This window comes from Oncorhynchus mykiss, chromosome 1, assembly GCF_013265735.2.
Source record: "Oncorhynchus mykiss isolate Arlee chromosome 1, USDA_OmykA_1.1, whole genome shotgun sequence".
Lineage (NCBI taxonomy): Eukaryota > Metazoa > Chordata > Actinopteri > Salmoniformes > Salmonidae > Oncorhynchus > Oncorhynchus mykiss.
This window is the reverse complement of record NC_048565.1, coordinates 42,003,571-42,075,659: the sequence shown is the minus strand read 5'-3', so window position 1 is coordinate 42,075,659 and position 72,089 is coordinate 42,003,571. Positions and strand designations below refer to the sequence as shown.

General features: G+C 42.2%; 1 pseudogene; it reads left to right on the top strand.

Annotated features, from left to right (window-relative positions):
- Positions 1–17,608: 17,608 nt before the first annotated feature.
- On the top strand, positions 17,609–45,427 carry LOC110532313 (annotated as a pseudogene).
- Positions 45,428–72,089: the final 26,662 nt, after the last annotated feature.

Here is a 72,089-nt window from a genome sequence, read left to right as displayed (position 1 = left end):
GTGTGGTTGCTTCCCACAAGAGCATGTACATTTCTAGACATCTTTGAAAACCAAGTCAGGTAAATAAACTTTTTTTCTGTCTTAAAGGGGCAGTGTTGTATTTTGAGATGGTCTTGATTAAGCGAAGTAGCCAATAGGCAGAGGGTAGCACAATATGTCTGATTCTCTGTAGTAATGGTATGGGAATAATAATTATCTTTATTTTGTAGTAGTTTCTTGCATCAAACAACACATTTTCAGTCACCTTGTCTGAAGGACAAGTGGATCAACAGGTTAATGTCAAGCCCTGCATATTTTTTCCAAAAGTCTCACGGAATGTAGGCCTACATTGAACACCACACTTTAGCTGCTACTTTAGGCTGAATGACAAAACAGCTATTTTCATGTTAAAATATTTTGGGATGCATTTTCTGCATTGTTTTTGATGGTAGGCACTCTGACAGGCCTACATCATTATCAAATAGCCACAGCAGCCTACTTGACCACTGTTATAACTAACTTTGAAGTTGCACAGAATTTTCACAAGGTTCAAGTTTGCGCTCAGCAGACCTGACATTTGCTCAGTGCCGACATTTATTTTTTAGGGAACATTGGCTGGGAATACTTTTTAAAGGACTGTATGTCAAAATATACTGTGTGTGGCTGATCGTTGATTCCAAATTAGACTCCGGGTTAATTCTTCTTTTCTTTCTCTCTTTTCAATGAAAAGGACAATGTGTTGTGGTGTAATGACAGTCCACTGTGATCTTCTCATCATAGATAATCTGTTGCAGTCAACACTCGTTTTAATGCAACACATATCAAGTCATCCACCGTGGTAACTGGGTTGAGGTCTGTTGGACGTACAGATGTTTTATTATTGTCAGACTTCTCCTTATGTATAATAATGTGTGTCATGGTGGTCAATGGTGATGCACAGAGGTTGTGAGTGGGTGCAGTGAATGCTTTGATAATAGAGAATCTCTAGTCTAATATCTATCACTGTCACCTAGATAGAGAGGTGTTGTTGAAATACCCCTTAGCCCTTACCTACACTCCCCCCTCTCATCTGCAAATGCTTGCCTTTGAAGCCATGATGCCCCATCTGTCATATGTGAGCTAAGAGTCCATAATGCTCTGTTCCTCTCCAATGCAGAGTTCTCCTCTCACAGGCTCCAAGGGGACAGGAGGAGGAGCAGGTGGGTTGCAGCCAGTACGATCAATCAGCATTAAATATTCAGCCTTGGAATTTACACATAATTTAACCGCAACCCTCTTTATTAGAAAAGCAAAAATGGAAGCTAGTTGATAAATGTGTTTCTTGTTGATGAGAGAATAAGCAAGCTGTGAAATGCAAGGCATGTCTTGATTTGAAAATGTCTCAGAATATTACCTGTTTATTATGATGAAATTGTAGCCTGGGTACCAGAGTTTGGCATGGCAATTCCATGAGAAGTTGGCAAGAAAGCAGAACAGACTGACACCATGGCTAATGGAGTTGTGCTTATGTTAGAATAGCCTTTCTATCATAATGCAAAATACAACACAGACGTTTTTTATTTTTTTATTTTGCAAAATATGAGTAAACATGAGTAAAGCAAGAAGGAAAGTCAGGTGCTAGTATCTTATCCTCTTTACTATATTACAAGTGATGTTAGAGTGCAGTACATGGCAAAGATATGCTTAGCAACTTTCTCCCTTGATGGAATCACTTGTTTAAACACCAAGCACATGATTTGAATATCTGTAATCCAAGCTCAGATGAACAGGCCAAATGAATTTGTTGGCACTCTCTTGCCACCACGTCAGATTTTCTCACAAAAGGTCAAAGCTGTTTGCCGTTCGGCTTAAAACACTTTGATAAAAGTGTGAAGCCAAAGTTTTTTGAGGTGTTCGTCTGGATGCTCTGGTCCTCGGCAGTACACTGGTCAATCTGGTATCCAGTCAGAGAAGGATAAACAAGTTCAAAAACCTTCTCAACCCTCCAAACTGTTACTTTTATCTTAGTGAAGTTTCATTTTAATACCTGGCTTATGATTAACAACACTCTTTCAGCATATTGCCTGAAGAAATTGCCAAAGCTCCATGGCCTTAAGTCTGTGAACTATGAGGCAATGGAATGAAAAGCACAGCTCCCTCATACAAGAACACTAAACAGTGAATAATTAATAACCTTGCTCCCAATTCCAGGAAAACAATAGTGTTGTATAGGAAAAGGTGCACTCATTTAACAGAAAAAAATGATCCTGCCAGCTTGAACAAATTGTGGAATGTACAAGATTCCTTTGTTGTTGCGTTTGTTCTTCTCCTTTTCTCTTTACGAGCAGCCATAGCTTTACATTTCAGAAATGAAAGTGTTGATGTGTGTGTGTGCGTGCGTGCGTGTGCGTGTGCGTGTGCATACGTGTGTGCGTGCCTGCGTGCACGTGTGTGTGTGTGCACTTCTTAGATGAATTAGAAATCCATTGAATAACCCACTTTTACCTGATGGCTGCAAGGAGGGACGTTGAGTGGAGAAGTGGTGCAAATATGCAGAAAGCTATTTGGACAGGCGTCCTCTTGGCTGTCAGCTTCGATTAAGAGGCGAGGTGTCATCTCTGTAACACAGCTGAGTGCAGATGGCAGTGAGGAAAAGATGGCTCACTGATTTAAACAATGATTAATGAACAGAGATGGAAAACAAATTGCATTGGACTATTGGAAGCAGGGAATTGTTTTTATGGAAATGTTAATTGTGTCTGCCAGGCCGTTACTGGGCGAGGGGGAGGAGTGGCTGGGTGAGGGCAACAACAGATCCACGGGGATCTGATATGAAGTCTACTACCCTCCCTGCACTGATTATCAGTGTTCCTCACTCAGTATGCACTGTCAATACCACAAAACTGGCTACAATACTTCCAACTAGATATTGTGAAAACCAAACAAGGTATTATATGATGAATCCCATGAAGAATAAGTTAGGGTCAATAATAATGGCAGTATAAATGACATCACTGTGACAAAACATCATCTTGACGTTGTTAATATAAGCTTTCCTTATGCACTGCTTATGAATGGTTTATTTATGGGTTATGAATGTGTTATGAAGTCTTTATGTAGCTAGGTATTCAACTGATGTGCTACTGAGTACTGTCTTTACAGTACTGCTCCACTCAGCATTAGCTCTAATAATAAGTGGTTATAAAGGATGACAGAAAGCGCTCTGTTCTATTTGTAATTATTGCAGGCGGTGCAGCTGCAGTACTTAGGGAGATGATGATAATTATTTTGCCAATTTTTTGTGTGGGTGATTATTTAAGAGCATCATCCACTCATCAGAGTAATCAGGGTAGAGTGATTAGTGAAAATCCAACAGCTGCCTCATTAAACTATTGGCTTTATTGGCGACACATAGTGACAGATCTAGCTGCCTCATAGGACCGGGAGAGAAAAACTTCACCTTATGAACTCAAAGGTGACAGGTAGTTTAGACTGGAGATTATGTGTGACCAAAGATGCACACAAAAAAATCCTCTGCATAAAATGAGCCTCACTATTTTTCAATGTACAAAGGTTGACCGAAGACTAAGGGTCATTGTCACGGTGAACTGAAGGCATAGAAAAGTTTATGAAATCTGGAAATGTGCTGGTTACATCTACTCTACTTAACCACAGTGCAATGTGTTTATACTCCACGGTGAATGTGGAGCTTCATAGCTAAATGTGCCGACCACAATCCCTAAAACAACACCAAATGATGTCCTTGGGAAATCAGTGATCGCAGATATTTACCTGCCCGTGTGTTCAGATTTTATTGTGATCTTTCTAACGCAGAAATGATCACAATAAAGTGAAATGGAAACTTGTAGTATTGCGTACATGTAGTAATGTAATGCAGCAGGAGGGTACATGTAGTAATGTTTGCTACAATAAAGGCTAATTCTCTGAGCCCAGATGTTCCCTGAGCACAAGCAGCACAACACAAGAGATCCTACTGGGTTGATGAGCTCAATCAGTGAAATGATGAAAAGATGATTTGGTCCCTGTAATTACAGTATGTAAACTACTTAGCCAGGATTGCAAAGGAAGTAATTTTTCTAATTAAGACTGCTACCCATTGTCTAATGGTTGATGTTTTTTTCTTCTAGGAAAGAGAGAGAGAGCAAGACCGAGAGAGACCATATGAGTCCTTATGATGGGTCTGTGTGCTGTACTGTTTGGAAAGAAAGAGCATCATCGAACAAACAGAGCAAGATGGCTGCCAAATGAAGGTTCTATTGAATTACCAGCACACTTAATGTGCCGTGGATTAGCTCCTTTGTTTGTCAGTTTTCTGTCGATGCCATAGCCTTAATGAGATAAGTGGCATTACCGTAGGCCTGCTGTGATTTTGTGATGACTCGGTTAATTACTTTTGCTCTAGTGCTTCTGAGTGTCGCTGCGTAAACTGGAAATGAAGAGTTTCATTCCAAAACGCTACATATCCATTTTTCAGAAATGTTGGTGAATTAGCTTTTATTGTTTAAAGAAATTAGGAAAGAGATTGGTGTTTTTTTTCACTATCTAAGCATGGCATGTGGTTCAATGACAGTGTATTTGTTTAAAATATATCACTTGATGGTTTCATTTCAGAAAAACAAATAATCATGTTTATTTTTGCAAAATGCTATATATCTGCCCCACTCTCAGAGAAATACACCACATTACCCAAAGTATGTGGACTCGTCGAACAACTCATTCTGAAACCATGGAGTCCACCCCTTTGCTGCTATAACAGCCTCCACTCTTCTGGGAAGGCTTTTCACGAGACGTCGGAACATTGCTGCGGGGACTTGCTTCCATTCCGCCATAAGAGCATTAGTGAGGTCGGGCACTGATGTTGGGCAATTAGGCCTGGCTCGCAGTCGGCATTCCAATTCAATCCAAAGGTGTTCAATGAGGCTGAGGTCAGGGCTCTGTACAGGCCAGTCAAGTTCTTCCACACAGATCTCAACTAACCATTGTCATGTTGAAACAGGAAAGGGCCTTCCCCAAACTGTTGCCTCAAAGTTGGAAGCACAGAATCATCTAGAATGTCATTGTATGCTGTAGCGTTAAGATTTCCCCCCACTACAAAGAAGGGAACTAGCCCGAACCATGAAAAACAGCCCCAGACCATTATTCCTCCTCCACCAAACTTTACAATTGCCACAATGCATTCGGGCAGGTAGCGTTCTCCTGGCATCCGTCAAACCCAGATTTGTCTGTCGGACTACCAGATAGTGAAGTGTGATTCCTCACTCCAGAGAACTCATTTCCTCTGCTCCAGAGTCCAATGGCGGCGAGCTTTACACTACTACAGGCGACACTTGGCATTGCGCATGGTGATCTTAGGCTTGTGTGCGGCTGCTTGGCCATGGAAACCCATTTCATGAAGCTCCCAATTAACAATTATTGTGCTGACGTTGCTTCCAGAGGAAGTTTGGAACTCGGTAGTGAGTGTTACAACCAAGGACAGACAATTTTTACGCACTCTGCGCTTCAGCACTCAGCGGTCCTGTTCTGTGAACCTGTGTGGCATACCACTTCATGGCTGAGCCATTGTTGCTCCTAGACGTTTCCACTTCACAATACTAGCACATACATTTGGCAGCTCTAGCAGGGCAGAAATTTGACAAACTGACTTGTTGGAATGGTGGCATCTTATGACGGTGCCATGTTGAAAGTCACTGTGCTCTTCAGTTGCCATTATACTGCCAGTGTTTGTCTATGGAGATTGCATGGCTGTGTGCTCGATTTTATACACCTGTCAGCAACATGTGTGGCTGAAAATTATTCCACAGATTTTAATATATTGTGTTTAAATAGTTTGGGGAATCCTCCTAGGTTTTACACCTACAAAAGTTGCATAATAACAAATGTCTTTATAAGTAACTGTGCAAATGATACATTTATCAATATTTAATGTTTGGAAAAAAATGTTCAATACATTAATATGAGATCTGTACGTAAAACATTTACATTTGACATGTTAGTCATTGATCAGATGCTTTTATCCAGAGCGACTTACAGTTAGTGCATTCATCTTTAGATAGCTAGGTGAGACAACCACATATATAGGATAAGAACATACATAGCGTTTTGCAAAAAAACTATTTTCATACACATCTAAAATCTATTCATTAAAAATCAGAGAAAAATTATATTTTACACACACATAAGCAATCATTTCTGATGAAAAGGCACAAATGTGAAAAAAATTGATGGATATAGTATTTAGGAAATATAGTCTTCAAATATACATTTCCTTCTTGGGGAAAGGGGATATGCATTCAACTGAAATGTGTCTTCCACATTTAACCCAACCCCTCTGAATCAGAGAGGTGGGGGCTGCCATAATCGACATCCACGTCTTCAGTGAACAGTGGGTTAACTGCCTTACTCAGGGGCAGAACAACAGATTTTTACATTGTCAGCTCGGGGATTCAATCCAGCAACCTTTTGGTTACTGGCCCAACGCTCTAACCACTAGGCTACCTGCCGCCCAGGTCTTATGGTGCTCTGTAGTATGTATCACAACAGATGACAAATCACTGCCAAGTAAGACATAATTATAGTAAATCAGAACGTTTAAAGTATAAGATAAGGTACTGACTCAGGGCCGTGCACGGATCTTTCAGGGAGCAGGAACTCAGAAGGAAAAAAGGGCACCCAGCGTCATGTTGGTGAACATGAAGGATTTGGCCGTGTTCTGGAGCTATGCTATTCTGAGCTGTGTTAGAGATGGTTGGAGAGGGCTGTTCCCCTGCAGAGTCTAACCATCTGAAGAGTCTAACCATCTGAAGAGGACGACCCCATGCAGATACACACTGATCCACTGCTCAGGTGAAAGACATCCCCTCCCTGTCTGTCTCAGTGTTAACACTTCCTGTAATTTGAGCCAGAGCTTTGTTTCTGTCCAGAATGAACAGTTGGTCTGTGCAAACAAGGGCAACTGTTTACATGTTAGTGATTTGATATCACTGTGTGTTTGTCACTGTGTGTGTGTGTTTCCTGATGGAGCTGTTTACACATGCCTTATGTGTGCATACATTGAGTAAAAGCCATGTTAAACAGGCCTTTGTGAACGTACTGTATGTGTACCTCAAATTACACAGTGTGAAGACAGATCACCATGATCCTTGTCTCATTGTCTTGCATTGTTGTGAATGAAGGCATTTCCCTTTGCCTCCTTTGTTTGACATATCGTTTACTAGAATAGGCTGTCTAATTTGGATATTTCCCAAAAGACTGGTGAATATACTGCATGCACAACAAGCGTATACCCAGTCTTCTCTATTACTCACGTGCTCTTTCTGTGCGCTGTAGTGGTGCAGTAATGAATGGGACTGGTTAGGCCATTTTGTCTCAGTCAGGGTTTTTGGGGGCCTACAGTGAAGCTCCTATAGGGTTTCATTAATGCCCCTGTCAGAAGAGCTGTGAGTATCTTCTGTCTCGGGCTAGGCCATGGTGGTCAGCTGTAGGCCTATCCTCTGCTTTAGTAAAGGGTCTTTATCCACAGTTTGACAATCCACAGGCTGGGTGGGGTGGATAGGCACAATGGATAAGCAGGGTGCCTACACGTACTTAGATTTTTCAAATGTCGATTTTTATACATGAGCTCCATTTTTTTTGCAATGAGTAATTCTTGAGTAATCCTTTGTATCCTTTCCAATGAGTAATCCTTTGTATCTCCATAGAAGTTTTAAATCAGACGTTTATGTGAAAAGTTTGACAACATGTCTTCTTTCATGGTCATGATGACACAAGGCTAAGCCAAAGAGTCTGGGTTATTCAGTCCAAGTGGGCCAACTATTGTGACTGCTGTTTATGTTCCTCTTTGTTCATGTAAAAAAGTGTAGGTCACAACATTACTTTGGTACTATGTTGTTATAGGACTTGGCTTAGGTTGCTGTTTGTTGTCAATTGAAAGCAATTGCAGGCTAGGCCAACATGGTATTCTTTTTCCACAGTTGAAAAGGTGCAACATTGCATCATAAACCATACCCCTACTTGAAATTAGAACATGCAATTGGTTTTACATTTGTCCAATGAGAATCTGTCCAATGCTTTAGAACAGTGGTCCCCAAACTTTTTATAGTCCCGTACCCCTTCAAACATTCAACCTCCAGCTGCGTACCCCCTCTAGCAACAGGGTCAGCACACTCTCAAATGTTGTTTTTTGCCATCATTGTAAGCCTGCCACACACACACACTATACGATACATTTATTAAAAATAAGAATGAGTGTGAGTTTTTGTCACAACCAGGCCCGTGGGAAGTGACAAAGAGCTCTTATAGGACGGACCAGGGCACAAATAATAATATAATAATAATCAGTAATTTTGCTCTTTATTTAACCATCTTACATATAAAACCTTATTTGTTAATCAAAAAATGTGAATAACTCACCACATGTTAATGAGAAGGGTGTGCTTGAAAGGATGTACATAACTCTGCAATTTTGGGTTGCATTAGAGAGAGTCTCAGTCTTAAATCATTTTCCACACACAGTCTGTGTCTGTATTTAGGTTTCATGCTAGTGAGGGCCGAGAAGCCACTCTCACATAGATACAGTGCCTTGCGAAAGTATTCGGCCCCCTTGAACTTTGCGACCTTTTGCCACATTTCAGGCTTCAAACATAAAGATATAAAACTGTATTTTTTTGTGAAGAATCAACAACAAGTGGGACACAATCATGAAGTGGAACGACATTTATTGGATATTTCAAACTTATTTAACAAATCAAAAACTGAAAAATTGGGCGTGCAAAATTATTCAGCCCCCTTAAGTTAATACTTTGTAGCGCCACCTTTTGCTGCGATTACAGCTGTAAGTCGCTTGGGGTATGTCTCTATCAGTTTTGCACATCGAGAGACTGACATTTTTTCCCATTCCTCCTTGCAAAACAGCTCGAGCTCAGTGAGGTTGGATGGAGAGCATTTGTGAACAGCAGTTTTCAGTTCTTTCCACAGATTCTCGATTGGATTCAGGTCTGGACTTTGACTTGGCCATTCTAACACCTGGATATGTTTATTTTTGAACCATTCCATTGTAGATTTTGCTTTATGTTTTGGATCATTGTCTTTTTGGAAGACAAATCTCCGTCCCAGTCTCAGGTCTTTTGCAGACTCCATCAGGTTTTCTTCCAGAATGGTCCTGTATTTGGCTCCATCCATCTTCCCATCAATTTTAACCATCTTCCCTGTCCCTGCTGAAGAAAAACAGGCCCAAACCATGATGCTGCCACCACCATGTTTGACAGTGTGGATGGTGTGTTCAGGGTGATGTGCTGTGTTGCTTTTACGCCAAACATAACGTCTTGCATTGTTGCCAAAAAGTTCAATTTTGGTTTCATCTGACCAGAGCACCTTCTTCCACATGTTTGGTGTGTCTCCCAGGTGGCTTGTGGCAAACTTTAAACAACACTTTTTATGGATATCTTTAAGAAATGGCTTTCTTCTTGCCACTCTTCCATAAAGGCCAGATTTGTGCAATATACGACTGATTGTTGTCCTATGGACAGAGTCTCCCACCTCAGCTGTAGATCTCTGCAGTTCATCCAGAGTGATCATGGGCCTCTTGGCTGCATCTCTGATCAGTCTTCTCCTTGTATGAGCTGAAAGTTTAGAGGGACGGCCAGGTCTTGGTAGATTTGCAGTGGTCTGATACTCCTTCCATTTCAATATTATCGCTTGCACAGTGCTCCTTGGGATGTTTAAAGCTTGGGAAATCTTTTTGTATCCAAATCCGGCTTTAAACTTCTTCACAACAGTATCTCGGACCTGCCTGGTGTGTTCCTTGTTCTTCATGATGCTCTCTGCGCTTTTAACGGACCTCTGAGACTATCACAGTGCAGGTGCATTTAGAGACTTGATTACACACAGGTGGATTGTATTTATCATCATTAGTCATTTAGGTCAACATTTTATCATTCAGAGATCCTCACTGAACTTCTGGAGAGAGTTTGCTGCACTGAAAGTAAAGGGGCTGAATAATTTTGCACGCCCAATTTTTCAGTTTTTGATTTGTTAAAAAAGTTTGAAATATCCAATAAATGTCGTTCCACTTCATGATTGTGTCCCACTTGTTGTTGATTCTTCACAAAAAAATACAGTTTTATATCTTTATGTTTGAAGCCTGAAATGTGGCAAAAGGTCGCAAAGTTCAAGGGGGCCGAATACTTTCGCAAGGCACTGTACGTGGTTGCAAAGGGCATCAGTGTCTTAACAGTGCGATTTGTCAAGGCAGGATACTCTGAGCACAGCCCAATCCAGAAATCTGGCAGTGGCTTCTGATTAAATTCAATTTTCACAGAACTGCTTGTTGCAATTTCGATGAGGCTCTCTTGTTCAGATATCGGTAAGTGGACTGGAGGCAGGGCAGGAAAGGGATAACAAATCCAGTTGTTTGTGTCATCCGGTTCGGGAAAGTACCTGCGTAATTCCTCCCCAAACTCACTCAGGTGCTTCACTATATCACATTTGACAATTTTCCGTAAGATTGAGTTCATTTGCACACAAAAAAAATCATACAATGATGGAAAGACCTGTGTGTTATCCTTTGTTAATGCAGACAGAGAAGAGCTCCAACTTCTCAATCAATTTTGTTCCGCACATTGAATATAGTTGCGGAGAGTCCCTAGATCCTAGATTCAGATCATTCAGGCGAGAAAAAAATGCCTAGTGCAGAAAATACACGTGAGTTCAGGGGCCTTGCTTTAACAAAGTTAACCATTTTCACTGTAGTGACCAAAATGTATTTCAAGCTGTCAGGCATTCCTTTGGCAGCAAGAACCTCTTAGTGGATGCTGCAGTGTACCCAAGTGGCGTCGGGAGCAACTGCTTGCACGCGCGTTACCACTCCACTATGTCTCCCTGTCATGGTTTTTGCACCATCAGTACAGATACCAACATGAGTAGCAGCTACGTTTGGCTACATACGGACGCTAGTGGAGAGTAACGGTTAATGTGATTGAATGTTAACTACTTCACTAGGTTACCTGTATTTGACATTGTGTTGTTATTTCGCTGAACACTAGATGGTTTAATTTGATTTTTGGCAGTAAAACGAGGCTACTCAAGCAGGAAAAAAAACACACCCAAATGTATGGCCCCGTTGGAAAATATAAATGGACTGTTTGAAAATGTGAAAAACATTTTTTTAAATATATTTTTTAATGTGAATCACATTTTTATTAGGGGTACCCACGATGGCATTGTGCGTACCCTGTGCGTACCCTGTACCCCAGTTTAGGAATACCTGCTCTAGAAGTGTCATTGGTCTATATTAGCAGTTAGTCAATGAGCATACCTAACAATGGATATAAAAAAATGCATAACATTAGCATATATACTGAACAAAAATATCAATGAGACATGCAACAATTTAAAAGATTTGACTGAGTTACAGTTAGGACCTAATCTATGGATTTCACATGACTGGGAATACAGATATGCATCTGTTGGTCACAGATACCTTAAAAAAAGAAAGAAGAGGCGTGGATCAGAAAACCAGTCAGTATCTGGTGTGACCACCATTTGCATCATGTCACATCTCCTTCGCATAGAGCTGATCAGGCTGCTGATTGTTGGCTGTGGAATGCTGTGCCACTCCTCTTCAATGGCTGTGCGAAATTGCTGGATATTGACAGGAACTGGAACACGCCATCCCAAACACGGTCAATGGGTGACATGTCTGGTGAGTATGCAGGCCATGGAAGAACTGGGACATTTTCAGCTTCCAGGAATTGTGTACAGATCTTTGTGACATGGGCCCGTACATAATCATGCCTAAACATGAGGTGATGGCAGTGGATTAGTGGCACGACAATGGGCCTCAGGATCTCGTCACAGTATCTCTGAGCATTCAAATTGCCATAGATAAAATGTAATTGTGTTCGTTGACCGTAGCTTATGCCTGCCCATACCATAACCCCACTGCCACCATGGGGCATTCTGTTCACAACGTTGACTTCAGCAAACCGCTCGCCCACACAACGCCATACTGCTGTTGTGAGGCCGGTGGGACGTAGAGTACTGTCAAATTCTCTAAAAAGACATTGGAGGTGGCTTATGGTAGATCAATTAACATTAAATTCTCTGACAACAGCTCTGGTGGACATTCCTGCAGTCAGCATGCCAATTGCACGCAACCTCAAAACTTCAGACATCTGTGGCATTATCTTGTGTGACAAAACTGCACATTTTAGAGTGGCCTTTTATTGTCCACAGCACAAGGTGTACCTGTGTAATGATCATGTTGTTTAATCAGCTTCTTGATATGCCACACCTGTCAGGTGAATGGTTTATGTTGGCAAAGGAGAAATGCTCTCTAACAGGGATTTTAAAAAATGTGTGCACAAAATTTGAGAGAAATATGCTTTTTTTGTGCGTATGAAACCTTTCTGGGATCTTATATTTCAGCTCATGAAAAATGGGACCAAAACTTGACTTGTTGCGTTTATATTTTTGTTCAGTGTATATGCACAGCCACATCTTGAGAGCCCAATCACATCACACAATGCTTAATACCAATCACCCTCTCTCTCAATCTCCCCCTGAAAGAGTGTAATTCACTCTGACAGATAGCACCTGACAGGTCTGCCTATTCACTTCGCCAGCAACCCTGTCTCCCTCCACCACCACATTATTCAGCCTGTCATATTAACTAGTACCTGATCATGGTTCTAAGTCTTGTGATTACACACCTAGATGATCAGGACAGCGCTTCTTCAAACATGAGGTGGATGTCTTTCAATGTTTCTCTCACACCTGTCAAATGTGCTTAGCTTCAGGAAGATTAGATTGTATTTTAGGGCCTGTATCAAGGATCAGGTCCTCCCTGTCCATATAATATTTTTCATCATTATATAAAAGGCAAAACTGATACTATACTTTGTATTGTAGATTACTGATATATAGATTAGACATGGGACCAAAGTACTGTTTGCACTTTAGCTAGTAGGCTAGCTCATTATCTGTGTGTAACAATATAATGTAAATCAGGGATAGTCAGCTAGATTCAGCCACAGGCTGATTTTAGGTTGTAGCGGATGGTCAGTGGGCCGGAACATAATTATAATATTTTATACACTGAACTTTGACCACAACTAAACCCAATAAGAGATTATATTTGAATATAACAATAATTTCGTACCTTGATTACATTGATCACATATGTCTATTTTTTTATTCTTGGGAATGCTTAGGAACAGATTCCCGAGATATAATATTTTTTTTGCTGAATTTATGTTGATCACCAGCAGAGGGCGACCATTTTGAATCCATTTTCACATTCACTCTGTTGGTAAAGCTGACAAATTGGATCATACCTCTAAAAGTAGCAGAGATCCCACTCTGGAACTTTGATACATTATTTTCAAGAATATATACTGTATAAAAAAATGCCAAATCAAAAATAGTATATTTTCTATATTCATGTTTATATTTTAAAATGTTATTGAAATCATAATACTACTCATATTACAGAGAAAGCAGTAAAGCTTCATATGACACCATTGTTTTCTTTGTAGAACCAACAGTGCATTCGGAAAGTATTCAGACTTTGTCCACATTTTGTTACGTTACAGCCTTATTCTAAAAAGGATAAAATATTTTTTCCCCCTCATCAATCTACACACAATACCCCATAATGACAAAGCAAAAACTATTTTTTAGACATTTTTGCAAATGTATTACAAATATAAAAATGAAAATCACATTTACATAAGTATTCAGACCCTTCACTCAGTACTTTGTTGAGACACCTTTGGCAGCAATTACAGCCTCGAGTCTTCTTGGGTTTGCCAGTAGCATATCACCCTGCATACCACTGCTGGCTTTCTTCTGAAGCTAAGCAGGGTTGGTCCTGGTCAGTTCCTGGATGGGAGACTAGGTGCTGCTGGAAGTGGTGTTAGAGGGCCAGTAGGAGGCACTCTTCCCTCTGATCTAAAAAAAATATCCCAATTCCCCAGGGCAGTGATTGGGGACACTTCCCTGTGTAGGGTGCCGTCTTTCGGATGGGACGTTAAACGGGTGTCCTGACTCTCTGAGGTAATTAAAGATCCCATGGCACTTATCGTAAGAGTAGGGGTGTTAAACCCGTGGTCCTGGCTAAATTCCCAATCTGGCCCTCAAACTGTCACCTAATAATCCCCAGTTTACAATTGGCTCCTTCATCCCCCTCCTCCCTGTAACTATTCCCCAGGTCGTTGCTGCAAATGAGAATGTGTTCTCAATCAACTTACCTGGTAAAATAATGGATAAATAAATAATGACACTATAAGCTTGGCACATGTGTATTTGGCAAGTCTCTCCCATTCTCATCTGCAGATCCTCTCAAGCTCTGTCAAGTTGGATGGGGAGCGTTGCTGCACAGCTATTTTCAGGTCTCTCCAGAGATGTTCAATCTGGTTCAAGTCCAGGCTCTGGCTGCGTCACTCAAGGACATTCAGAGACTTGTCCCGAAGCCACTTCTGTGTTGTCTTGGATGTGTGCATAGGGTCGTTGAACAATTTGGAAGGTGAGGGCTCTGGAGCAGGTTTTCATCAAGGATCTCTTTGCTCCGTTCATCTTTCCCTCAATCCTGACTAGCCTCCCAGTCCCTGCCGCTGAAAAACATCCCCACAGCATGATGCTACCACCACCATGCTTCACCGTAGGGATGGTGCCAGGTTTCCTCCAGACATGACGCTTGGCATTCAGGCCAAAGAGTTCATTCTTGGTTTCATCAGACCAGAGAAACTTTATCTCATGGTCCAAGAGTCCTTTAGGTGCCTTTTGGCAAGCTCCAAGCGGGTTGTCATGTGCCTTTTACGGAGGATTGGCTTCCGTCTTGCAACTCTACCATAAAAGTCTGATTGGTGGAGTGCTGCAGAGATGGTTGTCCTTCTGGAAGGTTCTCCCATCTCCACAGAGGAACTCTGGAGCTCTGTCAGAGTGACCATCGGTTTCTCGGTTACCTCCCTGACCAAGGCCCTTCTCCCCCGATTGCTTAGTTTAGCCTGGTGGCCAGCTCTAGGAAGATTCTTAGTGGTTCCAAACATCTTCCTTTTAAGAATGATGGAGGCCACTGTGTTGTTGGGGACCTTCAGTGATGCAGAAATGTTTTGGTACCCTTCCCCAGATCTGTGCCTCGACATAATCCTGTCTCAGAGCTCTATGGACAATTCCTTCGACCTCATGGCTTGTTTTTCTCTCTGACATGCACTGTCAACTGTGGGACCTTATATATACAGGTGTGTGCCTTTCCAAATCATGTCCAATCAATTGAATTTACCACAGATGGACTCCAATAAAGTTGTAGAAAGATCTCAAGGATGATCAATGGAAACAGGATGCACCTGAGCTCAATTTCGAGTCTCATTGCAAAGGGCCTGAATACTAATGTAAATAAGGTATTTCTGTTTTATTTTTATTTTTAATACATTTGCAAACATTTTTTAAAAACTGTTTCACTTTGTGGGTTATTATGAGTAGGTTGATGAGCAAAACATTTATTTGATCCATTTTAGAATAAGGCTGTAACGTAACAAAATGTGGAAAAGGTCAAAGGGTCTGAATACTTTCTGGATGCACTGTACATTTGAAACACTATTGAGTCTTAAAGGAAGCCTGGGTAATGCCAAAATCTCATATGCCATTTATTTCTCAATTATTATTTTAGATACAAATCTCAAATATACTGTATGCCACGTGACTGTGGCCAAGACTCATGTATGGCCTTGTGTCAATTGAGAACGGTTTACTAAATCAGTGGTTCTCAATTCTCTCCTTAGGGATCCCCAGCTGTTCAGAGCTAGCACAACTGATTCAACTTGTCAATTAGCACAACAATAACTCCTAAGGAATTTTAACAGTAAAATATGGCTTACCAGAATAACCCTGTATTGTTCTTCAAAAGGATTGAAAAATAACTTTTGAGATTGAACAAAAGTTATTTAGATAACCATACTCCATAAAGGTTCTATAAATAACCAATAAAAAGGGTTCTATACAGCACCTAAAACAGTTGTATAGCATAGCAGAACAAGGTTTTGCAGCTACACTACCGGTCAAAAGTTTTAGAACACCTTATCATTCAAGGGTTTTTCTTTATTTTGTACTATTTTCTACATTATAGAATAATAGTGAAGACATCAAAACTATGAAATAACACATAGGAAATCATGTAGTAACCAAAAAAGTGTTAAACAAATCAAAATATATTTCATATTTGAGATTCTTCAAATAGCCACCCTTTGCCTTGATGACAGCTTTGCACACTCTTGGCATTCTATCAACCAGCTTCACCTGGAATGCTTTTCCAACAGTCTTGAAGGAGTTCATACATATGCTGAGCAGTTGTTGTCTGCTTTTTCTTCACTCCACGGTCAGACTCATCCCAAAACATCTAAATTTGGTTGAGGTCTGGGGATTGTGGAGGCCAGGTCATCTGATGCAGCACTCTCCTTCTTGATCAAATAGCCCTTACACAGCCTGGAGGTGTTTTGGGTCATTGTCCTGTTGAAAAACAAGTGATAGTCCCACTAAGGCCAGACCAGATGGGATGGCGTATCGCTGCAGAATGCTGTGGTAGCCATGCTGGTTAAGTGTGCCTTGAATTCTAAATAAATCACAGACAGTGTCACCAGCAAAGTATCCCCATACCATAACACCTCCTCCATGCTTTACGGTGGGAAATACGCATGTGGAGATCATCCGTTCACCCACACCGCACCTCACAGAGACACAGCTGTTGGAACCAAAAATCTCCAATTTGGACTGCAGACCAACATTGCTCATGTTTCTTGGCCCAAGCAAGTCTTTTCTTATTATTTGTGTCTTTCAGTAGTGGTTTCTTTGCAGCAATTTGACCATGAAGGCCTGATTCACGCAGTGTCCTCTAAACAGTTGATGTTGAGATGTGTCTGTTACTTGAACTCTGTGAAGCATTTATTTGGGCTGCAATTTCTGAGGCTGGTAACTCAAATGAACTTATCCTCTGCAGCAGAGGTAACTCTGGGTTTTTCATTCCTGTGGCGGTCCTCGTGAGAGCCAGTATCAGAAAAGGGTTCTTAATAGCACCAGACAGGTTCTATTCAGAACCTTTTGAGCATCAAATCAAATCAAATTTTTATTGGTCGAAATGCTTGTGCTTCTAATTCCGACAGTGTAGCAATATCTAACAAGTAATATCTAAGAAATACCTAATACACACAAATCTAAGTAAAGGAATGGAATACGAATATATACATAAATATGTTGGTAAATGAATGCACTTAAAATGTATGCACTCACTACTGTAAGTCTCTCTGGATAAGAGCTTCTGCTAAATGACTCAAATGTCAAATGTAATGGTTCTTTATAAAACTTTAAGAAAAAGTTTTTTTTTCTAAACAATACAAAACATACACATACAAACAACAGCATACAAACACAAACATGAACAACATCACCCTGCCCAGCCCCAGACCCACCTGCTCATACCCCCATCTCCAGCATCACTCTCTGCCACATGGCCTCAAACTGCACCATTTTGTTTCTCTCCATAGCCCACACACTGTCAACATTTAGATAATAAAGCATTTGACCTTTCCATTGTGTTAACGACGGAGGATTGGTTGATTTCCAGTTTTTAATTTTTGTCAAGATGATTGACAAGAAAAGTATGGTCCAACCCATCGGGTATCTCACTGCACCCTCATATGCCATGCCTTGAAATATGCTGATAGGCGGGTTAAAAGTACATTTACATTGTAATACGTCTGACAGCCAACATTCTAACTCCGCCCATAACGTTTGGACTTTACAGCATTCCCAGAAGGTATGGATTATTGAGTCATTGTTCATTTTACACTTAAGACATGACTCAGCCATTTTGCTGTAGGTTTTATATTTTAAAAAAATCTATACATTAGTTCATAGTGGATTATACGTACATTCTATGCCTTTAGATTTTCATGTGGACCAACGTATCTGTGAATTCTAAAAAGCTATCCAAGGATTGTTCCATAGCGTTGGTATGTAGGAAGTGATAGTGATTCTTCCATGTTGTTCTAATGTTCTTAATTATGAAGTTGTTAATGTTCTTTGCTCCATCCTTTGAAAACAGACACGTGAAAAGATTGCACCTCTTCATTATGTAGCATGCACCTTTACATTATGAACCCATTGTTCCTCTTTACTGCATTTAACTATACATCGCAAGTAAAAGCCTTGGGTGGCGAGTTAATACAATTTCAAGTCTGGAAGGTTAAAACCACCCTCAGACTTAGGAAGATGTAAAACCCTCTTTTTTATTCTATGAGTTTTATTAGCAATATAAAGTTTGTTATGACCGAGTATGCTTTTTTAAAGAATATGTTCGGTGGGGTAATTGGTATTACTGAGAATAACTATAAAAACTTTGGGAGCCATGCCATTCTGAAAAGGTTTATTCTACCTTTAAGATTTATGGGAAGATTGTTCCATTTAATTAGAACTGCTTTCATATTGTTAAGGAACGGGATAAAGTTATCTTTATATATTTGTTTGTCACTTATTAAGCATCCTATGTATTTAAAAAAAATTGTGGTCCACTTAAAGGATTGCTGTATAATTATTATTTAAATTTTTCTTTTGCCATTATTTCCTTTTTTCCCACATTAATTTTAGATTCTGATATTTTATTGTATTCAGAAAATATTTGTTTTCAAGGGGGTCATTGAGCTTTCAAAATTGGTCAGGCATATCAGGAGATCATCTGCAAATACGTTTAGTTTATATTCATGTTTACCAATACTAATAACTGTCTAATTCTTTCTGCAAGCAGTTAAATTGACAGTGCAAACAGGAGGGGGAAAGAGGACATCCCTGTCTTGTGCCTCTTTCTAAATCAATTTCATCAGATAATGTATTATTTGTGTATATCTTTGCTTTAGGACATTTATATAATATTTGTATTACATGTATTATTTCAGCTGGAAAGTTGAAAACTTCCAAAGTTGTGAATAGAAAATACCATTTAAGATGGTCGAAAGTCTGATCAACCTATATCTTGTTTTTTTGCGTATTGTATTAAACTAAAACATGTTCTTGTATTTGTTTGTAAGTGTCTATTTTTAATAAACCCTGTTTGATTGATATGTATCAAGAGTGATAAGACTTTTGCTATTCTATTGCTTATGAGCTTTGTCATTATTTTATTGTCACAATGTATTAAAGTTATGAGTCTGTAATCAGCAGGGGACTCCAGATTGACCTGATTTTAATATAACTGAAATAACTGTTTGATACATGGAACTAGGAAGCACTGAATTGAGTGAGGTGTTTTGTCATTTGTGTAAATAGGGAGCTACTTTGTCCTAAAATGTTAAATATTATTCTATGGGAAAGCCGTTCATTCCTGGTGCTTCTCTCCGTACGAATGTTTTAACAGTGTCTAATATTTATTTTTGGGTCATCTCTGTTTATATTGAATACAATATCGATTGTAATTATATATATTATTACATTATATAATACCAAAAAGGTATCTGCTATGGTTACAAGCCAAAGAACTCTTATATATAACTTTTTGTTTTTAGTATTTATGTAACCTATGCCATCCTAGCACGTTTTGAACTTGCCTCTTTGTTTGTTAGTACATAGAGATGGAGAGGAAATGGGTCGGTGGAGAAGAGGAGAAGAGGTTATGTTTCATTGTTTTTTGGCTTTTGTTTGTACAACAATTTGAAATATTTGTGAAATATCTGGTAGGATTTGTAGGACGTGATTTGATACGTTGTTTGGTGCTGTGTTGTTTATGCTTGCTAAGTATTGTAGCTGACCTATGGTCAGTCTAAAATGAGACCAAGAGAAAGATTTCCATCTCACATCATAGTATTGGTATACTGCAAATGGAGAGAAAGACTTTGTTGTTAGGCGTAATCAGCTTTTTAGCACTCTACAACAATAAGGTGAGACCACAAATATACTAAAGTCAGGAATAAGAAACACAGTATTTTTATCTATTTCAGGTGCGTCATCTCCTAGCCGAAATGATCAAAGCATGTTAACAACATACATACTTAATTTGTCAGATATGTTTAAAGGCCCGATGCAGCCATTTTTGTATCAATATTACAACTTTTCATGGTAACAATGAAGTACCTTACTGTAATAGTTTTCCAAAAAACTAAAATAGTTTTTAGATTTTTTTTTTTCTCAAGCAATAATTTTTCTAGGACTGTCTGGGAGTGGTCTGACTGGGGAGGGGAAAACTGAAAACTAGCTGTTATTGACAGAGTTTTTGAACTCTCTTTGTTATTGGTCTATTATCCAATTTATCGACTGGTGATGTCAACAATCAAGCCAAAACTCCCGCCCATGCAAACCTTCTGATTACAAGGAACTGTGTAGATTGAACTTTCAACCAGCAAGTATGAGGAAATAACACTGACCAACTTTTTTCACACTTTTAGAGTGTTAGTTTTCAGATGTTTTACAATATGAAACAAAACACAGAAAAAATGTGTTTTTTAATGCACTGGGCCTTTAACTAGAACATTTCCACCAAATCATCACTAGAATACTTTATAATTTTCACTTTGAGTTTTCTGTAAATGTAGTATGTAATATGAGGGCTCTATTGCACTTATTGCTCACGTTCATGCCTTATGTGTCTTTTCTATTATTTCCTCTTTTTAGGTGGAAGTTTCTATTATGTGCCTAGGTGTGTCCAACTCAACTCTCTGAGGAAAAGGTAGCAAAGGTCGCTATACCATCAACCACAAGCAGAAGCTTCTGAAGGACTCTGGGACATCCAATCTCTGACCTCCATACTGTAACAGTCCACACATCCCTGAGTAGATAAAGCCGCCACGCCATTGGACGAGGACAGTCACACTAAAGGAGCCAGATGGCACTGCTAGCCAATCAGCTGATGGATTCAGCCAGGGTTGTGAGTGGCATAAATGGAAGGGTGGACATCTTCCCACAGTTCCTGAGGGTACAGAACCAGGGTCACATGACCCAGGTCAATAGCACCCAGGAAGACACGCGCAAGAACAGGAAGTACCCGTGCCAACTGTGTGGCAAGCGCTTCCGCTTTAACAGCATCCTGTCGCTGCACATGCGCACGCACACAGGCGAGAAGCCCTTTAAATGCCCTTACTGTGACCATCGGGCAGCACAGAAGGGCAACCTCAAGATCCACCTGCGCACTCACAAGCAGGGCAACCTTGGGAAAGGTCGTGGCCGGATCAGAGAAGAGAACAGACTGCTCCATGAGCTGGAGGAGAGGGCCATCCTGAGGGACAGGCACATCAGGGATGGTCTAGGTGGTCTGCCCCAGCCACCACGACCCCACATAGCCCAGCCCCAGCAAGCCTCTACCACCACCCAGCTCCCCTTGACCTTCACAGGTTCTGGCCCTGTAGAGACTCTATCACTGCGATCCACTTCCCCCAAGATGACCATCACAGGCCAGGAGGATCACACCCAGGCCCAGCCTTCTGCAGGCTTCCGTTGCTCCTTCTGCAAGGGCAAGTTCAGGAAGCAGCAGGAGCTAGAGCGCCACATCCGGATCCTCCACAAGCCCTACAAGTGCACCCTGTGTGAGTTCGCCACCTCCCATGAGGAGGAGCTCATTAGCCATGTGGAGACGACCCACATCGCCTCCGAGTCGGCCCAGACTCAGAGGCCCGCGCTGGGCAGCGGTGGGGGCGTGAAGCACCCTGGTGGGGAGTTCCCCTGCGAGGTGTGCGGTCAGACCTTCAGTCAGGCCTGGTTCCTCAAGGGACACATGCGTAAGCACAAGGACTCGTTCGAGCACTGCTGCCAGATCTGCAGCCGGCGATTCAAAGAACCCTGGTTCCTCAAGAACCACATGAAGGTCCACCTCAACAAGCTGGCTGCCAAGAACAAGCAGCTCCCTGCTGACCAGGGGGTATCTGTCAGCATGACTAGTGTAGCCCAGGATGCCCACTACATCCACCTCTACTCCCAGTACATCTCAAGCCTCAACAGCAGGTTCCTCTCCGCTGAGAGAGCGGGCCATTCAGAGTTCCAGCAGATCTTCGCCACAACTGGCATTGGGATGAAGGTGAAAGAGATGCTGGGTAGGATGCTGGCACCAGGACATGATTCAATGACTGAGGGGGAGAATAATCGCTCTTTGTTGGGCTTGAATAATCTGGTGCCTCCTCTGACTGCCAGCAGCAGGGAGTATCAACTACAGGCTTCTGCCAACAAGGGAGACAACCTCAATAGCTACCCAGGCTGGCAGGTCATGGCACCAGGACCGGCTGTAGATGAGGGAGACCTATACACAGCTAAAGAACAGCAGCGGGCCTTCCTGGCTAAGCGGAGGGTGTCATTAGATGAGCGACAAGCGTCTGTGAGCGACCCAGAGAACCCGGCTATTAGTAGGCCTAGCAGCCCAGGACTGAGCCATGTCTTGCAGGGGAGCCTCATAGGACCATGCTTCTCTCAGACTGGCAGTACCCAGGATGACAGCAGCCTCCCCTCCTCCCCAGTCTCAGGTACAAAACCGTCTTTCCTTACTTAGTGGTTGCAGATGGTTTAAGACATTGTTGTTTCAGTTTTTCTAAATGGTTTGATATAGGTCTATTTATGCATTCTGTATTCTATGGTCAATATTTTACAGTAACTGACATATCCTCAGTTCCAGGGTCAAGGTCAAATAGATGACCAGCATATGGTGACTTCAATGGGCACACTTATATGGAGAGGATGTTTGAGAACTTCCATAAATCGGCCATATGTTCCAAATGTATACCATTTGCTATCCCTCCCATCATGCATAGACTAGAATGGAACACAACTGCACTGTTCCATTAGGAGATAAAACTATGCCTTTGGCTAAACTTCACTAATCTATTCAGGTGAACTTGTCTTGAAGCACAGGGTCAGTACAGCAGCATATCCATACAAAAAAAAATATAATCAGTAATAATAAGGACTTTCTTTGCTTATTAACTTTAATGTTGTCATGTCGAATGCTAGAGATAATTAGCCTCTGCTATTTTATATCAGTCCAATTCCAACCCCTTGCCTTTCCTACGGGGCACAATATGTTAATGCATGCCATCTGGTGTTTTTAATGATTTGATATATACCACCTGGTGATTTTTATGATTTGATATACCACATGGTATTTTTATTGATAGTCTTCTGTTCCACCTGGTGATTTTGATGATTTGACTCCCTGGGTGCATGCTTTTCTTGTCATGGCATCCTGTTAACACATTGTCTGCATTCTAGCTGCAGCTCTAGTATTTTCACATAAAAATATACGCTTCCTCATCTCCTCCTTAGCTTAGAATTCTGGATCTTTTACAGACCTGGGTTCAAATGCTATTTGAAATTCTTTCAAATACTTTAGCTGTTTTCGATTGAGCTCGCGTGTTGCAATGGAACCAATAGAAACGTCCCCAAGGTGCAAACTACCACCAGGCACCTGAGCACTCTAGGTAGACTAAAGCAAACACGCAAACTATTGGAAATGTTTCAAATAGTCTTTGAACCCAGGTTTGATCTTCTAGCACGGTTGGTGAGAGTCAGTGTCTCTGACACGGTTTTGGGGGATTTGATCCACTGTTTCCCCAAATGAAGGCCGCGAAACAGAGATAAATGGATCAGGTCTAATCTTGTTAAATGTTTTGTTGACATATTGTCTACTTATACTTGTATGCACATGTAAATACCAGCATTTTAAGGGTAATCCTGCCACAGCCCTTTACAAAACAGCTACAATCTATGGTATTTTCAGCTTCTCCTGCTTCCCCAGTCCCCAGCCAATACTACAGTCCTATGTTTGTAAAAGCTAGCTGAGAATGAATCGGAGGAAGTCTGGGCTGCCACGTTCGGTATCAGAGTGTAATTTGAGTCGATATTAAGCATGGAAACTAATTCATTTTAAAGGTCAGGCGTCAGTGCTTCTTTAAATGATGGATCCCGGCTCGCCTCTCCTCATCTTGTTCCCCTAGTTCCTGTGTAATGGAGGACTCACTCAGGGGCTTAAGGACTGCATTGTTTTGCTCTGACAATATATCCCCGAGACCTCTGCAGCTGCTCCCCATGCTCACAATGACAGACTAATTAACACAATCACACACTGCTGGCCCCGGCTCAACACGCAGGTCTGCTGCGGGACAGATAGGTAAATCCTACACATATGGAGAACATACAGGCACTAAGTGCAGGTCTTGATGAGGGGCTTTAGGAATGGGATAAGTTTGCTGCGCCTGCTAACTGATCGAGTGTGTCTCGATGGGCTGGAGTATTACAGTGGCTGGAGGAGTTCTAATTCAGGAGACGTTGAGGAATTATCATTGTTGCCAGATGTTTCAGCTTGAGACACATTGATTAGGCCTGAATAAGTGGCCGTTTTATTCCTAACCAAAATGTCTGTAGTCATGAAGTTATACTGATGTTTCCAATATGGACAGCGGATACAGTTGTCAGAGTTAACGACTGCTTTACTAGAAACAGTAGATGCAGATAAAGTTGTCCAAATACAGTAGTGATACAAGTGTCAACATGTTAGATTATGGTCTGTTTACTCATATGGATACTAGCTAGTGTTGAGAATGGTGTTCTTAAAATCTAATCAAGACAGATGAAATACTCTAATTCTAATCTTAGATTGTGAATAATGACTCGTTTAAAAAAAGATAAACTAATGGGAGTGCTTTAGAGGCCCCTGACCTACATCAGAGTGTCTGGATTTGAATTGGGAACATAAACATGCCTGAAATCCTCTGACAGTTATTCATTAGTCCTATTCAAACTCTTAACCCCAAGGTCAATGTGCATGTAATGATTTCGTCCTCACTTAGTCTTTGTTCCTTTCCCCGGGCTTCACGCTACTTCTACTGTATACATGTTAACACGTTACGAGTGGTTACAGAGAGACAAGGAAGGATCATGTTTAGGGGGATAGAAATCAGTGCAACTGTATTTAATCGTTCTAACTTCTAGTTCCATCTGATGATGCTTAAAGGGATAGTTCAGAAAAAACATCTACATTTGTAATTTCGCTGAACAATCCCTTTAAATGTGTACCATAGCTGTTTTTTTTAAATGCACAAACTGGGCCTATACAAGTAGATTTGAACACTACTGATTTCTGATTTGTAAACCGGATTACCTTTTGGCTTGACTTCCCATTCTCACTTCTGTCCCTTAATCCTCTTTTTAATTATTATTGCAGATAAGAGGTATGAGGCTCAAATGAAGCTCAAAATGCTTGTTTTCCTAGACGCTGATAAAAAGATTTACCGTGGGAGTTGTGAACACCTGCCTTGAAATATTGTTCCACGTCTCCTGAATGCCATTTGGCTTAATTGACTTGGAAACGTCCCAAATGCGTCATTGACAATGTGGTCTAATTAATATTAATAATATATGCTATTATAAACATCAAAGAACATCTGGTGCACTTATTTTCTCCCCAGCAGTCTTGTGTCTCTTCCTCTCAGATGGTTTCATCTTAAAGCAAACCACCAAGGTTTATTCGTTTAGGTGTTTTAGTTTATACTGCATGTATACTTTTACAATAGAACAATAATGCGGGTGCGCACACGTGTGTGTGTGTGTGTGTGTGTGTGTGTGTGTGTGTGTGTGTGTGTGTGTGTGTGTGTTTGTGTGTGTGTGTGTGTGTGTGTGCGTGTGTGTCCGTATACATGGGGGGTGAATACATTGAATAAAGAATGCATTTCCATATGAAATGAATCACTTTCCCCACCAGCTGGATGCTTTGCCACAGCACATTATTTGAGTTCTTATTTTGCATTTCTAATCGCAGGCTGTATAACTCATATGCACCACTTCATTGTATGATCCTCTGTGTTAGGTGAGAGAGGCAGGGCCCTGTAATGATACAGTAATTGAAGTTTGGTTGATCAATCGAAGCGCTAAAATTACTCTCGCACATAATGTGGGCCTCAGCAGTGTAAGTAAATCTAAAACTGATTAAGTTAGCATGAACAACACAATTACAAAGATGGCACCCGTCCAAAGACAAGAGAAAAGGGGAGAGTCGGGTGTTGAGTCTTTGTTTGGTTTTGCTGCTCTGGGGGGTATTAGCGAGCAAATGTGTTTATGAAAGAGACAGTGGCCAAAGATAAGGTCACATATGTTTGTGTTCTGCGTTTTAGGCCTGCTGGTAATTTCATGGTAATGATTTTTATGTATTTTTATCCGCAACAAGCCAGTTTGGTGAAAATACACTACTGGTGTGAAAATGTGCATATTTTCATCAGGCAAATGTTTTAATATTTGCATGAAAATCTGTCACCAATTGGATAGAAACCTAGCTAGTGTGCCTGTCTGTCTGAAAGACTGCCGTTAAGCAGTAGGAGTTTTTTTTGTTACTGGACCCACTGGGCAAAAACTGGTTGAATCAACGTTATTTCCACTTTATTTCAACCAAGATTTTCAATGTGAGGACATTGAATCAACTTGGAAAACTGATTGGATTTGCAAAAAGCCATCAAGGTAAGGGAATTTTCACCTAAATCGAATAACGTGGTAACATTTTTTGTTATTCACATTAGTTGACAACTCAATCTACTCAAAAACTATACGTTGAACTGACGTCTGTGCCCAGTGGGGAGACAATGGGTGTGGTGTTTCTGAGGAGGCTCCTTGCCTGCTCACTGTCCTGGCTGGACACACACACACACACACACACACACACACACACACACACACACACACACACACACACACACACACACACACACACACACACACACACACACACACACACACACACACACACACACTCACACACACACACACACACATAGTGTGTAGTTGACTGTGTGTAGTTCAAGATCATTTATATGTGACTAGCAGTGCTTTCTACCTCATTATTAGTGTGGGGCTTTATGATCTGCTCCATTCAATTCATTTATATTCCTCTCTCCTCTAGCTATATTATGTCATTTAAAATTCTAATATTTAAAGAAAGGCTCTTTAAAAATTAAATAATTTATCATTAAATGATGGATGGTGTTAGTATTAAAGTTGGAGACGGCATAACAAACAACTCTAGATCATTAGAGATTGACCTCAGGGAGAAATTCCTCAGGGTCAGGTCTGATCTGGGGTTGTTATAAAATGTATATTTCAGCCAAGGGGAAGGAATCATTGTTGTAAGTCAGATATTAGTCCATTAAAGAAGAACAATAAGGCATCAATATGCATAGAATTAAATGAACAGCGCTGGGCTTTATCTCGCCATCCCAGACGCCACATCCCTAAAAGACACAGTATAATATATGACCTGACCTTCAAATGCCAGGAGAGTGTTAGACAATAAACTGCCAATATTTGTGGCTTAATGGCGGCGGATGACTTTTACAGTAATTGGAATGGCACCGAAACAGCTGGGCTGCTTAAAGACAGAGGAATTGAAGCCGTGTGTCTCAAATGGCATACTACGCTCTATATACAGCACGACTTTTGACCAGAGCCCTGGCCAAAAGTAGTGCACTATATAGGGGATGTGGTGCCATTTGGGACACACCAAGGATCTCTCAGACAAGCACTAACTCAAAATTGTGGAAGTTTATGTAACCCTATAGGATAGGCTGTTATTACACAGCTCAACCTAACATGACACATGGTGGGAAATGTTCATGTATACAGAGTCCATATTAGGACAGGTACACAAATGACTTTAACACAAGCTTCATGGACATGTGACTTTGTCCTAATATGAACATTGTACAGGTGAGACGTCAATCCAAGTTGATGGGTAAAAGCCAATAATAGAATTTTCCTCACTCTGCAAAAATGAACTCAACCAAACAATGTTCACAGAAAGAAACAAAAATGAACTCAACTGAAATGATCTCTCATTGCAGAGAAATAATGTTCTTTTTGACTTGGAATCCCAGTTGGTTGCTTTCGATAGAATGGGGCCCTCTGTCTGCAACATGTGCACCTCTTTCATTTAGAAGATAGCTACTACAGTATGTCATTATAAAGAATCTGATTTGCTGCTAACATCTTTGAGTATATTCAATGCGTATGGTGCTCTGCACTCCATACTGTGCGATGATGCATCGCTTGGGCTGAAAGCTGATTACAAGCCTGATTTACTGCAGAGCACAACTTAAATCATTCAACTCAGTATTGTGTGGCGCTGCACACATGGTTCATGTTCAGAAATGTCGACTATATTTACACACACATTACCCAAGTTCAAAGAGATGATCCAATCGCTCAGGTTCTTTAGGTTGTTTTTCACTCTGCCAATGATTTAGTTGTACAAGTCAGACAATTGTCTCTAAATAGCACATACTGACAACTATCCAGAGAAACATGAATGTGAAAGATTGGTAATCGAGACCGTCTGATTCAGGCTGTGCCGTTGTTCTGTTTTGTAGCTCTAACAGGTGAGGAGAAGCCCTACAGCTGTCCCCCCAGTGACTACACCAGCCCACAGTCAGTTTCTCTCAGTTACCGTCTGGAAGGCTACCACCTCCACCACCACCCCCAGTGGAACCACGACACCAGGGACAACATAGACCCCTCGTCCCCACAGAGCCCCAGCCCCAAGGACCAGAGTCCTACTTCTGGCCTCTACAGTGTCCTGGAGGATCCTGATGAGAACAGGAGAAACCCAGCAACTCTGCACATGGACAGGCTAGCACCCAATCTGCCTAACCCTTCAAACCTACACAAGGCCTATGGAGGACCTCCAGCTATGGAGGACAGCAGTGTGAAGCCACAGGGTCTTCATCAATCCATACAGACCTTCATCAATGACCTGACATCTAGTGTTCTGAGAGGGGACAGAAAGAGGAGGGCAGGGGGAGGTATGGTCAGCACTCGGGGGGGAGGACAGGGGAGCTCTGAGGGGGAGGACCGTGTTGGAGTCAAGGGGAGTGACCGGGACAGTGAGGGGGAGACAGGTACTGGTGGCTCTGCAGTCACACCCAGGACCAGGAAGTCCCAGTATGAGCCTCTGGATCTGTCTCTCAGGCCAGACTGGGTGCTTTCGCCTCAGGCTGGCTCAGCCCACATGGACAGATCTCAAGGGGGATTGACTGGGTTATTCCAGCAGCACAGCAGTGTGTGTAATGGCCCCCTCTCCTCCAATAGCAACAGGCTCCAGGCACACAATGGGCAACACACGGCTGAACAGTCAGAGATTGGATCTGGCACTGGTGACCTGGAGATGCCCACAAGGCAGGACGACCAACACAACTATGACTTCTCAGCTCACAATGAGGATTGTGCACTCGAGAGCCATGTGTTTAACAAAGTTGAGGAAGAAGAGGAATTCAACAAGCTAAGGATAATGAAGAGTAGCAGCAGCGAAGCACGGCTGAGTGAGAAGATGACAGAGATGATGGTTGGCCGTCCCCATGGGTCCAGTGAGGCCCCTCAGTGTCCCCAGGAGAAGCAGGGCCAGTGGGGCAGGTCGGTCATCCAGCCTCTCCTCTCTCCTCTGGAGCTGCTGAAGCCAGTGCCGACTCCTCACCACCACCACCTCCACAGAAACCTCCTGTCAGTCCTCCAGTCTTCCAGTGACCAGAACCACATGCTCCTCAACGGCCATGCAGCCAGCTTGAATGGTGGCGGTGGAGGGCCCATGGAGAGAGCAGAGACTTCAGGTGAGTGCCTCTCTCTCTACCCCATGAATGATGTCATCTGTACCTCTTCCTCCTAATCTTACTCTTTCCCCGTAGTAACTTCATATTACATGAGCGTTCAATGCCATCTAGTGGTCAAGTAGTGATCCCGCCTCCTTATAACATCATATGCCTTTCCTATACGATCCTTTCCTATATGTTTGGATCTTTAGAACACTGTTTCATTAGGTAGATAGGCTTACCTCAGCAGACAATGTGTCAGAGGAAACGGTTGCACTGTAGTTAGTTTAAACACTTTTGATTGTGATTCTCAGAAGGACTAAAACAAGGGCATTGGAGTCATAGGTGTGTGGCACTGATTACATCCCCACTTAGAGGAAGATACAATTTCACCATCTGATCAGTAACAAATCACCCAGGCAACGGGACCCATTTGATGGAGTGGCTTAAATCTTGTGTGATACGCCTGCAGAGAGCAAGATTTAATCACCTGGCTCTCTAGAGAGATCTTTCAGACAGCTGGGATCCTTTGATATTAGATGCATGTAATATGCGTGCAACTCGAAACTCTGTCATTCTGATCCATCTGATGCAGAAACACAATATGAAACACAATATGCTCTTATAAAAGACATGAAAGTGCCTGTCAACTCTGTTTTGGGCACAACATCTGTTCTGTTCTTGTGTGACGCACTGCTTTCAAAAGTGTACAGTATCCCAGCTAACAATTCTAGGGTAGAGAGAATGTTTTTGTAATGTTACCCGTAATGTTCCTCTAATGTTTGAACTTCCAGTATTCTGTTAGTCAGGAGAACATTCTATCTATGTTAGCATGTTTTGGTGTCATAGTTAGGAGAACATTCCCTTAATTAAGTGATAATGCCCGAGAAGCCGGTGTTTGGAGGATATATTGGCACGGGTGTTGTTAGGCCTGATACGAAGTTGAGGGCTGGCAAACCATGCCGATAAATCCTCAAAACATGGGCTTCGAGGGCATTATCACTTTACACAACGGGTTACCAACATATTCAAATAATGATTGACATATTTTCATTAAAAATATTATTTTGATGAATTTATTCATACTATTTCATCCTTCCACAAGATATAGTCCCGAAACAAATCTAGGGTTGCTAACCAAGCCAAGCCGGCTGGTTGTTTGTTCTATCGGTTCGGTTGCCAGAGACGCCACCCAGTCATTCAGTCTTTTTGTTCTGTATCTATGGACGCGACCCAGTCGTTCGTTATAAATGTTCCATTTATAGTGGAGATCAAGTTTATAACTTCCCTGCCTGGGCTGATGAGACAGTGGATGGAACAGATGGAACAAAGTAAATAGGCATTTTAACATCATAGACTTAGCCGGTGGTAACTTGTGGAATAGACACCGGCTGGAATGCACTTTTAACCAATCAGCATTCAGAATTAGACCCACCCGTTGTAGAATGTCAAACAGAACATACCCAGATTGTGGTTACCATGTTCTCAGAATATACAATACAAATGCTCTAGATACGTTTCATGGGATGTTGCAAAAACATGCGTGTCCAGTTTTCGGAGGGTTAGGAGAATATCCCAATAACGACCCACCAAACATACACAGTACATGGTTGCCATGTTCTCGGAACACAAGATATTGTTATAGACACGTTTCATGGGAACGTTGCAAGAACATTTCTGTGTATCAGTTGTCATGACGTCGCCTGATGGAACCAAAGAAACGTTCTCCCCACCAAAAAAATTGTATCACTGCACATCACGCCTTGCTACCATTGCCGGGGTCAATCGAGGCCCTGCTTGGTGAACCACTGATCCATTCGTAGCTCTTTGTCTGAAGCAAGGTTAGAGATACTGACAAATACATTGTTTTCAACTGACACACTTTGACATGCATGATAAAATTGTGCATGTTCATTTCTAAAGTAATTATTATTCAACAGTCTTCACCTCGAATTAAAACTCACAACCTCTTGGTTCACGGTACGCCAGTCTTCCTGTTATGCCACCATGTCCATGTCATCAATGGGTTTATCTGACTAGTCTCATAATTTATTTCATTGACTTATTTCAGAAATGTAAGAGCTTTCAGTATAGTTGTCTAATGTTGGTGGGGCATATTAACCTGTTTTAATGATACTTCTGAATCACTATGATCAATAAAAGTTTTTCTTTAGTGTACTTTTAACAGAGCTGAGATTTACTTCAAAGTGCATTCATCCTATTGCTTACACCCTTACACCTATCAAGTTGTTTCGGATCTACCCAATTGCCTAGGAGGGAGGGGTAGAGTTTCTTCTGGACAGTACAGGGCCTAACTATACTGGCCCAATAAGCACACCTGGAGATATCTCATATTGGGACAGTGGTTAGGGCATTTGTCATTGGTGCTGGTGGCCTGTGTTCGAGACTGGCTATGGGAATCACTCTACTCTCATATTCTTAGCAAAATATGTTGATGTCACTATTTAGCAACAGTTACAACACACCTCTCTGATCTAAATTAGTTTGTCATTGAAAAATGGGAATGTGTAGGATTTCCCCTTGAGCACGAATTATGACCACATTTTTTATACCTCATGAATTAATAGTATGTATTAATTCTATATAGTTGAGCATCTCAAAGAGAACTCTAGGATCTTTAAAAAAATATACACCACATATACAATTTTGCTAAGAATATGAGAGAGAGTCGGTTGATTCCCATACCGAGTCTCGAACACAGGCCACCAGCACCAATGACACATGAACACATGTGTCAGGAGCTAGGTGTCCATCTAATTGGCAACAGATTTTCATACGAATATTCTAAAATCTGCATAAAACAATATCGGTATTTTCTAACTAGCGATGTGTTTCCATCAATCTGTCTTACTGTTGGATAAACGGCTGTGCGTGATGACGTAGAGCACATACAAATCCCTTTTGCGGTAAAATTCCAACGTACAGAATAAAAAATACAAGTTAAATGGGTTTCCATTGCACGTTCAATTCTATTTGATTTTGTCACAAAAACTGTTGCATTACATTGCAAATGTGCCCACTCTGGTCTTGGCACATGAGCTCTTACCAACAGCTCGCAGATACAGTGCGGGTAGGCTACCTACATGATGAGATTATTATGGATATTGTTATTACATTATTTGTATTGATCAAACGGCAGCCAAGCATTGATCATCATGTCACCAGAATAAGACTCTTGATATTTATTGATAAGAAGCATCAAACTCAACACCGTGCACTTTCACCACCCTGTGAAGTTCATCACAATTTATTTCATATGTAGACAAATAAACGGCATGCTTTTCCGAGTCGTAGTGGGAGGACCACAACATATCATCGTGTGACTCCAAGTTTACTTTCGATATGATGGTTATTATATCAATATTTGCGCATAAAGGCATTTCCACCGCCATTTCTTGAACAATTAATTATACTGACACAAAAAGATCCCACCATGTCGAAACTGCGCTTAACCCATCTGTAGTAACGCTTCTCGTTGGTGGAAGGGAGAAGGGGACCAAAAGTGCAGCGTGGTAAGTGTTCGTCATATTTTAATTGAAAAGCTGAACACTACACAAAATAATAACGAAGAGAAAACGAAACAGTTCTGCCAGGTGAACAGACACTAAACATAAATTAAACACCCACAATCAAAATGGGGAAAACAGGCTACCTAAGTATGATTCTCAATCAGAGACAACGAACGACACCTGCCTCTGATTGAGGACCATACTAGGCCAAACACATAGAAATATAAAAACCTAGAAAAAAGAACATAGACTACCCACCCCAACTCACGCCCTGACCAACCTAACATAAAGACATAAACAATGAACTAACGGTGAAAATCCTCGCTCAAGCCATGCGCTCGGTAGAATTTCATGCACTCATATACTGCGCATATGTTTGACAGGGAGAGATGTATGGAGCCACAATGTACACATCGTTAGGATCGTAAGAAAAGCAATGGCAATGCGTGAAACATAAACGTGAAATTTCATTTGTGAACATACAAACACCATGCTACGATTACAGACAAACATTTTAGTCTTGAACAAATCTTGTGGTGCAATTCTGAAGTACAATAATACCTTTCAGAGTTTTGGCAGTTAAAAAAGTACACCAAACGGCCTGTGAGGAGTGCTATGCAAACAAGCATAACACAGTATAAAAAACGGAAGTCAGGGAAACCTGAAAGAGGTATCCTGCATGTTTTCAAGTTAAAATTCTCTATTACTCCTCAGCTGAGTTTACTTAACATTTAGATAGCTAATGTAATGGATTTGTTTGCCAGCACAAGTCTAGATAGCACTAGCTGTATTATGTCTACAACAGTGCAGTTTCAGTCCGCTAGGTGTATCTGTACAGCATGGATATATCTCTGGCTGACGTGGACATCCCCATGCATACACCTTATCAAAATATGACTAATTCAATATTGCACCATCCTATTCTCTGGGCTCTGTCTGCAATCATAACCAGTAGTATCTACCAGGAATAATGAAACAGAATAATAACAGATGTTGGGTGAATCTATGAATTATGCATGACCACTGGAATCTTTGCCACTCAAAATATTTTTGTGTAGAATATTTTTATATTTATTTCATCATTCAAAATCTTGCCAAAGCATATTCTGTAGGAGGGGTTAATAGGATTTTAAAAAATAATAATAATTTGACATGATTTATATGAATCGGGTCATGAACATATGGACATTGAAATGAACAAGAGAGAGGTTAAACAGAGGCTAAGTCTGGCGTAAACGTATTCCCACACTTCACAATAACTCTGTTGCAGTGGTCTTCGTCTCCGTATAGGCTCTTCCCACCACTGCGACACTGCTGGCCAGTTGAAGAGCTTGTGATCTCTATGCAGCACTACAGCACAATGCGTCTTCGTAAAAGCACCCCTCAGCCTCAAAGGATGCCCTTCTGGAGGCCTGCAGCCATAGAGTCATTATACCCTAATGTAGGCCTATTTACCTACTAGCCAAGTAAAGTGCAGAGCATGCATGATGTGTGCAACTCATTATTCCAACATATTTGAACATTTAATTAATCTTTTATTCAGTTCAGTCAGTCAGTGTGTCATCAGTTCAGTCATTTGTCTGAGTTGCAATAGGAACTAAATCAAAGAGAATAGATCAGTCTTATCCATTTGTTTGTTGAAATACATGTGTGTATTTGAAATGATCTAAATTCTCTAAAGTTCTTTAGCCTAACAAGTCAATGTTTAATTTAGGCATATCCAAATACAACATAGGCCATCAACTTGGAGGCATTGCCATTCAGGCTATTATTTGGGGTACTGGTGTCTTGCAGAATCATTTTAGAACTCTATTTGTGTTTTATAACTGTTTTTATTACAGGGCTCCGCTTAACTAGAGACCTTAGCTCACAGGCCTCTAATTATAGCTTCCTAATAGATTTTTAACAAAATACTTGAAAAAACACATGCAGTGGCTGACAGGGACAACAGATCTGGCAATAAGAATAGGCCATATGGATAGTTTTGACCATTTGGGGCCCCTTGGCTATTTCACTCAGGACAGGTTATAGCTAAGACTTAATCAATATTTTGTTTTGTCTCATTTATTGATATGGTTATAGCCTCTGTGATGGGGTTGTGCAATGCAAATGGCTATAACAAGCCTACACACAGAGTGGAATGCACAATACAACAGTCAAAATGCCTAATATAAGGCCTACAGTCCGTGCTCCCAAATACTAGAAAAAGTGTGATTCATTAGGTTACATGATCACCACAGTAGCCACGCACGGCTATAAAATAAATGATGCAATTATTTGGCTATTAAATAACACACAGCAGCATGGCATATTTAGATAACGGGAATAGACCTAGCCTAAAACATAAATACTTTCTATTTTGCAGCTCAGTCGGTTATTCTAGACATGGCACATCTGTGCCTTTTTCATTCTCAGACAAATCATTTGCTGAAGGCCTAAGCCTATACTACGCCATCTACTGGTATTTTTTATTTATTTTTTATTTCACCTTAAATTAACCAGGTAGGCCAGTTGAGAACAAGTTCTCATTTACAACTGCGACCTGGCCGAGATAAAGCAAAGCAGTGCGACACAAACAACAGAGAATTACACATGGGATAAAACAAACCTACAGTCAATAACACAATAGAAAAATCTAGAAAACAGTGTGTGCAAATGTAGTAAGATTAGGGAGGTAAAGCAATAAATAGGCCATAGTGGTGAAATAATTACAGTTTAGCAGTTAAACACTGGAGTGATAGATGTGCAGAATATGAATGTGCAAGTAGAGATACTAGGGTGCAAAGGAGCAAAAAAAACAAACAATATGGGGATGAGGTTGGGTGGGCTATTTATGGATGGGCTGCTTACAGTTGCAATGATCAGTAAGCTGCTCTGACAGCAGATGCTTAAAGTTAGTGAGGGAGATAGAAGACTCCAGCTTCAGTGATTTTTGCAATTCGTTCCAGTCATTGGCAGCAGAGAACTGGAAGGAAAGGCGGCCAAAGGGGGAGTTGGCTTGGGGATGACCAGTGAAATATACTGTACCTGCTGGAGCACATTCTACGGGTTGCTGCTATGGTGACCAGTGAGCTGAGATAAGGCAGGGCTTTACCTAGCAAAGCCTTATTGATGACCTGGAGCCAGTGGGTTTGGCGTCCAATATGAAGCGAGGGCCAGCCAACGAGAGCATACAGGTTGCAGTGGTGGGTAGTATATGGGGCTTTGGTGACAAAATGGATGGCACTGTGATAGACTACATCCAATTTGCTGAGTAGACTGTTGGAGGCTATTTTGTAAATGAAATCGCCAAAGTCAAGGATTGGTAGGATAGTCAGTTTTACGAGGGTATGTTTGGCAGCATGGGTGAAGGAGGCTTTAGGAGTTTACATCCACCATAGCCAAATACATTTAAACTCAGTTTTTCACAATTCCTGACATTTAATCCAAGTAAAAATTCCCTATCTTAGGTCAGTTAGGATCACCACATTATTTTAAGAATGTGAAATGTCAGAATAATAGTAGAGAGAATGATTTATTTCAGATTTGATTTCTTTCATTACATTCCCAGTGGGTCAGAAGTTTACATACACTCAATTAGTATTTGGTAGCGTTGCCTTTAAATTGTTTAACTTGGGTCAAACGGTTCGGGTAGCCTTCCACAAGCTTCCCATTCTTCCTGACAGAGCTGGTGTAACTGAGTCAGGTTTGTAGGCCTCCTTGCTCGCACATGCTTTTTCAGTTCTGCCAACAAATTTTCTATGGGATTGAGGTCAGGGCTTTGCTTTGTGATGGCCACTCCAATACCTTGACTTTGATGTCCTTAAGCCATTTTGCCACAACTTTGAAGTATGCTGCCACCCCTGTGCTTCATGGTTGGGATGATGTTCTTCGACTTGCAAGCCTCCCCCTTTTTCCTCTGAACATAACGATGGTCATTTTGGCCAAACAGTTCTATTTTTGTTTCATCAGACCAGAGGACATTTCTCCAAAAAGTACGCTCTTTGTCCCCATGTGCAGTTGCAAACCGTAGTCTGGCTTATTTTATGGCAGTTTTGGAGCAGTGGCTTCTTTCTTGCTGCGCGGCCTTTCAGGTTATGTCGATATAGGACTTGTTTTACTGTGGATATAGATACTTTTGTACCTGTTTCCTCCAGCATCTTCACAAGGTCCTTTGCTGTTGTTCTGGGATTGATTTGCACTTTTCGCACCAAAGTACGTTCATCTCTAGGAGACAGAATGTGTCTCCTTCCTAAGCGGTATGACGGCTGCATGGTCCCATGGTGTTTATACTTGCGTACTATTGTTTGTACAGTTGAATGTGGTACCTTCAGGCATTTAGAAATTGGTCCCAAGGATGAACCAGACTTGTGGGGGTCTACAATTTTTGGCTGATTTCTTTTGATTTTCCCATGATGTCAAGCAAAAGAGGCACAGAGTCTGTAGGTAGACCTTGAAATACATCCACAGGTACACCTTCAATTGACTCAAATGATGTCTATTAGCCTATCAGAAGCTTCAAAAGCCATTAAATCCTTTTCTAGAATTTTACTAACAAAATGTCCCAAGTTGATCAAATTATTTGTTTTAAAAATAGCTATATTTTGGAGATTATTTAATTTTCAAATAAACTAAAGTGAGAGGTTGTAATCTGAATAAAGGGAAAAAGGCCATTCTTGAACATGGGGTGAGACATTCTTACTAATCTGCTAGAGAACCAGTTCTGATTTAAGTATAACTTTTGTATGACGAAGCCTTTAGTGAGAGGTCTAATGCTTTAATATTTAATCATTTCTGCCCTCCAAATTCATTTTATAAATAGGCTGGGATATGACTAAAGAGTTAATCAGGGGGACTTTTCCACAAATAGACCATGGTAGCAAAATCGTATCTATTTTTGCTAACTTTCTATAAAAAAATGTATTGTGGTGGCCTCCCGAGTGGTGCAGCGGTCTAAGGCACTGCATCACAGTGTTGTGGCGTCAACTACAGCCTAGGGTTCGATCCAAGGCTGTGTCATTACTGTCTGTGACCGGGAGTCCCATTGGGCGGCGCACAATTGGCCCAGCGTTGTCTGGGTTAGGGGAGGGTTAGGCTGGAGGGGCTTTACTTGGCTCATCGCGCTCTAGCAACTCCTTGTGGTGGGCCGGGAGACTGCAGGCTGACTTCAGTCGTCAGTTGACCGGTGTTTCCTCCGACACATTGGTGCAGCTGGCTTCCGGGTAGAGAGAGTGGGTGTTTAGAAGTCTGGGGAGTTGCAACGATGAGCACAAGATCGTAATCACGAAATTGGGGAGAAAAAGGGGGTAAAAAAAAAGGATTGTTGTGAGATCATTTCTTTCTTTCGGGATAGGTATACCGAGTATGTCCACATCACCGCCAGACCCTTTTTTGGGTAAACTACGCGTTAATGTTAAAGTTGTATATTTTAGTGGTCCAATACCAATCCTCTCCTCCAGAGAGGTTACAAAAAGTATCTAGATACTCCATATTGCCCTTGATTTATAACCCCTTGATATTATTGTTGGACCTGATTTTAATAGCTAACATTTCAATGGCCATAATAAATAGACAACCTTGTTTTACTCGTCTTGACAGTTGAATACTTTCTGAGAAGTAGCCATTATTGACTATTTTACACCTAGGATTACTATACATAACTTTAATCCATTTTAGAAGAGATTCTCCAAAATTGAAATATTCCAGGCGTTTATATATAAATTCCAGTCCTACTTTATTGAAATTATTATTTATTTCAAAAACAACCTTCTATGGCGGGATACAAACATACAACCTTTGGTACCAGAGGCTGATGCTTACGAAACCTACGGAACCTACTTGAAGGTAACAGCGCTCACTGTTGCCCCTAGTGGCTGGTTTCCACATTATCTCCCGACGTCCTCAGACATGGATAGACATCGAATACTGACTTGTATCACAGGCGACCTGGCTGCTCTAACTACAAACAACAAGCAGGTGGTCAGTCAGACATTGTTCTCATCACGCCAAATGCTTCTGCCTGCCCTGTTTGCAGTATTAACTAGGTGGCATTGTCGAGTAAGTGCCTCCTATCCCTATGTCCCCATACTGTGGTCTAGGTCTATTCACTCTGTGACATATTGCAGGGCACCGTGGACATGGAGTGATTTGCGATGTGTGTGCGATGACAGTTCAGGTCGGACACAGTGTGCCAACAGTGGTAATTGGCCAGATGGTGACCCCTGGATGAATCTGTCTGCATGCTCATTAGATTCATATAGAGTCCTCCCTCATGGCTAATGCCCTGTCACTACATCTCCCAACCATGGCCACTAGATGGCGATATAATCATATAGCTGTGGTTGCATGTTGACTTGGCTCAAGGCATCATGCCATGTTAGGAAATATTTACTCGTTAGTTCACTGTTCGTTGCTATTTAATGTGTCATTAGATAATGCAGTATATACGGAATGTTATTGACAAAGGAGTTTCATCCTATATGAGAGAATAGATGAGAGGACAGCGACTCTAGCATAACACATCCTCCACATATGGGAGACATCAGATTGGGCCTCCCAACACGTGAGGCTTGGTGAATATGAGTAGATTGATACAGAGCAGATTATCTAAGAATGAAAGAAAGAAAAAGAAAGAAAGAAAAGATCTGATTTGAAAGGGGACAGAGTCATTACCTCATTGTCTGCTGGGTATGAACCCTCTACTGAAAGGATGACAGAGAGACAGAGAAACACAGAGTGAGCGAGAGAGCGAGAGAGGGAGCATAGATGGAGATAGATGGCGAGACAGAGAGGTGAAAGAAGAAGGCTAGTGTGGCTGTCTCTGTGAGCAGATGTCGTTTGAGGGCAGAGAGAGGGCAGGCAGAGCGGGCTGCCTTTGTGACTGGGTCTCCCCATAGAGATAATGAAGGGTGGAGCGCTGGGAATGATGTGCAGTCATCACTCACTGTCTGTGTGCCATCAGAGCTCCGCGCTGTGTCATCCGTCACCATTCAGCTTCTCTGGCCCCCACAGCCCCACCACTGTCATCATGGTCATTATCTCTGCCTGCAACACACACACACGCTCACACATAGACTTTTCCCTCTCCCTCCCCTTCTCCCATCCTTTCTTGTTTCCTGGTAAATGCGTGTGTGAGCTGGTCTGGTCTCAGGCTAGTGTGTAGCCTATGAATGGATGATCATGTGCTGGGGAGATGGATGGCTCTGGGCTCAGTCCTGTCTCCTCTAATTGTAAAATATTAGTTACATTAGACTGTGGCCTGTGATTAATGGAACTTATTTGGAGGTTGCCCTGTCCTGGACCTCCCCTCTCCTCCAGTGGGAGGGAAATACCAGGAAGAAAGAATGTACGAGACAGGAAGAGGAGAGAGAAAGAGGGGAGAGATAGGGAAAGCACTATACGTGTACGGATAAGACTGGCTTTATATCGTATTTTTTGCTGATGTTGCTTAATGTGGAAAAAAATGACTTGTAATGGTTCTAAGAAAAAAGTAAATTTGGTAGTAATTTGATTTCCTTGAAACATATGGTTTACCAAATGTACTGCCCTGACCTGTTCCAAACACATTTAATTCTGCATTAAACTATGTATTACATCCCTAAACTGCCAAGTCAGTCTTGCAAAGTCCGTTTTTTTTCTTTTTTTCTTCTTACAACACAATGGCAAAGCTTCTAAATGAGTAAAGTAATTATATCTTAGCTCCTAGTGTCAATTAGACAGGTCAGTGATATTCAGTCAGGCAGGTCAGTGATATTCAGTCAGGCAGGTCAGTGATATTCAGTCAGGCAGGTCAGTGATATGCAGACAGACAGGTCAGTGATATTCAGACAGACATGTCAGTGATATTCAGACAGACAGGTCAGTGATATTCAGACAGGCAGGTCAGTGATATTCAGACAGACAGGTCAGTGATATTCAGTCAGGCATGTCAGTGATATTTAGACAGATAGGTCAGTGATATTCAGACAGACAGGTCAGTGATATTCAGACAGACAGGTCAGTGATATTCAGACAGACAGGTCAGTGATATTTAGACAGACAGGTCAGTGATATTCAGACAGACAGGTCAGTGATATTCAGACAGACAGGTCAGTGATATTCAGACAGACATGTCAGTGATATTCAGTCAGGCATGTCAGTGATATTTAGACAGATAGGTCAGTGATATTCAGACAGACAGGTCAGTGATATTCAGACAGACAGGTCAGTGATATTCAGACAGACAGGTCAGTGATATTTAGACAGACAGGTCAGTGATATTCAGACAGACAGGTCAGTGATATTCAGACAGACAGGTCAGTGATATTCAGACAGACATGTCAGTGATATTCAGACAGACAGGTCAGTGAGATTCAGACAGATCGGTCAGTGATATTCAGATAGACATGTCAGTGATATTCAGACAGATAGGTCAGTGATATTCAGACAGACAGGTCAGTGATATTCAGATACATATGTTAGTGATATTCAGACAGAAAGGTCAGTGATATTCAGACAGATAGGTCAGTGATATTCAGACAGACAGGTCAGTGATATTCAGATACACATGTCAGTGATATTCAGACAGACAGGTCAGTGATATTCAGACAGACATGTCAGTGATATTTAGACAGACATGTCAGTGATATTTAGACAGATAGGTCAGTGATATTCAGACAGACAGGTCAGTGATATTCAGACAGACAGGTCAGTGATATTCAGACAGACAGGTCAGTGATATTCAGACAGACAGGTCAGTGATATTCAGACAGACAGGTCAGTGATATTCAGACAGACATGTCAGTGATATTCAGACAGACAGGTCAGTGATATTCAGACAGACAGGTCAGTGATATTCAGACAGACAGGTCAGTGATATTCAGACAGACAGGTCAGTGATATTCAGACAGACAGGTCAGTGATATGCAGACAGACAAGTCAGTGATATTTAGATAGACAGGTCAGTGATATGCAGACAAACAGGTCAGTGATATTCAGATAGACAGGTCAGTGATATGCAGACAGACAGGTCAGTGATATTCAGACAGACAGGTCAGTGATATTTAGACAGACAGGTCAGTGATATTCAGACAGACAGGTCAGTGATATTCAGACAGACAGGTCAGTGATATTCAGACAGACATGTCAGTGATATTCAGACAGAAAGGTCAGTGAGATTCAGACAGATCGGTCAGTGATATTCAGATAGACATGTCAGTGATATTCAGACAGATAGGTCAGTGATATTCAGACAGACAGGTCAGTGATATTCAGATACATATGTTAGTGATATTCAGACAGACAGGTCAGTGATATTCAGACAGATAGGTCAGTGATATTCAGACAGACAGGTCAGTGATATTCAGATACACATGTCAGTGATATTCAGACAGACAGGTCAGTGATATTCAGATAGACATGTCAGTGATATTCAGACAGACATGTCAGTGATATTCAGACAGACAGGTCAGTGATATTCAGACAGACAGGTCAGTGATATTCAGACAGACATGTCAGTGATATTTAGACAGACATGTCAGTGATATTTAGACAGATAGGTCAGTGATATTCAGACAGACAGGTCAGTGATATTCAGACAGACAGGTCAGTGATATTCAGACAGACAGGTCAGTGATATTCAGACAGACAGGTCAGTGATATTCAGACAGACATGTCAGTGATATTCAGACAGACAGGTCAGTGATATTCAGACAGACAGGTCAGTGATATTCAGACAGACAGGTCAGTGATATTCAGATACACATGTCAGTGATATTCAGACAAACATGTCAGTGATATTTAGACAGACATGTCAGTGATATTCAGATAGTCATGTCAGTGATATTCAGACAGACAGGTCAGTGATATTCAGACAGACAGGTCAGTGATATTCAGACAGACAGGTCAGTGATATGCAGACAGACAAGTCAGTGATATTTAGATAGACAGGTCAGTGATATGCAGACAGACAGGTCAGTGATATTCAGATAGACAGGTCAGTGATATGCAGACAGACAGGTCAGTGATATGCAGACAGACAGGTCAGTGATATTTAGTTAGACGTGTCAGTGATATTCAGACAGACAGGTCAGTGATATTTAGATAGACAGGTCAGTGAAATTCAGATAGACAGGCCAGTGATATGCAGACAGACAGGTCAGTGATATTTAGATAGACCTGTCAGTGATATTCAGACAGGCAGGTCAGTGATATGCAGATTAGTACGTAACATCTAGTGCATTTCTGCAAGATTTTAGTTCTTGGTTTCCAAGATTATATTCAGACATGTTGTATATCAGACAGACAGGTCAGTGATATTCAGACATATGTTGCTTATCAGACAGACAGGTTAGTGATATTCAGGGGGTATTCAGATGTGTCACTCAGTCTCATTTCCTGTACTGCTGACTAAATGTGTGTCCTTTATAACCAGCAGGTTATTATACACCAACAGATGGAGCATTAACTTTTATTGCCCAACACCTTCTGTGGGCTTTTTACATTTTTCCCCCAAAATGACTTTTTATGTAGATGTGAAAGAGAGCTTTCAGTTTCATAGCCTACAGGAGAAGGGAGAGGAGGAGAGAGGTTAAAAGGTTGTGGCAGCTTGTGTTTTGGGAAGTGATGTCATATGACATCATCCCATAACGGTTTACTGTAATCATGAATGATAGAAGAAGTCCCAGAGTTTTTAGAAGGAAAGGAAGCATGGCGCTGTAGTGGTGAAGTAACAGAGCCTGAAATAGACATTGTGTTGGTGTCAAAGTAAAAACAGAGTATAACCCAGTGGAAATGAGATTCAATGCTTTGGTCTTCAAATTGGGTGTAAAGTGCTTGTTTAAATAAGACAGTACTGGAAGCAAGTAATAGAGGACATTGGTGTGTTATGGTCATTTGTGTCTAGGCTAGACTATCCGAGAGAGAGAGAGAGAGAGGAGAGAGAGGGGAACAGACAGGAAGCTTTAGCAGGCCTTAGTGAAGCCAGCTGCAGACGTCTGTCATTCATCAGCCCAGCACTCATCACCACCATGAGCCCAGGAAGTGTGTGTGTGTGTGTGTGTGTGTGTGTGTGTGTGTGTGTGTGTGTGTGTGTGTGTGTGTGTGTGTGTGTGTGTGTGTGTGTGTGTGTGTGTGTATGTGTGTGTGTGTGTGTGTGTGTGTGTGTGTTTCTGTTGCCAATGAAAGTAGTATGTACAGATGTCTTAATTTGATCACCCTGTTGTTGCAGGAAATGCAAACTTGTAGTGTTTAAAGTGGTAGAGGTTTAAAAAGGCTTCTAATGTTTGTCATTTGACTTGATTTGCCTAAAATGAATCAAACCCTACACAAATGGCCATTAATTATAATCCACACAATATTTAACATTTCCTGTTGCTGCAGGATTGTTTTCCTGCTGTGAGAAACTGGTCCAATGAAGAAGCCACACCTGTGGTATGTAGTACTAGTCAGAGGTGGAATTACTGTGTATGTGGAACACATGGGGATGGAGTTCCCAAAGTGAAAACAGAATCATTTTCTCCCTAATTCCACTGCTGGTGTTATTATGATTTAGTCTACAACATTTTATGACTACCAGTAAAGAGTTGGCACAACAGAGTTGGCAGCAGTAAACACAATGAAGGAGGGAGGGCTGGGAGGTTGATTTGTCTAAAGCAATGCTTTCCTTTCTGCCAGGTGGGAAGCCTTTCCAGTGCAGGTACTGCCCTTACAGCGCCACCCAGAAGGGTAACCTGAAAACCCATGTCCTGTGTGTCCACCGCAGGCCCTTCGACAGCAGCCTGTACCCAGACAGACGCCTCCGACGGACCCATACCAACGCCCATGTGACCCCCCAGGAAGGCTCCGCTGGTTCCTCCTACCTGCCCCAAAGCATCATGGGCTTGGGAGACGCCCCTAGGCCTACACCCACTGTGAGAGATATCACCGTGACATCACTGTGTGGGACTTGACGTTGTTATGGCAACTACATATAGACATTTATAAAATCACTGATACGTCGTTTGGTTTCACGTGTGAAGGGTGAGAGACGGAGGATAGGGTTGTTGTTGGAGATGGAGTTGGAAGAGATTCAAAACAAGAAGTTGATGTACATTCCAGTGTGGACTTCAAAATGTATTTATCTGTAAGAAACAAACGGCCCATATTAAAGTGTTTTGTGGTATGTGCAGCGCGGAGAGATTGAGTGCTTTTTACTTCATTTATACCCAGTGTCATAATGATTTATATTTACCCACATTAATCTATCAGCTCAACACTGACTGATTGTCAGATCGTGAGCAGGCACCAAACTAACTCCCCCAAGCTGAGCTCTTTCACGCAGTAGAAATGCCTGTGTTTTTGTTAATATCTCCTGATATGAGTTCTTCAGAACAGTTATCAGTCAGAATCCTACACCAGATGTTCAGGGGGTAATCATGGCAGATGTAATGGAGTAGAATGCTTCCATTTGTTCTCTATTCCACTCGGGGGGGGGGGGGGGGGGGGGGGGGTGTAAAGCCTCGCACACGTATCATTATCTCCCATTAACTCCAATGCTTCATGCCTTCTTCTGTGGAACAATGCAACAATGCTCAATTAAGGGGAACCAAGGAAATGGAAAACTGTGTAGATTCATTGATGTCATGGATGCACTGAAATGCATTACAAATCAAATATGATAAACCATCCATATATGTATACACTGAGTATACAAAACATTAAGAACACCTGCTCTTTCCATGACACAGCCTGCCGACCAGGTGAATCTAGGTGAAAGCAGTATGATCCCTCATCGATGTCATTTTTCAAATCCACTTCAATCAGTGTAGATGAAGGACGGCAGACATGTCACAGATGGATTTTTAAGCCTTGAGACAATTGAGACATGGATTGTGTATGTGTGCCTAAATGGGCAAGAAAATATTTAAGAGCCTTTGAACGGGGTATGGTAGTAGGTGCCAGGCGCACCGGTTTGTGTCAAGAACTGCAACACTGCTGGGGTTTTCACGCTCCACCACCCAAAGCTTATGCAGCCAACTTGACACAACTGTGGGATGCATCGGAGTCAACATAGGCCAGCATCCTTGTGGAACACTTTCAACACCTTGTAGAGTCCATGCCCGATGAATTGAGGCTGTTCTGAGGGCAAAAAGGTTCATGTTGTGTACACTCAGTGGATAAGCCTACTTACTATATATTGGCCCATTTTAATTAAGTAAGCCCCCACAGACAAATACACAAACACACACACACACACACACACACAGTAGTGGCTATCTACAGTAATGTTAGTGTGATTCAGGCAGGCGGCAGCTCCACCGGTGTGCCGACATTCAGACTGTAGAACAAGAGCTCACCTTGGGCAGCTGTGTGTCTGCAGCTGGCCGCAGTAACCACGGCGATGTGTTTGATTGACAGGTGGTCTGACAACTCCATTCAGCCAGCCACCTGTTAGCTGTCAATCAGGGCGGCCATCCCGGGGCTATTGACGGAGCTGTCAGCCTGGGCGAGACATGTCTGTCAAAGCTCTCCTCTCCTGCTCTCCCTCGCTGCCTGGCAGCCCACACTCTCCCCCTCCCTCACATTCACTTCTTTCTTTCTTTCTTTCTTTCTTTCTTTCTTTCTTTCTGGCTGGCTGTCTTTCTTTCTTTCTTTCTTTCTTTCTTTCTTTCTGTCTCTCTTTTCCTTCCATTTCCCTTCTGAGACATGGGTGCCGTTTAATCCCCACAATTCCTTGGGTTTCAACTGTCTGTCTGTCTGTCTGTCTGTCTGTCTGTCTGTCTGTCTGTCTGTCTGTGAAATGATCTATGCTGTTATTGAAGGAGATCACAACAACTTTGCAGGGGACTCTTGCATATGTTAAGTCCCTGTGAGGTTTTCTTGTGTACAGTATGAGGCAATTATTTGCGTCTATGTATTTAATGTTTGTGATGTCTGTTGTCATTGGTGATTCCTCGAATTCTCTCAAATTCACTCCTCCTTCTCTTCCTCTCTTTCTGTCTTGTCCCCCTCCTTCTCCCCCCCCTCCTCTTCCCTCTCTCTGCTCACTCATCCCTCCATCTCTGTACCTGACAGGTGACAAGGCCCAGCTGACTGGGTAATCAGAGACCTGTCATATCTGTTAATACCTTGCCCAGGCCATGCCAAAACTGGCTATGCTGTACCCTACCCTATCCTACCTGCCTGGGGTGGGGTGATGTGTGACAGAGGACACAGAGTTTAGAGGGACTATTAAAACCTGTGTCTTTGAACAAACTCTGTGAACAAACTTACATACACACACACACACCTGACTCAGTATACATCACCCCAAACCTTGTCATGTCAAACTCTTAATTACGTACAATTTCCCTTAAAGCATACCCCATTAATCAGCTTTTTTAATTACTCCTAATTGTGATTAATGTTTCAGTTGTCATCTTGCACCAAAGCCAATGTCATACTGAGAGGGGTTCACTACTCAGTTCAACAGAAGCAGAGGAGACCACGAACATGGGTTGTAATTTTGTTTCCCACCTGTATGTATGATGCTTACCTTATTAATACATTTTGCGTAACATCCAGAAATAGCCTTGTCTCCATCAGACCCTGGAGGAAATGTCATTTCTCACTCCCAAACAATTAACCTTTGACTACATCTGATAGGGAAAATAGTCATAACATGTTCAGCACTGATGTGCGCACGTCACAACAAAGTAGAGATGTGAAGGAGCCTCGAAGACATTCAAAGTTTGCCAAGTTAAAGTTGATGCAACTTAATGGGATACCGCTGACATAACTGTGTTTTTAAGTGTAATACAATATAACAGTAATGTCACCTACTCATCCCACCTTTCACTCACTTACTGTAGTATTCACATTCTGAGAATCTCTTTCAAAATGTGCCTCCACAGAACTTCACTAAGGTTCAAGTTGAAGTTTGCCAAGTTAAAATATGGGTTGGCGCTGTCATAATTGTGTTTTCAAGTGTAATACACTCAACCTTTCATTCACATTATGATCTCTTTCCAGTTGGCCAGCCCATACAGTACTGTAACTCTTAGTTCTAAGAGACAGGTCATGTTGAGCTAATCAGCCTGTAGGAAGTAAAGGAAACAGTGTGACAGGAGAGGTAATGAGAACTAATGGAACACTAATCACAGGATGCATCCCAAATGGAGTCCTATCCATAATCAGTGCACTACTTTTGACCCGAGCCCTATGGGAATAGGGTGCCATTTGGGACACAGCCACTGTGTTCCTCGCGCTGAACACCGCCCATGAAAAATGAATGCTAATTAGCTCGCACAGTTGTGAAAACACTTTTTAAGACCGTTGGCATCATAGTGCCACAGTTTTAACAGATTTCCCCCCTGACAGTTTACAACCTCAGACGTCTCAACTCTTGGATTGAATTCCAAATCATTCTAGATGAAAAAACACACCCTCAGTGTACTTGCAGTGACATCTGCTGAATCCTGAAATAGTTGTCAGGTAGGATAGAGTGTGTGATGAAACCAAGCCCACTGTAGAATATACTCACATTCTCCGTGTCAGATCTCAAGACTAGGGACATCTTGTAAGGTAAACATGGTCTATACATTAGAACAATTCAGGGACATAGTGGTTCGCCATATCAACATGACTCTCCATCTTTTACACGTTTGACTGACAGACATGCCGGCCAGGCAGGGTGGGTGGGGCTGAGTACAGAATGCTTTTGACATACCACACGTTTGACAAGACCGTGTGAGACTTAAAGTACAGAATCCAGTCAAGGCCTGTCTGTCAAAAAACAAGACACGCTCCCTCCCACATAACTGAGACGTGCGAGTTTAGTCACAGTTACAAAGAAACTAATGCCCGTTAACAGCAACTAGGCACACATTTTGTCCCCACAGCCGCCCATGTCCCGAGGCTGGGATTGAGTGCCAAAGAACACAAGCTCAAGATAAATAAAACATTTTACAAATAAAACACAAGGATTATGCCAGTGTGAGAAATGGAGGCTGGATAATTCTCTGTGTGTACGTTCCTCCCCTGTTACAGTAGCTGCAGGCCTGCAGACTGGAGCCCCCGAGTCCTGCACCTAAACCTCCAGGGGGATTTAGAGACAGGCTGGAAAGAGGGAAGACGCTTTGATGTGAGAGAGAAGAGAGGGGGTGGAGGTAGGAGAAAGAGAGAGAGAGAGAGACAGAGAGAGAGGAAGAGAGAGAGAGGGGGTAGAGGTAGGAGAAAGAGAGAGGAAGAGAGAGGGGGGGTGGAGGTAGGAGAAAGAGAGAGAGAGAGTGAGAGAGAGAGAGTGAGAGAGAGAGGAAGAGAGAGAGAGAGGTAGAGAGAGAGAGAGAGAGAGAGAGAGAGAGAGAGAGAGAGAGAGAGAGAGGAAGAGACAGAGAGAGAGAGGGCCCTGAGAAACTTTGCTTGCTGGGATTCCAAAACCCACGTACATAATGGGGAGATGAACCTAATCTACATAAATAAATGCACATTGTCATACACAGGAATGACCAGTGGTGTAGTGGAGGGTAAATGCACGTAAAAACTGTTTCCGCACCTCATTTATTCTGTGCGAGTGTTTACCCACCTTTTGCAGAAAATGCATTAAACGTATAGGCTGACGACAGACATTGAATTGGTTAGGTTCATTTTGTACATGGAGTATCAGTCAAATGCTCAGCCAATCGTGTCTGTTTACCCCTGAAGTTAATTTGGGTTTGAGGCCTCCTCTCTGCTACATGCAGATAAGACCTGTCTTGTGTTATAAACGTCTGCAGCGCTGCAAACTCCATTATAAATAAACACTTCACGGGGGATGTGATACACCTCTGAGTTATGACCTCTAATTGAAATCTATTTTACCAGACGATACACTGCTAACTGACAGTACAGATGCTCGGATATTCACTAACCACGTCTTACACTAGTAATGTGGCTCGACCCTCAAACCCTTTTTATTGTGCATCTTTATATATTGAGGGACAGACCGGTGAGCATTTTTTTGATGAAATCATGTCAGACCCAACCTTCAGAAGTGGAACGTTTCCTCTAGTGGATGGTTCTGTCTTGATTTGAAGAGACAGCCACGTCCTTGACAAATATACACCTGTCATTGGGTCGTCACATTGCATTGTCAGTGTCACACAAGCGAGGATATGAAAGTGTATGTGGTTGTTTGTGTGTCTCTTCGGGATACATTTCTGTAAACGTCAATGTTTTACTTTGCCACGCCAAGCAACACATTGAGAAATAGATGCTACCCCTTAGCTGGGAGAACTTGTTCTTTTGAGATGGATACAATTATTACTTTAAATTAAATGAACTAAAATGTATGACACAGTGTTCTAAGAACATCCTAAAAACGTCCTTGGGAAAACGCTGAGACCTAGACAAAAACCACGGCACAACGTCCTGACTACTTCAGATGATCACTTCAGGGTGTTCTGGGGACGTCCTAGAGACTCATTTGTGTTTGCATGGCGTCTGTGTGTCAGGCCAGGGTAGAGTGGGTGAGGACTGGTCAAGTCCTGTCTGGTTCTGAAGAATTGGTCTCTCTCTCTCTCTCTCTCTCTCTCTCTCTCTCTCTCTCTCTCTCTCTCTCTCCAATGGCAGTGTTGGGAGAGGGGCAGTTATGGGGACTGAGAGAGGAGGTGGGTGATGAGCTGCTGCAATAATGAGCAGATTTGAATGATTTACTGTCAATCAGTAGGCTCTGCTGGGGGAGACTAAGGGGGATGATAGCTGACTCACACACCTCACAAATGCCTTACTGATGATGTGTGTGCTTCAGATCATCAATCACTGGGCTTAGTGTGAAAGTACGTCATACACACACACACATACACACACACACACACACACACACACACACACACACACACACACACACACACACACACACACACACACACACACACACACACACACACACACACACACACACACACACACACACACCCAAACACATGTATGCAAGCATGCCCGCACACACACACACACACACATATGCGTCCATGTAAGCATACACGCACCATACCACATGTTTCCTTTGCTGTAATGCCTCCTCTCTTGAGACAAGGGACAAATCAATCATGACTACATAAGTTCAAGGGGGTAAGAGATTGTCTGGTCGGTTTCTCCCTTATTCTATTGATCCCATTTTACTGGCATCCTCACCAAGCTGTCTCAAAAACCCTGGGACAGGGATAGATTGAAAGTGGATGATTGAAAGATCGGAGAAGGGTGACATTCACTGTTATCTCCCCCCCTCACTGTGAATGACATTGAAAGTGCCAAGAGTTTTGGGGTTTCATAAAGGCTGTTCAAATGCTAACAAAGCAGGTTGAATATAACCTGGCACACGGATGTGTTTCAGTCTCTGGCACTACAGAGATACACATAGTCTTTGTTTTCCTGTCTCTCTGCATAGCTTCACTAGATGTCATATGTCTGACTCTGAAGGTGTTAGTGCCATGGGTTGATGGGAAAAACGTTGAAGTGAACCCTTCTCGACAGCCCGCCCATAAGTGTTGAGGGAGACGTAGAGCGGTCACACAAAATTGTACTTCTTTTTTTTTTTTTTGAGATGTGGGTATTGTATGCTCTGTTTTCTCAATCCATGTATAAGGTATATTCCCTTATATAATAGTAGAAACTCTTCGAGAGTGAAAGAATGGAACTATTCAAACAAAGGACCGGAAAGAAAGAAAATGATCAGGGGTGAGAAGACAAACATGTTGAATACATTTTTTAGATTGATGATCTTGACATTGTTATTGTTGCCTCCTAAAGATAATATAGTGCAATGTTGAGTAATGATGATTCAGAGCAAAACAGATTCACAGACCACTTAGTACTTCCTGTAATGAGCATGATTACTGTCTGTTTTGGATTATTAACATTGTACTTCTTCTTAGAGGTCAGGCTTATCATTAGTTAAACTCTAATGAAAATATAATTTCATGTATTTTTCTATCAGGTCATGGATATCATTAAATCTCAGATAAACAACTTTAATTACAGATTGATACGCCATTAATCCTGAGTGCTTTTGATGTCATTAAAATGATAACATTTCATATTTAATATATTATAGCTCCTTTTTTGTCTCTTCCGACGTCCTTGTGCTTATCTTTTTCAACTTTTTGATGTGATTTATTCTTCTTGTCTATATATAAGTAAACTGTGTAAGTATGAGGGTTTGTTCCTTTGACATTGCACCAACTCTAAATCATATTTTCTCTCCATAGAGGCTCATAGATGTCAAGCCAGGGGATCTACATGAATATAGATTTCGAAACATGCTCTCTGCTTTCGACTGAGTTGATCATCATCATCAACCCCATTATCATGTCTCTGGTCTCATCCCATTATCATGTCTCTGGTCTCATCCCATTATCATGTCTCTGGTCTCATCCCATTATCATGTCTCTGGTCTCATCCCATTATCATGTCTCTGGTCTCATCCCATTATCATGTCTCTGGTCTCATCCCATTATCATGTCTCTGGTCTCATCCCATTATCATGTCTCTGGTCTCATCCCATTATCATGTCTCTGGTCTCATCCCATTATCATGTCCCTGGTCTCATCCCATTGTCATGTTTCTGGTCTCATCCCATTATCATGTCTCTGGTCTCATCCCATTATCATGTCTCTGGTCTCATCCCATTATCATGTCTCTGGTCTCATCCCATTATCATGTCCCTGGTCTCATTCCATTATCATGTCTCTGGTCTCATCCCATTATCATGTCTCTGGTCTCATCCCATTATCATGTCTCTGGTCTCATCCCATTATCATGTCTTTGGTCTCATCCCATTATCATGTCTCTGGTCTCATCCCATTATCATGTCTCTGGTCTCATCCCATTATCATGTCTTTGGTCTCATCCCATTATCATGTCCCTGGTCTCATCCCATTATCATGTCTCTGGTCTCATCCCATTATCATGTCTCTGGTCTCATCCCATTATCATGTCTTTGGTCTCATCCCATTATCATGTCTCTGGTCTCATCCCATTATCATGTCTCTGGTCTCATCCCATTATCATGTCTCTGGTCTCATCCCATTATCATGTCTCTGGTCTCATCCCATTATCATGTCCCTGGTCTCATCCCATTATCATGTCTCTGGTCTCATCTCATTATCATGTCTCTGGTCTCATCCCATTATCATGTCTCTGGTCTCATCCCATTGTCATGTTTCTGGTCTCATCCCATTATCATGTCTCTGGTCTCATCCCATTATCATGTCTCTGGTCTCATCCCATTATCATGTCTCTGGTCTCATCCCATTATCATGTCTCTGGTCTCATCCCATTATCATATCTCTGGTCTCATCCCATTATCATGTCTCTGGTCTCATCCCATTATCATGTCTCTGGTCTCATCCCATTATCATGTCTCTGGTCTCATCCCATTATCATGTCTCTGGTCTCATCCCATTATCATGTCTCTGGTCTCATCCCATTATCATGTCTCTGGTCTCATCCCATTATCATGTCTCTGGTCTCATCCCATTATCATGTCTCTGGTCTCATCCCATTATCATGTCTTTGGTCTCATCCCATTATCATGTCTCTGGTCTCATCCCATTATCATGTCTCTGGTCTCATCCCATTATCATGTCTCTGGTCTCATCCCATTATCATGTCTCTGGTCTCATCCCATTATCATGTCCCTGGTCTCATTCCATTATCATGTCTCTGGTCTCATCCCATTATCATGTCTCTGGTCTCATCCCATTATCATGTCTCTGGTCTCATCCCATTATCATGTCTTTGGTCTCATCCCATTATCATGTCTCTGGTCTCATCCCATTATCATGTCTCTGGTCTCATCCCATTATCATGTCTCTGGTCTCATCCCATTATCATGTCTCTGGTCTCATCCCATTATCATGTCTCTGGTCTCATCCCATTATCATGTCTCTGGTCTCATCCCATTATCATGTCTTTGGTCTCATCTTTCTCGTCTTTTTCATTATGAAACATCTGCTTAATCATACGTTGGTTCATACGTTATGTATTGTTTATTGTGTTTTCATTGTCTCCTTGGAGTCCTCCAGCCCCAGTCGCACTCCTATAGACTGGGTCAGTCTCAAGTCAGTTGTGGTGTAGATACTGTGGTTCAGCTTGAACAGGCTGGGGGTGGGGTCTCTCGCTCTCCATGTGTGTGTTAATTAGATTACTGTTTTGCTGTAGTATATGTGAGTTTTAAAAAGGCTTCTTATAGGTTGCAATTTCCACTTACAAATATCAGCCCTGATTTGCCCTAACAAAAGCATTTGGTGTACGTATGTGTGTCTATGTGTGCGTGTGCGGGTGTTTTTGCGTGCGTGTGTACATAACATTGTTATCTCTAGATGTGTGTCTCACTGCACAGATCAATCAATTGCTTTTCAATGAGAATTCAATAATGCGTCATTTTTCAGAACATGAGGTCAATCCCTACATGGCATTGCGATGTGTAACACAGGCTGCTAATGATGTTGTGTACAGTACCTGGACACTCAGACGGGCTTCAGCAGAGAGACACTGACTGTATTGTGCAGAGCCACCATGCTGATGGACGGACAGAGGGGAAGTCTCTGGTTCACAGCCCTTGACATTATTGGGTCATTTCCATCTGAGGTAACGTGTGGTCCCGTCAAGGCCCCCTGACACTTCTATACCTTGACAAGCTGTAGCGCCTCACTGATGACACGGTGCGTATTCGAAGGGCCTTGCCTCGCTAGGAGTGTATGTGTGTGACAGGAAAACGTGGTGCTTCCAGCTGTTAAACGTGTGCAGACAATGTAGGAGTGGAGGGAGGGAGGGGAGGGGGATAAGTCACATGTTTTCTTCAAACGTTAGCCCTAGAAGTCAACACCCTGTGCAGATGACATCTTTGTATACCTATAAGCATTACTAAAACAACTTGCTATCTAGAACATAAAAGGGATCTCCTATGGGGACAGCTGAATAACCGTTCTGCAACCCTTTTTTCTAAGAGTGCATGTTACATTTGTTCAAGAGTTACAAGATCTCTCTCTGTCTCTATATGTGCATGTGTGTGCCTATCTGTGTGTGCATGTGTGTGCGTGTGCATGTGCATTTGTGTGTCTGTGTCTGAATGTGTGTATACAGCATGGTTTGTTCGCTACGTCCCTGAGTGGTCGACCCCCTCTGGAGACTGGAATACATCCTTAGTGAGAACAAACCTTTAATTGTTCGCCCGGATGTCATGTAAGGGAAATTGTGCGTTCTATAGCATCATCACTCTCCTGTCAGTCCCCCAGATGACCCCTGGATCAAAGTTCCAGCTTAATGGACCTATTGTTGTACCAAGTCTTAATCTCAAACCTTCAGCCTGAGTCCCAAATGGGATTGTGCTGTTTTGCCAACTCACATGACAGAAATGGAATTGGAAAGAGAGCACAAACAGATATAAGCTATCAGACAATAACTGTCAAAGTCTTCAAATAATATTTTTGCAGGAATCTACAACTACAGTATATACACAACTCCAACACCATCATTAAGTTTGTCGATGACACAACAGTGGTAGGCCTGATCACTGACAACGATGAGACAGCCTGTAGGGAGGAGGTCAGAGACCTGGCCATGTGGTGCCAGGACAACAACCTCTCCCTCAATGTGATCAAGAGAAAGGAGATGATTGTGGGCTACAGGAAAAGGAGGACAGAGCACGCCCCCATTCTCATCGACGGGGCTGCAGTCAATCATCGTATTCTTATCGGCAGACTCAACAGCCTTGGTTTCTCTAATGACTGCCTCGCCTGGTTCACTAACTAATTTTCAGAGAGAGTTCAGTGTGTCAAATCGGAGGGCCTGTTGTCCGGACCTATGGCAGTCTCTATGGGGGTGCCACAGGGTTCAATTCTCGGGCCGACTCTTTTCTCTGTATGTATCAATGATGTCGCTCTTGCAGCGGTGAGTCTTTGATCCACCTCTATGGAGACGACACCATTCTGTATACATCTGGCCCTTATTTTGACACTGTGTTAACAAACCTCCAAACGAGCTTCAATGCCATACAATGCCATACAATGCCATACAATGCCATACAATGCCATACAACTCTTTAGTAAAACTAAATGCATGCTCTTCGACCGATTGCTGCCCGCACCTGCCTGCCCGCCTAGCGTCACTACTCTGAACTGTTCTGACTTAGAATATGTGGACAACTACAAATACCTAGGTGTCACGACTTCTACTGAAGGTAACTCCTCTCCCTGTTCGGGCGGCGCTCGGCGTCGCCGGTTTACTAGCCGCCACCGATCCCTTTTTCCTTTTCTGGTTGTTTTGTCTGTGTTCCTTTTCACACCTGGTTTCAATTGCTTTTATTTCTGTGTGTATATAGGGCACCTGTTGCCTGCCTTAATTCGTGCAGGATTAAGCTTGTGTGTATTTGCGTTCGATTATCCATGCTGTTTATTGTTTTCGCTATTACTTACGTGTATGTAGTGTCGGAACTGTGGTTGTTCTTCCGTGTATTGACACGAGTTTCTGTTCCTTCGAGAACATAGTTTTGGATTTTCATCTGTGCCAATTTTGTATTGGTGGACTATGTGTGTGTGTATGTATATATATATATATATATATATATATATATATATATATATATATATATATATATATATATATATATATATATATCTACATTAAACACGCTTCTCAGAAATCCCTGCTCTCCTGCGTCTGACTCCTACACCTCTCACCGAGACGCAACTTATCACACTAGGTGTCTGGCTAGACTGTAAACTCTCCTTCCAGACTCGTATTAAGCATCTCCAATCCAAAATTAAATCTAGAATCGGTTTCCTATTTCTCAAAACAAAGCCTCCTTCACTCATGTTGCCAAACATACCCTCGTAAAACTGACTATCCTGCCGATCCTTGACTTCTTGGATACAGTCTATCCCAGTGCCGTCCGTTTTGTACCCAAAGGCCTATATACTACCCACCATTGTGACCTGTATGCTCTCGTTGGCTGGTCCTTGCTACATATTCGTTGCCAAACCCACTGGCTCCAGGTCATCTATAAGTCTTTGCTAGGTAAAGTCCCGCCTTATCTCAGCTCACTGGTCACCATAGCAACACCCACACATAGCACGCGCTCCAGCAGGTATATTTCACTCGTCATCCCCAAAGCCAACACCTCTCTTGGCCCCCTTTCCTTCCAGTTCTCTGCTGCCAATGACTGGAACAAATTGCAAAAATCACTGAAGTTGGAGACTTATATCTCCCTCACTAACTTCAAGCATCGGCTGTCAGAGCAGCTTACCGATCGCTGCAGCTGTACACAGCCCATCTGTAAATAGCCCATCCAACCAACTACCTACCTCATCCCCATATTTGTTTTTTGTTTTTTTCTGCTCTTTTGCACACCAGTATTTCTACTTGCACATCCTCATCTGCACATCTATCACTTCAGTGTTAATTGCTAAATTGTAATTACTTTGCCGCTATGGCCTATTTATTGCCTTACCGCCTTACTTCATTTGCACACACTGTATACAGATTTTCTATTGTGTTATTGACTGTATATTTGTTTATCCCATGTGTAACTCTGTGTTGTTGCTTTTGTCGCACTGCTTTGCTTTATCTTGGCCAGGTCGCAGTTGTAAATGAGAACTTGGTCTCAACTGGCTTACCTGGTTAAATAAAGGGGAAATAAAAACATTGGTCACTTAAACTCAGTGGCGTGTATTCATGGTTGCCAAGGGAAGCCAGGCTTCCCCCCAAAAAATGTGCCTATACATTTGTTTAAAAACATATCAAATAATTTATCTTTCATCTCTCATTGTTTCATAATTTTCCTTAATTTCCAAAAGGCTGAATGTATCTCACCGGATGGCGAGTGAAACAGCGCCTCTATATGTGTAGGCCATTTATCTGATGCGGTCTGGTCCAAAAGAGTATGACATTGTTGCCTCCCGCAGCATTGAATGCAATGGAAGCCAGTGAGCATTTGGCCTCCCTTGATAAAAAAGTATAAAATAGCCAATCATCATTGAGATAAACTGTGTGAGCTCAACTGTGAATTGTCCTGGCACACCAAAACAAAGTGCCAAGGGAAGCCAGTTTGGATTTGGCGTAACTCCTATCAAATCGCATCGAGAGGTTTTTGACGGAAACAACTTGAATTGCTGCATCTCGTTGTGTTGTCTTCCAGTGGCTAGCTAGCTTGCTAAAATTGGCCTTTTCCGATGGATGGAGATAGGGATTTGGACTTGTGGTTTTACTTAATTCGCTGTACTGACCAATAATTATAATGGTGATTCTGATCCAACCACTAATTCATACATTGTGCCCTTAGCTGAGAGGACAGAAGTTCAATATTTGTATTTTTTTTACCTTTATTTAACTAGGCAAGTCAGTTAAGAACCTGAGAGGAGGAAGCTCAATATAAAGGCTAATGTTAACTAGCTAATGTCGCCCATGAAAGAAAGTTAGGCTAGCGAGCAGGCATTTTAGCCAGGTAGCCCAAGACAACAAAAAATGTAAGTGTGTACTGCATGACAGAGTAATAGACCGTTTCGTCAACATGAAAGAGAGGAGGTTGGCATTGGCGTTTCTCTACAAGTAGGGTGAGTCAACATGTTTTTCTACTTGCACGAACGTGCTCGCACGCACACACACATGTACACAGATATCAGAAACATGGACAGTTACATCATATTTAGCTTACGTTGATTGGACTAAATTGCTTTTGGTATCTTTCAGTTGTCACTGTATTTGACTAAGAATAGGTGATTTGAAAATGTTGAAGTTGAAATGGAATGGAATAGTGGCGGCAGCTCCTGTTTTCTTTGCATCTTGCGGTAACTCTCCGTGGTTCTAAATCAATAGTTGTTTAGTGGTCAGAAAATGTTGTAAACATGAACTTGCTTGACCATGCCGTAGGTCATGTAACTGTTTGTTAAATGCAATATGCTTTGTGGTCTTCACCGGGGTTGTTCTCCGGATTTTGTGATGAAACAAAGGTGTGGTTGAATTTATGTATTTTTATTGTCTCAGCCTTTAGGCCTATATATCACGGTGGCAAGGCATATGAACTAACAGGTTATAGAGCAAACAACGCAATTATCACAACAAATAGGTTATAATATGGCTTCCCCAGTGATTTACTCACTCACCGCTACTGTTTGGGGGTCTGAGGAGAGGAACCGTGGGTCCTCTGCTCCAATGTGTTTTTTGAAAAAAGGCACGGAAATGAGGAAAGATGTGATGGCAGACGTCACTATGAGGGACTGAGCAGAGGTGTACAATCCACGCCATTTGTCAGTTTTGAGCCATAAGAAACTTAGAAACTTCCTTAGACCTTATACCGTACACATACCGTAAATGATCCTACAAGTATGTTTAAGGATGTAGTCATACATGACCTTTAGGAGTACGGTGTCACACCATTAGCTCCGTGGTGCAGTAGAGCTGACACGCTAAAGATGAAGTTGAAGCAGATGTCTGTGGAAGGGGTCTTGACCACGCTCGGTAATTCTGGAACATGTCCCAGGCACTGTTGGTGGCCACGTCACCCCCCTCAGAACCAGTGAAGATCCCCAGGTTCTTACAGTGGTGCATCAGCATAACCCATAGAGAGGACAGAAAGATACAGAAGATTGAATTTGATGTAGTATGGAGTCAAAGGGCTGAATCACAATATAAAATGATTGTAGCTCTAATTTTTATGCAAGGAACATCAATTGATGATTTACGCAAAAGCCTCAGTTGTGTCTAGGCGTTTAACAGTGTGTGTGTGTGTGGGAACTAACTGAGTTGATGATTGTGTATGGGGACTGGACATCACTCAGTGCAGAGTAGAGGGACAAGCTCCGACGAACAGTGCAGTCCATCCCTGCCTTGAAAACACTGGTCTGGGGAGCACCAAACATCTGAGGAGACCAGAGCGCGAGAGGGATGTCACAAAACACTGCACTAAATTACACACAAAAAAACAGTGCGCAAACAAAACACAAGCATGTAATACAGGGTGTAGACTCATATACACAACACAGATATCCTACACTACACACACACTTGCATATACAGACCCATTACACACTCTCAACAAACATACACAAAGAGCGAGACTAGGTGTGTGTTTACCGTGATCCAGGGTGGAGGAATATCCTCTGGTTGTCATCATCAGGCATGGTGTTGGCACAGCGGCTGTTTGTTGAGATCACACTGGGACGCATCACTGTCATCAAAACCTCTTTCCACTGGTCCGGTAACTACGCCAACACAACAGGTTCATAGACATTGGAGTTTGATACCCCAGGTCAGGACTGCGCTGAGGAAGGTGGAGGGATACATACAGTATATAAGGAGTTGTGTAAGGCACAAGATGAGTTAGGGAACATTCATTACCCCAAAAGCCTTAGAAGAAAGTTACGTCAAGGTCAAAGGAGACTCACAGGTAAAAGGTGACTCCTCTGCCTTGTAAGTGTAGTGGTACAGGGCTATGAAGTAGAAACCGGACTCCACCTTGTCAGACATATATTCTTTACACACACACTGACCCGTCTCCCGAGAACAACTGCAGAGAGAGAGTAAAAATAGGAAATGTCATAGAGTTCAATTGGAGTTGAAATCTTTTAACATCTTAGTGTCATTTTTAATACTGATGCTGTATCAAAAGAGGCAATATGGATTATCATTTAGCCAAATAAGTGATAACATACTACATGTTGGTCTGAGCCGAGCTGTACCAATCCACACCTCTAGTCAGTCAGTATGGCTCAGTACTGAACAGCCTGCTGTCATTTCATGCCCAACCCTCGTTGTGGAGAGTTATCCTCCTGTAGGTTCACTTCATCCCTTCTCTAACCTACTTCTACACAGTCAGTATAGAACCATTCTCTGTATAGAACCATCTTTCTAACCAAATAGACAGCAATTGGTTAACTTCAATAACTCTACTTGACAAATGTCTTAATAACAATGCCTCCATACAGTGTCAAAGCAATTAGAGTATCTCTCAGTACCACTAATGATTCAGTTATGGGGGTGATTGATAGAAGTCATGGTTACCTGCAGGAAGTCCCCAGAGTGAGGTGCATAGAGGAGAGCCAGGGTACTTGGAATAGAGTGGACTCCTGTATCTCATATCTCTGTCATATCTCATATCTCATATCTCCCACCACATAGTGAAGGTGTGCCTGTATGGAGAGAGGGATCGAGCGAGAGAGAGAGAGAGAGAGAGAGAGAGAGAGAGAGAGAGAGAGAGAAGGTTAGAGGTCATTCTTTTTTATTGTAACTGCACAAACAACAGCCAGAGTAAAAGTAATCAAATCTGTATTTCATAGTATGCAATTAGCGGTTAACAATATTGGTTATTTAGTTTTGATCACATCTTTACTAATGCAGCAGAAATGTGCTTGAAAGCAGTATCCAGATCTATCGGCTGCAGTGATCACAATATAGTAGCCATATCTAGGAAAACCAAAGTTCCAAAGGTTGGGCCTACTGTATTGTATAAAAGGTCATACAATAAGTTTTTTAGTGATTCCCATGTTGCCGATGTAAATAATATTTGTTGGTCCATGGTGTGTAATTAGGAGCAAACAGACTTAGCGGTTGACACATACATAAAATAGCTTATCTCAGTTACTAATTAGCATGCAACCGTTAAGAAAATTACTGTAAAAACTGTTAAGTCCCTGTGGATTGATAAGGAATTGAAAAATTGTATGGTTGAGAGGGATGAGGAAAAAGGAATGGCAAATAAGTCTGGCTGGACAACCGATTGGCAAACGTACTGCAAATTGAGAAATCATGTGACTAAACTGAATTAAAAAGAAGAAGAAACTACACTATGAAACAAAGATAAATTAAGAATGATTGTAAAAAGCTATGGAGCACCTTCAATGAAAAAAGGGAAAAATGGCAAACTCAACTCCATCATTCATTGAAACAGATGGCTCATTCATTACAAAACCGACTGATATCGCCAACTACTTTAATCATTTTTTCATTGGCAAGATTAGAAAACTTAGGCATGACATGTCAGCAACAAACGCTGACACATTTCACATTCAAGTATATCTAACCAAATTATGAAAGACAAGAATTGTTATTTTGAATTACGTAAATTGAGTGTGGAAGAGGTGAAAAAATTATTGTTGTCGATCAACAATGACAAGCCACCAGGGTCTGACAACTCGGATGGAAAATTACTGAGGATAATAGCGGATGATATTGCCACTCCTATTTGCCATATATTCAATTTATGCCTACTAGAAAGTGTGTGCCCTCAGGCCTGGGGGAAAGCAAAAGTCATTACGCTACCTAAGAATAGCGAAGCCCCCTTTACTGGCTCAAATAGCCGACCAATCAGCCTGTTACCAACTCTTCGTAAAGTTTTGGAAAAAATTGTGTTCACAACAGACTTTCAGCACACTTATAGGGAAGGACATTCAACAAGCAAATTACTGATGATTGGCGGAGAGAAATTGATGATAAAAAGACTGTGGGGGCTGTTTTGTTAGACTTGACATTATTGATCATACTCTGCTGTCGGAAAAAACGTATGTGTTATAGCTTTACACCCCCTGCTATATTATGGATAAAGACTTACCTGTCTAACAAAACACAGAGGGTGTTCTTTAATGAAAGCCTCTCTAACATAATTCAGGTAGAGTCAGGAATTCCCCAGGGCAGCTGTCTAGGCCCCTTACTTTTTTCAATCTTTACTAATGACATGCCACTGGCTTTGAGAAAAGCGTGTCTATGTATGTGAATGACTCAACACTATGCACGTCAGCTACTACAGCAACTGAAATGACTGCAACACTTAAAGAGCTGCAGTTAGTTTCAGAATGGGTGGCAAAGAATAACGTAGTCCTAGATATTTCAAAAACTAAAAGCATTGTATTTGGGACAAATCATTCACTAGACCCTAAACCTCAACTAAATCTTGTAATAAATAATGTGGAAACTGTCATGGTCAAAACATATTGATACAACAGTAGCTAAGACTGTCCATAATAAAGCGCTGCTCTACCTTCTTAACAGCACTATCAACAAGGCTGGTCCTACAGGTTCTAATTTGGTCGCACCTGGACTACTGTTCAGTTGTGTGATCAGGTGCCACAAAGAAGGACATAGGAAAAGGGCAGCATAGCTGGCCCTTGGACATACACAGAGAGAAACCATTAATAATATGCATGTCAATCTCTCCTGGCTCAAAATAGAGGAGAGATTGACTTCATCACTATTTGTATTTGTGAGAGGTACGGGGTACACGTTGAGAGGTACATGTTGAAAGCACCGAGCTGTCTGTGTAAATGACTAGCCCACAGCTCAGACACCTATGCGTACCACACAAGACAAGCCACCAGAGATCTCTTCACAGTCCCCAGGTCCAGAACGGACTGTGGGAGGTGCACAGTACTACATAGAGCCATGACTACATGGAACTCTATTCCACATCAGGTAACTGATTCAAGCAGTAGAATCAGATTTAAAAAACAGATACAAATATACTTCATGAAACAGCTGACTGTGAAGCAACACAAACATAGGCACAGACACATGCATACACACACATGATAACATACTCACTATACACTCCCGTACACATTAATTTTGTGTTGTAGATATGTGGTAGTGGAGTATGGGCCTGAGGGCACACACTTAGTGTGTTGTGAATTCTGTAATGAATGAATGTATTGTAATGTTTTTAAAATTGTGTAACTTCCTTAAAGTCCAGCATATTAAATACAAATAAATACAAATACAAATTTAGTTTGATCTCTCTTGGCTCCTCCTCCCCCCATCTCATCTTCCCCAGTGAGCCTTCCCTGTCTGTTCTCAATCTACCTCTCCCTCCTCCACCACTCCCTCCCAGTCATGCTGGTCTTGCAAATCCTCCTACCCCACTAACCCCTCGTTAACTTAGCTACCAAGCTACAATGCTCTTGGTTAAACCAAAGATACTGGTAACTTTTATGTGTGGTTAAGCGTTAGCTAGCTACTAAACTGGCTAGCTAGTTAGCTCCTAGCTAGCCACTAGCTGAGACCAAATAACATCTATTTCAATTTCAATATTAATATCATAATTGATTAGTTGGTTCGTTATGTTCTCTACTGAAAAACTATAAAGATTACCTTTTTATCGTCGGCCATCGTACCTACTTCACTACCATCACTTTGCCTTTCACCGTAAACATCCACAGCCACAAAGTCAAAATTGTCAGTATCGTAAAAATGAATGAAAACAAAAATGTGCTTTTTGTCTTATTTTAAGGTTAGGGTTATGCATAAGGTTAGCAGTGTGCTTAAGGTTAAATCCGATTTTAAGAAGATAAATTGTAGAAATAGGAAGGATTTTCCTTACTGAAAGAACTGGCTTCTGTCAAACAGTTGTGGCAAACCTTTGGCCAATTTTTGCAAATTTGCTCATAGCTCATATTTTCACATGCGAATGGGTTTTGTGGCAAACTGTTGCAGTAAATTTGTGGCAACTTGTGAACTTCTGGCAAACAATTCTGGCAAACTTGTGGTAAACATTCTCTTTGCTGCAAATTCAGTATGAATATGCTAATTAGATCAGGTTTTTGGTTACTCTGTGATAAACAACACTGAAATGTATCTACATAAATCAAATCACAAAAAAGAAACATACTTCCCAGAGAAGAAAGTAAACATACCAAATTTAGTAAATATACTAAACAACATATATTCAATGTCTTTAACAGATTGAAATTACCAGCATGGTAATGAAGAAAATAGCCAAAGGCTGGATATTTCCCAAATAAATGGTTTCATATTTTTTATGTAGCTTCGACATTTACATGAGAGAAATGTGAACACTACAGAGATGTTGACCTTAGGATGTTTAAAGGGGAAACGTATCACACCCTGATCTGTTTCACTTGTCTTTGTGATTATCTCCACCCCACTCCAGGTGTCGACCATCGTTTTGTTTCGTCAAACCTACCAGCAGTTTCCCCTCTGTTCCTATCTCTTGATTATTCCTGTTTTCCCCGCTTTTGACCTTTTCTGCCCGCCCCGACCCTGAGTCTGCCTGACTTCCTGTACCTTTGCCCCACTACTCTGGATTATCGACCCCTGCCTGCCTTGACCTGTCGTTTGCCTGCCCCTGTTGCTGTAATAAACATTGTTACTTCGACACAGTTTGCATTTGGGTCTTACCTGAAACGTGATACAACTACAGAATGTATTACAGAGCCAAGTGATAACTAAGCAATAGATTGACCAATATAAGTTTAAAAAATAATTAACAACATTTTCATCATTAAAACAACAAAAACGAAATCAAACCTAGTTCAGAACTATTTGAGTGAACTGTGGAAGTCCTTCGTCCAAAGCGTGATAAATGAATCAGAAAACAAAACAACATTTGTGATACTGAAAACAATTTATATTTTGGCATCTTAAAATCTAAGTTTAGTTATGCCTAATATGGCAATTCATGTTATTTTTCCAAAATTAATTATTATTACTGAAAGAAATGCTGCGTTAAAAATACGCTATTTCGGATCATTTCGACAACCCAGCACTGGGTCAATATTGGACAAACACAGCATTGGGTTAATTCAACCCAGCGCCTTGGGTTGAGCACTTGACCCAACTGCTGGGTAAATTAGACTATATCGCTGGGTTAAAACAACCCAGTGTGACATAAACCCAGAACATTTTGATGAGGGATTGAGTCAGCAGTTAGGTGATTCTTTACGTAGTCCTGGGGTTATTTTCAATGTCATGCTAATTTCTATTTTGCTTGCATATTTTTTGTCATCGCTACCTTCCCAGCCCCTCCATTTCCTACACACAAGATCAAGATGCAATGTTGAATTTCAAATAATTAATTTCTATTGCCTGCTTTTCAGAACATACATCACATCAGAGAATGTACAAGAATATATGCCATTTTTAAGTAGCACATTGAAACAAAGATAAACATATTATTTCAAGATAAGATTTTATAAGATAGGGTTGATTATTAGAATTTGTTTATATTTTTTCATGAACCAAACAGTCCGAACATCAGACTAAAGCCTCAGTTGAAATTGATGTGCACACTCATATTGCAATTTGAGAAAAACAAAGCTTGCATGTGTGTGACACTGTCTTTCTTAAGTGGTAATAACACAGATCTGTCTATCAGACAGTGCCAGAGCTAATCAATAGATATTCACATTCAGTGACAGACTTTGGCTATCTTACTGTAGCTGACAGCACACACACACTCACAATGCTGTTTTGTCATACAATAATGTTGTACATTTGGATCGAGTTAAAACCTTGTTACACAGAACAAGTATAAAAGTATAACATATTATATTTGAAGGTCACTCTCCTAATAACATGGACTAATGACTCATTACTTAATAGCTGCATTTCATTCATAAAGCACTTTTTACAATCCCCAAAATGTAACATTTGAATTTAAAATGTATTGTTGTGATAGAATGAAAATGTACCAGAAAGCGCTTCAGTAGTTGAACAAAAGGCAAACGAACCGCATACCTGTACTGTAGGCAAAAAGCAGGCACAAATGTATTAAAAACAAACCTAAAGTCAATCTGAGAAAGTCAAACAGACCTACTGTATAAATGGTGCCCTAAGAGCATATTAGCATCAAAATGAGATGCTGGCTCATCCATCCATGGATATATTAATTCACTGGAACACACCAGCCGGAGGTCTGTGCTTCCTCCAGTCACTTTTCACACTACATACAAGAGCAGATACTTATCCATTAATGTTCAGTGGAAAAAATACATGCTTGCAACAGTCTTACTGTGGGGCATTCTGTTCCTGGCAGCTGATACACCATGGTCTGTAGAAATTCCCATGCTGGGGCACAGTGGGAAAGTTGATATAAAACACATAATAGGACTTGAAGCAAACATCCAGTGCCCCAAGCAGTGTACCTTGCTCTAATGCCTGTCCACTAATGGCTGTAAACACCTGTGAGCAGTCCCCAAGAGCCAACACAAATGGGTAGGGTCTGGTCACCTCTGCCTGGTGCAGGTACTCAACCATGTTGGTCCCAACCTGTTAGAGAAATCATTTGATTTTAGAATATGAGGACTTGTGCAAAGCATGGAGGCACACTGACAATACCATCACACAAAATGGATTTTGTATTTTTATGCGAGAAATGGCGGTGGAAAATCCTTTATGCACAAATATTGATATAGTAACCATCATATCAATGTAAACTTGAGGTCACGCAATGATATGTTGTGTGGTCCTCCCACTATGACTCGGGAAAGCATGCAATTTATTTGGCTACAACTTAAATAAATTCTGATGAACTTCAGAGGATAGTGAATCTGCAAGGTGATGACCTTGACTCTCCTTTCCAATAAAAATTGAGGGTCTTATTCTCCAATCAAATAAAATAAAATCGTATTTGTCATGTGCGCCAGGACCTTACAGTGAAATGCTTATTTACAAGACCCAACCAACAATGCAGTTAAAACAAATTAAAAAGAAAATAATAAAAAAGAAAAGTAACAAATAATTAAAGAGCAGCAGTAAAATAGTAGCGGGGCTACAGTGCCTTGCGAAAGTATTCGGCCCCCTTGAACTTTGCGACCTCTTGCCACATTTCAGGCTGCAAACATAAAGATATAAAACTGTCTTTTTTTGTGAAGAATCAACAACAAGTGGGACACAATCATGAAGTGGAACGACATTTATTGGATATTTCAAACTTTTTTAACAAATCAAAAACTGAAAAATTGGGCGTGCAAAATTATTCAGCCCCTTTACTTTCAGTGCAGCAAACTCTCTCCAGAAGTTCAGTGAGGATCTCTGAATGATCCAATGTTGACCTAAATGACTAATGATGATAAATACAATCCACCTGTGTGTAATCAAGTCTCCGTATAAATGCACCTGCACTGTGATAGTCTCAGAGGTACGTTAAAAGCGCAGAGAGCATCATGAAGAACAAAATCTACCAAGACCTGGCCGTCCCTCTAAACTTTCAGCTCATACAAGGAGAAGACTTGGGCAGCCAAGACTTGGGCAGCCAAGATGCCCATGATCACTCTGGATGAACTGCAGAGATCTACAGCTGAGGTGGGAGACTCTGTCCATAGGACAACAATCAGTCGTATATTGCACAAATCTGGCCTTTATGGAAGAGTGGCAAGAAGAAAGCCATTTCTTAAAGATATCCATAAAAAGTGTTGTTTAAAGTTTGCCACAAGCCACCTGGGAGACACACCAAACATGTGGAAGAAGGTGCTATGGTCAGATGAAACCAAAATTGAACTTTTTGGCAACAATGCAAAACGTTATGTTTGGCGTAAAAGCAACACAGCTCATCACCCTGAACACACCATCCCCGCTGTCAAACATGGTGGTGGCAGCATCATGGTTTGGGCCTGCTTTTCTTCAGCAGGGACAGGGAAGATGGTTAAAATTGATGGGAAGATGGATGGAGCCAAATACAGGACCATTCTGGAAGAAAACCTGATGGAGTCTCCAAAAGACCTGAGACTGGGACGGAGATTTGTCTTCCAACAAGACAATGATCCAAAACATAAAGCAAAATCTACAATGGAATGGTTCAAAAATAAACATATCCAGGTCTTAGAATGGCCAAGTCAAAGTCCAGACCTGAATCCAATCGAGAATCTGTGGAAAGAACTGAAAACTGCTGTTCACAAATGCTCTCCATCCAACCTCACTGAGCTCGAGCTGTTTTGCAAGGAGGAATGGGAAAAAATGTCAGTCTCTCGATGTGCAAAACTGATAGAGACATACCCCAAGCGACTTACAGCTGTAATCGCAGCAAAAGGTGGCGCTACAAAGTATTAACTTAAGAGGGCTGAATAATTTTGCACGCCCAATTTTTCAGTTTTTGATTTGTTAAAAAAGTTTGAAATATCCAATAAATGTCGTTCCACTTCATGATTGTGTCCCACTTGTTGTTTATTCTTCACAAAAAAATACAGTTTTATATCTTTATGTTTGAAGCCTGAAATGTGGCAAAAGGTCGCAAAGTTCAAGTGGGCCGAATACTTTCGCAAGGCACTGTATATACAGGGGGTACCAGTACAGAGTCAATGTGCGGGGGGCACCGGTTAGTTGAGATAATTGAGTTAGTATGTACATGTAGGTAGTTATTAAAGTGACTATGCATAGATAATAACAGAGAGTAGCATCAGTGTTAAATATGGGGGGCAATACAAATAGTCTCTTGGACCTAGACTTGATGCTCCGGTACCGCTTGCCATGCGGTAGCAAAGAGAACAGTCTATGACTAGGTTGGCTGGAGTCTTTTACAATTTTTAGGGCCTTCCTCTGACACCACCTGGTATAGAGGTCCTGGATGGTAGGAAGCTTGGCCTCAGTGATGTACTGGGCAGTATGCACTACCCTCTGTAGTGCCTTGTGGTCGGAGGCTGAGCAGTTGCCATACCAGGCAGTGATGCAACCAGTCATGATGCAGCTGTAGAACCTTTTGAGAATCTGAGGACCCATGCCAAATATTTTTTTCTCCTGAGGGGGAATAGGTTTTGTCATGCCCTCTTCACGACTGTCTTGGTGTGTTTGGACCATGTTAGTTTGTTGGTGATGTGGACAACAAGAAACTTGAAGCTCTCAACCTGCTCCACTGCAGCCCCGTCGATAAGAATGGGGCCGTGCTCGGTCCTCCTTTTCGTGTAGTCCACAATCATCTTCTTTGTCTTGATCATGTTGAGGGAGAGGTTTTGTCCTGGCACCACATGGCCGGGTCTCTGACCTCCTCCCTATAGGCTGTCTCGTCGTTGTCGGTGATCAGGCCTACCACTGTTGTGTCATCGGTTAACTTAATGATGGTGTTGGAGTCGTGCCTGTCCGTGCAGTCATGAGTGAACAGGGAGTACAGGAGGGGACTGAGCATGCACCCCTGAGGGGCACCCGTATTGAGGATCAGCGTGGCGGATGTGTTGTTACCTACTTTTACCACCTGGTGGTGGCCTGTCAGGAAGTTCAGGATCCAGTTGCAGAGGGAGGTGTTTAGTCCCAGGGTCCTTAGCTTAGTGATGAGCTTTAAGGGCACTATGGTGTTGAATGCTGAGCTGTAGTCAATGAACACTATTCTCACATAGGTGTGCCTTTTGTCCAGGTGGGAAAGGGCAGTGTGGAGTGCAATAGAGATAGCATCATCTATGGATCTGTTGGGGCGGTATGTAAACTGGAGTGGGTTTAGGGTTTCTAGGATAATGGTGTTGATGTGAGCAATGACCAGCCTTTCAAAGCACTTCATGGCTACAGACCTGAGTGCTACTGGTCGGGATTGATTTTTGTGTTACGTGTGTGCGTTAGTTAGAGGTGTTCATGGTCTGGAGCTGGCACCCTGTGTTTTGGGTGGTCCATATTACTGTCCGCGCCCTGTTTTGTGGGCTTGTTTTTTTGTGCCGCATTAAAGTGCACCTTTTCCCTGTGGAACTCTCTGCACCTGATTCCTTCCTCACCCACCTAGTCCTGCATGACAGAATCCGCACCTCTCATGGAATCAGTAGGAGCAGCCGCACCTCCTCTCCCATCGATGGAGGAAAGTGTCCTCCATCATACCAGTATTCTCCACCGTATTGGATCGGCGATGGATCTGATGATGGAGAGGATGGATCGATGGGAGAGGAGTGGCCTTCCCACCTCATCTCCAGCACCCCCTCCACCAGCACCTCCTACCCCTGCTACCGCATCCGGCTCCGGGGCTCTTCGGCTGGCGCTCCCAAGGGAGTATCATGGCCTTCCCACCTCATCTCCAGCACCCCCTCCACCAGCACCTCCTACCCCTGCTACCGCATCCGACTCCGGGGCTCTTCGGCTGGTGCTCCCAAGGGAGTATCGTGTGACGGCGGCTGGGTGTCAGGGGTTCCTCCTACAGCTTGAACTATACCTGGCGACCATTTGTCCTACTCTCTCAGGAGAGGAGAGCGTGAGCGTCCTCGTCTCCTGTCTGACGGGACGAGCCCTAGAGTGGGCAAACGCAGTGTGGAATGACCCAGACTCGGCGAGGGATCACTACCCCGAGTTGAAGGTGAACGGCTGTTCCACCTGCGACAGGAGATGAGGAGCGCGCAGGAATTTGCTCTGGAGTTCAGGACCTTGGCCGCAAGGAGCGACTCTGGCCGCTCCGGACAGGGGGGGCGATTCTGGCCGCTCCGGACAGGGGGGCGACTCTGGCCGCTCCGGACATGAGGGCGACTCTGGCCGCTCCGGACAGGAGGGCGACTCTGGCCGCTCGGGACAGGATGGCGACTCTGGCAGCTCCTGGAGACAGGCACAGGACTCCCCAGGCTGGGGAGACCTACTGGAGGCCTGGTCCGTGGAGGAGGCACAGGATAGACCGGGCTGTGGGGGAGCACTGGAGATCTGGTGCATAGCCTTGACACCACTCTTCTATGCTGAGTGCCCACTCTAGCCCGGCACGTGCGGGGAGCTGGAACAGGCCTCACTGGGATCTCCTGGCGAGCTGAGGAAACCGTGCCTAGAGCCGGCGCGGGATATCCTGGCCCGAGGAGACGTACTGGAGGTCTGGAGAGCAGGGCTGGCACCATCCGTCCTGGCTGGATCCTCACCCTAGCCCGGCAGATGCGGCAAGCTGGAATGTAGCGCACCGGGCTAAGAACGCGTACTGGAGATCTGTAGCGCCAAGCTGGCACAAGACGTGCAGGGCTGGGGAGGCGCACGTGAGGCTTGGTGCGTGGGCTGGCACAGTCTTCACCAGATGACTAGCACACACCTCAGGACGAGTATGGAGAGCTGACTCAGGTGACATCAAATCGAGGACACGCTCCGTCGGGCGGATGTCGTGCCTCATGCTCCAACACAGCAACTCTCTCATTACTCTCTCCTCCAATCTCCCCATCAACTTCTTCACTGTCTCTGCTTTGCTTCCTTCGCTCACCTCCAATTTCACCCTGACTGGCTCTGGTTCCATCCTCGGCTCCGCCGACCTTCCTGTGTACCCCCCCAAAAAGTTATTGGGGCTGCTTCTCCTGGCCACACTGCTTGGTCCTTTGGTGGTGGGTAGTTCTGTAACGCTCCTCCTCCGGTGAATGACTGGACCAAAGTGCAGCGTGAGACGTGTTCATGATGTTTTATTAAA